This window comes from Oryctolagus cuniculus, chromosome 15 (assembly GCF_964237555.1).
Source record: "Oryctolagus cuniculus chromosome 15, mOryCun1.1, whole genome shotgun sequence".
In the NCBI taxonomy this organism is placed as follows: domain Eukaryota; kingdom Metazoa; phylum Chordata; class Mammalia; order Lagomorpha; family Leporidae; genus Oryctolagus; species Oryctolagus cuniculus.
Genome location: NC_091446.1, coordinates 87,079,123 through 87,151,211, shown reverse-complemented (window position 1 = coordinate 87,151,211; position 72,089 = coordinate 87,079,123). Strand labels below are relative to the sequence as shown.

Genomic DNA, 72,089 nt, shown 5'->3' with positions numbered 1-72,089 from the left:
AAATTTTGGTTTTAGTGTTAGGGTAAGAGTTGGGGCTCAGATTAGGATTAAGGCTAATGCTTGAGTTATTAAGGCTAAAGTTAAGGATAGGATTAGTGCTAGTGTTAGAGTTTAGATTGGGTTAAAACACCATGTTGAGTGATACAATTAGGATTTGGGCTAAGTATAGAGTTAAGGTAGGGTTATAGTTAAGATGAGGGCCAAATTTAGGGTTAATGCTTTGTCTAAGGATAGACTTAGTATTAGGCTTCAGAATTGGTTTAGATCTAGGGTTAGGTTTAGGGTTAGGGCTAGGACTAAGGGTAGGGCTATGGCCATGGTAAGGATTAGGGCTTGGACTAGTGTTATAATTTGGTTTATTTTTATAAAATAAAAAGCAATAAAGAGATAGTAATACGAATAGCAATCATATTCTTTAAAAAACCTTCCTCCTAATAAATCTCATGTTGACTCCTTGGACCCCTGCACCCATGTGGGGGACCCAGAAGAAACTCCTGGCTCCTGGCTTCAGATCAACACAGCTCCGGCTGTTGCGGCCATTTGGGGAGTGAACCACCGGATGGAAGACCTCTCTCTCTCTACCTCTCCTCTCTCTGTCTTTCTGTATAACTCTGACTTTCAAATAAATAAATAAGCCTTTAAAAAAAATAAATCTCATGTTGATTCTGAAACTAAGGTGAAAGCCTGGAATTTAGGTGGATCTACAGAACATGGACACAGAGACAGACCATATCATCCCATACAAGCTGCTGCCTAAAAATAGGTATTCAATTCCAAGTTTTTAAAAGACATTTTAAAACTAACCAATGGCAGAGATATCTGGGCTAACATATCTTAACTATAATTAAACTAAGGAGAGAATTACTTGGTTACTTCCCAAGAATCTTTAGTAAACTGATCTAATTGATCTTTCTTAATATTTGCTCTTCATTATGATAGTTCAGTTATTTTCTTATGCACTATAGAGCATTTGTTGAACCAGGTAAACTAGAAAAGATAATATAAGGGTAGTTCAAAACGTTTGCAGAAAATGGAATTTAGAGTTGTTTATTTTGTGAAATTATTTTTAAATCTATGCAGTTTTCTCAAAGCAAACATTTCCATGAACTTTTTGAAGTATCCTCATACATCTTAAGATACTCTTCCAGAAAGATATATCAAACTCCACTGACTCATGTTACACATCCACAGGAGTGGAGAGGCAATCTGTAGGTTGTATCATCTTGATGCTTCTGTATGCCTTATACCACACAAAGAAGATTCCTGTCTGTCTCTGACAGGATAATATTAATCTTATTCTCCAAGTGGGCACCCAGCATATCACAAAGGTCAGAAAGAAAGTCTCATACAGTGTTACTGTGTTCACAGAGGATGACATCTATTTCTTGGGAAGTAGCATCCAGACCATCATGATGGAACATCCCACCTGTGGGGTACAGGTCTGCTTCCACACCCTGCAGGATGCTGCTCCCAGAACCAGCACACAGGGCCACAGCTTTGACTCATGATGCTAAGGTCCTTCCTACCCCAAGAACTAAGTGAATATGAGTTAGTTTGAGGTGTCTTTTGATTCACTCAATCATGGTTGCCAGGGCAACAGATTCATCCAGGATGCATGACTGACCCATTTCAGTATGTAAAGCAAAGGCTTCTGTAGTGACAGAATTTCAGTTCTCTGGTAAAGTTATCTGTTTTGAGAGAGCTGAGCCACCACCTGCATCAAAGGCTTTTTAGTACAATTCAGGCTGATCCTTGTTTTTCCTCCTCATCAATCCTAGCAGAAAAAGAAGTGACAGGAACACCTTCATTTTCTCTCACTGCAGCACAACTTTGTCCATATCTTGGGTATGGTTAATTGGGTATGTTGAATTGTATTCAGTGGGTTCCCTCTATAGGATAGCCATGAGCTTTGGAAGGATATATATGCCTGGATGTGCAGGCTCCAAGCCCTTTGGAAAACCAGTTTTTCAATCCCTGGGGTGCCACATCATAGGCTGTGTGAAGAGAGTAGATCCAACTCTGTTCTCCAAAGCCAGGAACACCAGGTCCTTTCAAGACATCTAGGTAATATGCTTTATGTGTAGGAACATAGGTGGATGGTAGGAAAAGATGATAACTGCCTTCTTATGCAGCGCCTCCTCCATCACCTGCTCAGTCAAGTCATTGGTCAGGAAGAGTGTATTTATAGTTTGTGGTGGGCTTGGTTCCACCAGCAATCCAACATTGTCCCTACTCTCAGCAAAAGACAGGGATGCAAAGTCATTCAAGGAGAAAAGAGGAGTCTTCATATCCATGAAGGAATGGGAAGAATTGCAGTTCAGAGAATGGACAAACCAGACTGTCATGGGGAGCAGGCAAAGCAAGATGACAACATACAGCAATTGGGCAAAACTCAGTTTGAGTCCAGGTACATCTCCATAGCCTTTAATCTGTCTTTTTACATTGGCTTTTGTTTTCTGAACATCGTTTTCAAGTTATTGTATATTTGGGTTGAAGAACAATTTGTAAGATGAATTTTTTAAGGTACATTGCTAAAAATATTCTGAGTGAAGCTAATTGTCAACTTTATTAAGGAGGATTGCTTTCTGTGTACCTAGTGTAAAAATAAAATCAAGTAATAAAAAAGAATACAAGTTTAAAGGCAAAGAAACAAAAGATCTGAAAATAGACCTGATAGAAAATGAGGAGTCCAACAAAAATCTGATTATGTTGATTTAAGATATGGCTGGCTTGTACTAATACTATACACAAATAAAAAAGAACAAATACTGAATTTGAGATTCACCAGGTGTGAGGTATTATTTGAATAGCTACAAAGAAGCATTCAAGATGGAGAAGGAACTATAATCTAAAGGTCATGGAAGACATTCAAGCTGGAGAGAAACAGAAGGGTCTGATTACAGACAGCCAAATCAGTCAAGGAGAATTAGAGATATGGATAAATGGGAGATTAGAGGGAATACCTAGATGGGTAATGTTAAGGAGAATGCAGATGGATTCAGGAAGGAATACAAGAAAATATAAGTGGAGTTCTGATAGAAACAGACAGGAATTACCAGGAGAAAATCATATATAGTACTTTCAAATATTACAGAGAAAAACATTGAAATAAGCATTTAGCATAGTGGTTATGATGCCTATTAAGATACCCTAGTCATACTTTAGAGTGCCTGGGTGTGACTTCCAGAATCAATTAATTAGGCTTCTGTCACACCTGTGAGAGACTGGGACTACATTTGTGGCTCTTGTATTCAGTCTTGGCCCAGGTCTGGCTTCTGTGGGTGTTTGAGGAATGAATTAATGCAAAAAAAGTGTTATCTCTACCTATATGTCTCATTCTACCTAGTTCCTTTTCTCTTGAAGATAAAAATATTTTTTAGACATGATGAAAATTCAATTAATGCAATGATTAGAGAATAGCCTTTGGCTCTGACTATAATTTATGTTACTGGTGTTTCAGGAATTCAATTAAGACTAATTTGAGTAGGTTAAAATTCAAATGAAGAATAGAATGATTTGCCTAAAAATATAACATTAAAAATTGTGTGTGCAACCTACTTTTATAGACTGAGAGAAATTCATGGACTTAAGGATACACAATATATTCTGTCCTCCACACACTCCTGGTCTTACCTATATATAAGTACAGGCTCCAAAAAGCTATCAAAGATCATACTGTTTAAGCAATTCCAAAATAGCCTAAATAACCTGTTTATTGTCGCTCCCCCTCTTCATGGAGGAATGACACTAAACCCTGCCTAGGCTTCATATCCGAGTCACGGCACCATTATGTCACTCCCCCTCTTCGCGGAGGAACGACACTAAACCCTGCCTAGGTTTCCTATCCGAGTCACGGCACCATTATGTCACTCCCCCTCTTCATGGAGGAACGACACTAAACCCTGCCTAGGCTTCATATCCGAGTCACAGCACCATTATGTCGCTCCCCCTCTTCGTGGAGGAATGACACAGGACCCTGCGCTGTTCTTTTGTCTGCTCGGCCCTTCCCGGGTTTGCTGCTGCTGGTTCTTCCCGGGTTGGCTACCGACCCTTCCACCTCCGTGGAAGGGAGGTTCCCCCTGCCACTTTCCCCACTTCCGCAGGGGAGCGGCACACCGCCGGCCGGCTCTCTCGGGGGCTGCTCAGGTGTTCCTTCAAATAGATGTTCCTGGTGCATGTTGTCTCTCTCCTCCTTTATAGTCCTCTTCCACCAATCCCAACTCTGCTACCCACACGCCGAGTACGCTGCTCTCCTCCAATCAGGAGCAAGATCAGCTCCTGCAGCTCAGTCAATCAAATTGGCGAGAGGCAGCTGCGTAGAAGCTGTTTACTCCTCTCCCAGCGCCATATTGTGGGAGAGCAGATGCATAGAATAAGTCTTAATTCGAGTAACTTAGTCTAGTCCGAGTTGCTCCCCACAGTTTATGTTTTAATACTAGGTAATTCTTGGCTTTGCAGAATGTTGAGTGTTTATTTCCAGCCTTGAACTAAAGCACTGTCTACAAGATCATCTTTATGATTTATAAAGGTTCTGTTTCAGAATACATTTCATAAGAATTTAGAAATTTCCTCTTAATTTTCTATTTGAAATGTAACAAATATACCTTTTGCTATAGTATCAGAAAGACAAGAGATTGTCTACAGCCATACCACCCTGAAAACCCCCAATTTCATCTGATCTTGGAAACTAAGATAAGTCAAGCCTGGTTAGTACATGAATGGGAGAAAGACAAGAGACTAATTTGCTCTCAGCTTACATGGCTCTATTGTCTTATAACCATGCCAACTTTTATCTTGTTTGTGTGTATTCTCTAATAATGAATGTTATGTTTGTTTTTCCATTTTAAGTAACAAATTTTCATTACAGTCCTAAAGCACAATGTAAAATGAGCTGAGGAATGATGAAGTATGCAAGTTACTGAGATATATCCACTTCTCTGATCTTAGAAACATATAGACATGTAGAAATCTCAACTATACCAGGAAGAGAAAGCAAAAGAAGGCAGTAGTGAGAGAATTGGTCAGGATTATACCTATATTCTACTGTGCAAAATAAGATTATGATAGAAATGAGTACAGAATAACAGATATATAAACTGGAAGAACAAAAACAATCAACCTCCCTATTCAAGAACAGTGTTTTACCCATGATTAAAGGCAGGAAAGACATTCATGAAAGGGCACTCACAGTTTATTAATTGGTAAAAATTAAACACAACTTAATTTCATGAAGAAATTCATTTGCTACTGATTTTGTAAAAAAAATTAAAGTTAGTAAAAATAACATAATTTTAAGAATTATTATCCAAATAAATTACAGAATTCCAAAGAAAGAGCACGTGTCACTAACATTTGAACAATGGAAAAATAATTCAATGATATTAACTATATTCCTCTAATACAGGGGGTACCCATGGGATGCCATGTTAGCATTTTCAATAGAGTATCTCCAGATTTTATATACCTAAAATTCCATAGAAATCATGGATGTTGGAGGATTCCAAGATGGTGGAATAGGAAAGGGCATACACTAGTAGTAAATAGTTTCAAAAAATGTTGGAAGTACATTGTTAGGTAAGAGTTAGAGAAAACTGTGGTGGAAATTCTATGGGAGAGGAACACCATGGATCAGTGTGGAAGATGCAGACATGCAGCATGAACACAGACACAACATGATGCCAGCAGCCAAGAGGAGGAGAAATCATCAGCTTTGAAAGGTGAGGTGAGATCAGACTGCAGCAACCCATATGGCTGGTGATATAGACAGAGGGAGACTTTGATGTGAGTCTGGCCTGGAGCTCTGAGGGGGAAAGTGTACCCACTGACCCAGTAAAAAATGGGGGGGGGCATGTTTTCTCACTACATCCACTGAACAGTGGTGCCCAACAATCAGCTGAGAGAAGGTGGGCACCATTTTGGACATAAACAGCAGGTGCAGAAGCTCTTGTGCACGTGCCCAGCACCTGGCTGAGACAAGATGCCATCTTCTAACAGTACCCGTGGCAGCAGCTTGAATACACACAACTTGCAACTGGTGGGTAGAAGGGAGCATTTGGTTGGTGGCTATTGTGCATGTGTGTGATACAAGGATGCTAGCAGAGGGAAAACTCTATGTTTCCCACTGACTTTGAGTCTGGCTGGGCAAATTGACAAGAGTCTGTACACCCACATAATACTGTGAGGTGCCCCCAACCTCTCAATATGTCACAGGCTCCAGGGCTCAAACTGTCGAGGCTCTGGGAATGTCTTTGCCTCTCTGTGGATGAGACAGTCTAGCCAGGTGGAGCAAATCCTCTGCACTCATTGACAGTGGGAGCCTTGTGTGCTGAGACTGTGGAAATTCTGTGACTGCATAAGAGGGCACAGGGTATAGCTGGGTCTCTGGGAAATCAATGTGAGCTGCTCTACTGGCACTTATCAAAAGAGAAAATTTTGAAAAGCTACAGGCAAGTGAAAAATGCTCAATATCACTAGTCACCAGGGAAACACAAATCACAACCACATGAGGTTTGACCTCACCCCTGTTAGAGTGGCTCTCATACAGAAATCAACAATCAACAAATGCTGGCCAGGATGTGGGGAAAAGGCATCTTAATCCACTATTGGTTGGAAAATAAACTAGCACAACTATTGTGGAAGACAGTATGGAGACACTTGAGAAACTTGAGAGTAGATATAGCATATGACTCAGCAATCTCAATCCTGGGAATTAATCTAAGTGAAATAAAATAGGCATATGAAAGAGCTATCTATATCTTCATGTTCATTGCAATTCAATTAACAATAGCTAAGATATGGATTCAACCTAGATGGGCCAGCACTGTGGCTCACTTGGTTAATCCTCTGTGTTGCCAGCATCCCATATGGGTACCAGGTTCTAGTCCTGGTTGCTCCTCTTCCAGTCCAGCTCTCTGCTGTGGCCTGGGAAGGCAGTGGAGGATGGCCCTGGTGCTTGGGCCCCTGCACCCACATGGGAGACCAGGAGGAGGTGCCTGGCTCCTGGCTTTGGATCGGCAGAGCGTCAGCCATGGTGGCCATTTGGGGGGTGAACCAATAGAAGGAAGACCTTTCTCTCTGTCTCTGTCTCTCACTGTCTAACTATGGCTGTCAAAAAAAATTGTGGTATATATATATATATATATACACACACAAACACACCATATATATATATATATATATATATAGTGTAAACAACTACTCAGCTATAAAAAATAATGAAATTCTTTGTTTTGCAACAAAATGAATATAACTGGAAACCATTAAATTTAATGAAATAAGCCAATCCCCAAAAGACAAATACCTTATGTTCTCCTTGATCTGTAGTAACTAATAGAGCAGCAAAAAATGTAATGTATAGTACTGAAATTGACATTTTGAGATTTTATGATTGTTTATGATTGTTTACAGCCCTTGTCTCTATTGCTGAACAGTGTTGTATTCTTTACTTAGTATAGGGTGAATCTTAAGAGTATAAATCCACTGAAAGTAGGTCAGTGTAAAAAGTAAGAGAAGTAGGGCTGACACTGTGGTGTAGTGCAGAGAATTGTGCCCAGTTTCAGTCCCAGAGGCTCCACTTCCAATCCAGCTCCCTGCTAATGTGTCTGGAATAGATCAGATCACTCAGGGGCTTGGGTACCTGCAACCATGTGGGAAACTTGGAAGAAGCTCCTGGCTCCTGGCTTTGGACCAGCCCATCTCCAGCCATCGCAGCCATGTGGGGAGTAAACCAGTGGATGGAAGATCTCTCTCTGTCTCTTCCTTCCTTTGTCTTTGTAACTTTGCCTTTCAAACAAAAAATAAATGGAGCTTTGAGGAAAAATAAGACATGGAATTAGAGAGAAAGGATGAGAGAGGATGTGTGTGTGGGAGAGAGGATAGGGTGGGAAGTATCACTATGTTTCTAAATCTGTATATATGAAATACATGATATCTGTTTACCTTAAATAAAAAAATTAAAAGCTGACATTTAATTTCTATAGCTGTGAAATAGAGTAAATACAATAAAAATTCTACTTGTAGGCCAAGTAAGTTGGAATAGTAATAAAAACAATATAATTTAAAAAATGGTCTGATTTTAACATGTATCATCTCAGATGATGTATTGAAAACCTAATACCCAGGTCTGGTGCTGTGGCATTGTGGGCTGGGCCTCTACCTGTGGTGCCAGCATCCCATATGAGTACCAGTTCATATCCTGGATGATCCTTTTCCAATCCAGCTCTCTGTCACCTGAGAAAGCAGTGGAGGATGACCCAAGTGCTTGGACCCCTACACTGATATGGGAAACCTGGAGGAAGCACCTAGCTCCTAGGTTCAGATTGGCCAAGCTCCAGCCACTGTAACCATTTGAGGAGTGAACCAACAGGTGGAAGACCTTTCTCTCTGTCTCTCCCTCTCTCTTTCTGTAGCTCTACATCTCAAATAAACAAAATCTTTAAAAAAAATCAATCCCCAAGACAATAGTTTCAACCCTCAGGAATAGATTGACATCAATTTTGAAAGGACCTTGAGGTGATGAGTTTTATCTCTTACACTCTCTCTCACCATGTGATGACTCCTGCCAAGTTAAGTATCAGGAATATGGCCCTCTCCTGATGGGGTCTCTTGATCATGGACTTCTCATATAGACTGTAAGATACACTTTTTCTTTATAAATTACACATTGTACACTGGTTTTGTAACAACACAAAATAGACTAAGACTGAAAATAGATCAATGCATATTTTCTCATCTTTAGGAAAGAGAGAAGGAAAATTGAGAGCCAGCATGTGGTTTAGCAGGTTAAACTGCTGCCTGGAGTGCTGGCATCCTATATGAGCACTGATTCTAGTCCTGGCTTGCTTTACTTCTGATAACTCCTTATTAATATGCCTGGAAAAGCAACAAAAGATGCCCTAAGTACTTGAGAGTGTGCACTCATGTGGGAGAATTGGATGAAGATCCTGACTCCTGGCTTTAGCTTGACCCAGCCCTGGACATAGCAGCCATTGGTGAGTGAACCAATGGATGGAATATTCTCTCTCTCTCTTTCTCCCTTTCTCTCTTTCCTTGTGTCTTCCCCTCTGTCTGTAATTCTGCCTTTCAAATAAATAAATCTTTAAAACAAAACAGAGCACTAGCTTCTGGAGGATATTCTAATTTAAAAAAAGAGAAGGAAATGCACAGAACTTTAGAAAGCCATGAGACTATTAATTTTTATTTTTAAAAATTTTTAAAGATTTATTTACTTATTTTAAAGTCAGAGTTACACAGAGAAAGAAGGAGCAGCAGGGAGAGAGAGAGGTCTTCCATCCGCTGACTCACTCCCCATCTGGCTGCAACAGCTGGAGCTGCACCAATCTGAAGCCAAGAGCCAGAAGCTTCTTCCAGGTCTCCCAAGCAGGTGCAGGGGCCCAAGGACTTGGGCCATCCTCTAATGCTTTCCCAGGCCATAGCAGAGAGCTGGATCAGAAGTGGAGAAGCTGGGACTTGAACCAGTGCCTATATGGATGCCATCACTGCAGGCAACAGGCTTACCAGTTATGCTACAGAACAGGCCCCATTTTTTAAATTTAGTTCATGTCTGTTTTCTAATGAGAATAGGGAAGGATTTTTTTTTAAGATTTACTTGTCTATTTGAAAGGCGGATTTACAGAGAGGCAGGAGAGAGAGAGAGAGAGAGAGAGAGAGAGATCTTCCATCCACTGGTTCACTCCCCAAATGGCTGCAAACAACCAGAGCTGGGACAATCTGAAGCCAGGATCCAGAGCTTCTTCTGGGCCTCCCACATGATTTCAGGGTCTCAAGGACTAGGGCCAACTTCTATTGCCTTACCAGGCCATAGCAGAGAGCTAGATGGGAAGTGGAGCAGGCAGGATTTGAACCAGCACCTGTATGGGATGCCAGCACTGCAGGCAGTGGCTTTACCCACTATGTCACAGTGCTAGGCCCATGAGATTATTTAGCAACCAACATAAAAACCATACTTCAAAAAGTTTGCAGAAAGTTGAATTAAAAATAAGAGAAGACTGAACATAAGCTGAAGAATAATTAAGTAATCATCTTACTGGAGAAAAATTAATTTTCTTTGATCTTGGAAATATATAGATGCCCTTATGATCATAATTGGAAGAGAATATGAATGGAGAGAGTTGTGGTTGGGTTTTCCCTTGGATTCCAATGTGCAAAATAAAATTATTATGGAGAATAAAGGATACATTACATGGGAAAACAAAAACAATCAGACTCCTCTCAGGGAAATATTTATTCCCTTATACATGAGAAGGGGCATGAAAGTCATTGAAAGAGCACCCACCAGTCTATTCATTGGTAGAGATTAAATACAAGTTATCATTAGGTCCATGAAAGCATTATTTGCTACTGATTTTGTTAAAAAAAATACTATTGTGGGGGCTGGTGCTGTGGCGCAGTGGGTTAACGCCCTGGGTTGAAGTGCTGGCATCCCATATGGGCGCCAGTTCGAGTCCTGGCTGCTCCACTTCTGATCCAGCTCTCTGCTATGAGCTGGGAAAGCAGTAGAAGATGGCCCAAGTCCTTGGGCCCCTGCACTGGTGTGGGAGACCTGGAAGAAGCTCCTGGCTCCTGGCTTCAGATCTGCAGTTTCAGCCATTGCAGCCAATTAGGGAGTGAACCATCAGATGGAAGACCTCTCTCTCTCTCTCTCTCTCTCTCTCTCTCTCTGCCTCTCCTCTCTCTGTGTAACTCTGACTTTAAAATAAATAAAGCTTTTTTTAAAAAAGATACTATTGTGAAGAAATTATTTAAATAATTTGCAGTATAACAATGAAAAACAACATGATATAATTAAGGTTCACACCACAAAAATACTTACTAGCATTAACTATTCGTATTAATACAGATGTGACTCATAGGACTCCATATTAGCGTTTCCACTAGAGCATGTATTGCTTTTCTATACCTAAATTTCCACAGAAAGCATGACTGTTGCAACCTGATCTTTTTCCAGCGATTATACAGGAGGAATGGACATAACATTTATTTATTGTAGTGTACTTTTCCAATAATTACTCTATATATCAAATCTTGCTGTATGCATGACTTTATGTATTTATTTCCCACAATGATTGTTGACTTTGCCATTTTACTTGCTTTAGACCCTAGGACAACAGAAAATGTGATACAAAGTTTAAAAACTATTTATCTACTGGGGTTTGCTTTATTGGACATAATCACATCTTGTGAAGAAGCCTGGGTCTCGCCTGTTGGAGATACAGACCCTAGAAAAGAGCCAGTGCCAAACACCAGACATTTGAATGAAGCCATTTGCAAGGCATCAGCATCAGAACAGGTACTAGATAACTAAATCCTCATTGGTGATACCAGGTAACACCCACACAGGAAGTACCTAGCTAAGCCAACCTTAAAAGACTGAACAGGATAACAAATAAAGTGGTTGTATTTTAACCCTGCAATTTTTTGTTGATTTATTACACATCAAATGCTGAAATATATTGGTGAGTAGGGAAGAAAAAACTGAATCACATGCCAAATACAATTATCAGAACTTTACACTCACACACAGAAATACTCAAGGGCATTTCAACTAGATGGGTGTCAACAAGGTCACTGCCACAGCCAGACATTGCTGGGAAATATTATGTTTCAGTTTTTATTTTTGTACTGTATGGTGTTATATCTGTATTTATCAAACTAATTACTGAAGGTGTGATTGGGTTTTTTTGAATTTTTAAAATTTTGTTTAAGGAATAATTCTCATTTTCAATATTTGCACTTAGACTAATACCAAAATTTCTGTAACATGGTTATAAAGAATTGAGAACTATTAGGTGACAAAAACATGTATTACAAACCTATTTGGTTCACAGAATCCACAGCAAATATTGAGTATAAACAATAACCATGGTCAAGGAAAAGTCTTCTAAAACTATCTTTGCAGGGCCATCATTGTGACACAGCAGGTAAAGCCACTGCCTGCAATGCTTATATTCCATATTGGTGCCAGTATGAGTTCACACTGCTACACTTCAGATCCAGCTCACTGCATACAACCTGGGAAAAGCAGCAGAGAATAGCACAATTACTTGGGCCTCTGCCATCCGTGTGGGAGACATGGATGAAGTTCTTGGCTCCTGGCTTCAGGCTTGCTCAGCCTTGGCCATTGTAGCCATCTGGAGAATGAAACTGATGATGCAAGATCTCCCTCTCTCTCTTTCTCCCTCTCTCTCCTCCTCCTTCCCTCTCTTTCTTATTCCTCTCTTGCTGTAACTGACTTTCAAATAAATAAACAAATCTTTTTTTAAAATTTAGCTATTTATTTGAAAGGCAGAGTTACAGAATGGCAGAGGCAGAGAGAGAGAGAGTGTCTTCCATCCACTGGTTCATTCCCCAGATGGCCTCAACAGCCAGAGCTGTGCTGATCCAAAGCCAGGAGCCAGGAGCTCTTTCCGGGTCTCCTACACTGGTGCAGGGGCCTAAGGACTTGGGCCACAGGGATTCTGCTATGAAAGCCAGTTTAGCTGGCCTCTTTTACACTCCCTTAATTTATTTGTCCACTTGGTCTCAATGTCACCTCAGACTGCTGCCAAAATCCAGGACATCATGAGATTCTTCCCCTTAACCAAGGGCTAAAATCTTGAGCTGAAAAACATTTTTATAGCTTATCCGGTGTATGACATTATTCTACTAGCAGTAGAAAAATACTCAAGCCCCTAGAAAGAGCTATACAGAGAGAATCATGGCATCTACTTAAGAGCCCACTTCTCATATAGTTAGAAATCAGGTTATCCCTTGGGAGAAGGAAAGGAAACAAGATCCTGTAGACCACAGCTCCTCCTTCAGAAATGCTATACATGCCTGGTGACTGTCCCATTTTCACTGCACACACAGGGGAGCTGTGAGTCTGCTGGTGCCAATTTTCACAGAGAGTGTCCCCGGGCTGAGCTAAAATCACTGTATGCAGACATGAGCAGAAGCCTGAGGTTGGTGCCATCAGCCTGGCTCCCACCCCGTGGCCCAGAGGGGATTGGTCCCACACGCTCACCATTCCCCAGCTTCCGAGGTGTTACGAGTCCCTGTGGGGGTTCCTGTGGAGGCACTCGCAGGGCAGTGCATGCTGAGGCACCGGAGCCCTTCTCAGCAGCAGGACCAGGAAGCCAGGGATGGCGATGCCGGAAAAGCAGATCATGTGCGGTTCTGCAGTGTTCCCCTGAACACCTGATTGTACAATTCACACAGCTAGGAAACACATATGACATCAGAGAATGTGCAGCCAATCAGAATCCCGCTTGCATGAGGGCAGTTACTCAGGGCTTCACTTGTGTTCTGTACTGAAGCTGCCTTCTGCTTCTGGGCCCACACCCCTAGGCAGGGGAGGAAGGGACAGGTGGAGCTGTCCTCACTCTGATGATCGCATCTCCTAGGATCACTCCCTCAGCTGTCCACAATCCTTTGGGATCTTGTAATCCCCAAGTTTGCAATAGCCTGCTTCACATGACCTAAAATTCACCAAGTGTTTACTGAACGCTGGGCTTTTTTTTTTTTCATAGTCTTATCTTATTTTTCTGTTAGGTCATTTGAAGATTTTTAAAATATTTGTTGGAAAAGAGTATACAAATATTATATTAATTATTCTTTATTTCATTCACTTGTATGTATTTGTAACCTTTCTTTGTTTTGTCATTTAAAATTGTTTTCCATTTGTTTCCTGCAGCTGTAAAGTAACCAGTTGGTGGTATATATTGATTGTGTACCCAGTAATCTTTCTTAATTCTCTTATTGGTTTGTATTAATTATTTAATTATGTCAACTATCTATATATGTAATGTCATCCACATATATTGACAAGTTTGTTGTTTAACAGTTCACCCTTATACCTAATATTTCCTTGTTGGTCTGATTTCACTGACTACACCTGAATAACTAACTGGTGAAGAGAAATGGTGAGGAAAGCCAGTTTTCTCTTGGTCTACTCCAAAGGAAAATGTTTTTGGCATTTTGTGTTAATTATACTTTTTTTAAAAGGTTCATTATAAGGGCCAGTGCTGCAGTTAAGCCACTGTCTGCTGTGCCAGCATCCCATATGGGCACCAGTTTGTATCCCAGCTGCTCCACTTCTGATCCAGGTCCTTGCTAACAGCCTGGAAAAAGAGCAGAAAATGGTCCAAATCCTTGGGCCCTTTATCCACTTGGGAAACTCAGAAGAAGTTCTTAGCTTCAGCCTGGCCCAGCCGCAGCTGCTGTGGCCATTTGAGGAGTGAACCAGTGGATGGAAGACCTTTCTCTCTGTCTTTCCCTCTCTCTGTAACTCTACCTCTCAAATAAATTATATAATGAAATAAATAAATATATAGGGATATCTTTGCTGCATTATATAGTGATGATATTATAGGCTTCAAAAGAACATATCAAGATATTTTGTAAGGTAGTTATGTATTCTGACCAATAGTGAATTGGATTTCCAGATACTCTGAATCCTTGTAAATCACTGGCATTGTCATGTTTATATTTATTATAACAACACATACAGATGTGTAGGTCTTCTGTCTCATTGCTGCTTTAATTTACACTTCCTTAAGATACAATGCAATCAGTTACCTTATAATTCTCTAATGTTCAGGATATTTTTTAGTTTTATTTCTAATATATGTTATAAAATTGCTTTTTAATACATTTGTCTAGTTTTCAAATTGGGGGATTTATTTTGTTGTTGAATTTTACAAGTTCTTGATGAATTTTTTTTTTTTTTTTTTTTTTTTTTTTTTTTTTTTTTTTTTTGACAGGCAGAGTGGACAGTGAGAGAGAGAGAGACAGAGAGAGAAAGGTCTTCCTTTGCCGTTGGTTCACCCTCCAATGGCCGCCGCTGCAGCCGGCGCACCGCGCTGATCCTGGCAGGAGCCAGGAGCCAGGTGCTTTTCCTGGTCTCCCATGGGGTGCAGGGCCCAAGCACCTGGGCCATCCTCCACTGCACTCCCTGGCCATAGCAGAGAGCTGGCCTGGAAGAGGGGCAACCGGGACAGAATCCGGCGCCCCGACCGGGACTAGAACCCGGTGTGCCGGCGCCGCAAGGTGGAGGATTAGCCTATTGAGCCACGGCGCCGGCTAAGTTCTTGATGAATTTTACACAAAGTTCCTGTATTCTGAAAATACTGACTCAAAGAGGGACAGACATCAACACATGGAAAAACATGCAAGTTATCAGCACTGTGCTTGTCCTGAGTGGGGGACAAGACAGTGCCAGCTGAGCCCGATACAAAAGGGAAAATGTGAGCTCATGTGTTCATGCTGTCATTGATTTTATTTTATTCTCCCAACAGTGTTGAAAAACTGGCAAATATTTTCAAAAGCAAGTGATTTAAAACTCATAACATGTGGTCAGCACTGTGGCAAAGCTGGTAAAGCCACTGCCTGCAATGCTGGCATCCCATATGGGTGCCAGTTTGAGTCTTAATTGCTCCACTTCTAATCCAGCTCCCTGCTAATATACATGGAAAAGCAGCAGAGGATGGCCCAAGTCCTTGGGCCCCTGAATCCACATGGGAGACCCTGAAGAAGCTTCAGGCTCCTGGCTACAGAACGCTCAGCTCCAGCTGCTGAGGTTACTGGAGGAGTAAAGCAGCTGGAAGACCTCTCTCTTTCTCTGTCTCTACATCTCTCTGTAACTGTCTTTCAAAAAAGTAAAATAAATCTAAAAGAGATAATAAGTTTAAATAATCAGAGGATAAATGGAGAAGAGTTGGGGAACTTAAAGTAAACAGAAGAGCCAGTGCTGTGGTACAGTGGTTAAAGCCCCAGCCTGCAGTGCTGGCATCCCATATGGGTGCTGGTTCAAGTCCCAGCTGCTACACTTCCAATCCAGCTCTCTACTACGGCCTGGGAAAGCAGAAGAAGATGGCCCAAGTCCTTGGGCCCATGCCCCTGCATGGAGCCAGGAGCCAGGAGCTTCTTCTGGGTCTCCCACATGGGTGCAGGGACCCAAGCACTTGGGTCATCTTCCACTGCTTTCTCAGACCATAGCAGAGATCTGGATTGGAAGTGGAGCAGCCAGGACTTGAACTGATTCCCATATGGGATGCTGGCACTGCAGGCAGTGGCTTTACCCAATATGCTACAGTGCCAGCCCCTACATATAAATGTTATGGCATCAGTAGAGACATTATTTCATATTATCCATTCCACATGAACAGGGAATGGTGATGTGAATATGTGAAAATACTCAATCCATGCACGATGATATGAAATATTCATGGACAAAAAATGTGTAATTTTTAGATATAGATGGATACACATATTAAGTGATTTTGTAGAGTTTAGTTAGACTAGTATAAATACACTAGTCATATGTTCTGTCAGATGCAGCCACAGGATATGCAAATGTTTGGAGTTACCAAGCTTACATCCTTAACCAGAAGATGTGGTGAATGAGAGTTTAAAGTCTTTTTTTCAGCCCGCGCCTCCCCTCAGGGACCGAGAAGCGCCACGGCACGAACGTAATAGCTCTTCAAGTCTGCAATAAAAAATGGCCTCCAATAAAACTACATTGCAAAAAATGGGAAAGAAACAGAATGGAAAGAGTAAAAAGGTCGAAGAGGCAGAGCCTGAAGAATTTGTGGTGGAGAAAGTATTGGACCGACGTGTAGTGAATGGGAAGGTGGAGTATTTCCTGAAGTGGAAGGGATTTACAGATGCTGACAATACTTGGGAACCTGAAGAAAATTTAGATTGTCCAGAGTTAATTGAAGCATTTCTTAATTCTCAAAAAGCTGGTAAAGAAAAAGATGGTACAAAAAGAAAATCTTTATCTGACAGTGAATCTGATGATAGCAAATCAAAGAAGAAGAGAGATGCTGCTGACAAACCAAGAGGCTTGCCAGAGGTCTTGATCCTGAACGAATAATTGGTGCCACAGACAGCAGTGGAGAATTGATGTTTCTCATGAAATGGAAAGATTCAGATGAGGCTGACTTGGTGCTGGCAAAAGAGGCAAATATGAAATGTCCTCAGATTGTGATTGCTTTTTATGAAGAGAGATTAACTTGGCATTCTTGTCCAGAAGATGAAGCTCAGTAATTGTTTGCATTGTTTTTTTTTATATATATTTATATATATATAAAATCTGGGTCTTGGTTTTCGATTTACTAGTGTGAAGAAATAACTACATTCTAATGAAAATCAAGTTTGATACATTGGTTTTGAAAGTAGTATTGGGGGAGTTGTTGTGAATTTTTTTATTTTTATTTTTTGCATCGATAGCACTGGTTACTTCTAACAGATAAAAGCTTTCTGTAGTTGCTTCCTTTATCAGAAAAGAACGTTTGCTTTTCTGAATATTGGGGAAAGTTGTCATAGTCAGTTCTTCAATCAGAACTTGATTTTAACTGATACTAAAGGACCATTCTGGGTTGTTGTATGTGTATACTTTTATAAATGGTTTTCTTTTTTTGTTTTTGTTTTTAAATTTTACCAAAAGAAAAACCATGGGAAGACCCATGTTTCTGAGGTTCCATCATTCTGAGCAACCTAAGAAATAAGTCCCTTCAAGTTAAACTGAAGATTTTCATGAAGCCATAACCTTTTAAATTAAATAGTTTGTAAGTCATTTGGACAAGTTAAATTAGATAATTTAAAAGAAGCCATATCAGAACCTGTATCTAAATCTATAGTCATAAATGCAATGGCTTATAAAAACTTTATTGGTACTAGTAGTCATCCCTCCCAAGATCAGAAAATAGACATCCTGGTGTGCTGTAATAAACTAAATAAGCAAGGTAAATGGACATTTGAATATTTGTTCTAGCGAGCCATTACTTTACAAACGCCAAAATCCCTATGCTGTATCTACTAAAAGGCCATGATTCATGGAATGACTAAGACTTGGCTCCTGAAAACCTGATCAGATTGTTAGACATTGGCATTTTAGGACCTGCTGGCATAAGTGGGTAAACAAGTGGTTGTAATCTAAATTATTGACCTGCATGTTTTGTCTTTGTCCCGTCTCATTCCTTACATGTAGGCTCAATCTTCGCGGTGTTTGGGTTACTGGTTCAGCAGATGCCAGGAAAAATAACTTTGTAGTAATCAGAATGTTATCCAACTGTATATTGTTTACTTTATTGTAAATACTGGTGAACAGTGGTCAATAAATAGTTTTATATTCCTTTAAAAAAAAATAAAGTCTTTTTTTCAATGTATGATTAAATGAATAACTACAGTGAATTGGAAAATATGAATAAGAGGTTGGTGTTATTGGAAGTGGATCCAATAAAGGGGGAATTCCCTTGCAGCACTACAAATGAGTCATATAGAACAATAGTGTGGATAAGCTAGAAGGTGATATTCCAGATAAAACTTGCATCTGATATGTACCCCTAAAGATGTACATGTTTAGGATTCTGAGCTTTGAAAAGAGGTACACATGAATGCAAATTCTTGCCATGTCATATTTTGCAAGGCAATTTTGTTATATTACTAAAACTTTGACCTACATTTCTCCTTACATGGAATTAAGACTTCAATCCATAAGTAGCAGGTGTATTTCAAAGATTAAATAAGAAAATATATACAAAACCCCATGGATATGGTCTTAAACAGCATTTGAAACACTTGTTCTCTTGCCATGGGACTCCAAATCCCATTAAGTTGACAGATACCAATGCCATCTTACTATTTAAATTGATCAGTTTAAGTTCATAATTGATCATAAATATAGGATTAAGTGTCAAAGGGATTTCATAAATAAGATCAGTGCCTGCTAATAATAATTGATAGAATTAAAGATGAGAAAACGATCCAAAATGGAAAGCGGGATACAAAGCAGACACATAGAATCACAAATGTCCTAAACAGCACTCTGGCCTCAGAATCAGCACTTAAGGCCTTCAGATCTGGCTAAAAATCCCATGAGAGTTTCTCAGGCATGGAAAGCCAAGACACTGTGGCAAAAAATGATCTACATGAAGGATATCTGTGAGTGAGATCCCAGTGGAAAGAACAGGCCATCAAAGAAGGAGATACCTTTCTCTGAAGGGAGGAGAGAACTTCCACTTTGATTATGGCCTTGTCTAAGTAAGGTAAGAGTTTGTTTACTCAAGAGACTTCCATAGCCTTGGCAGCTCATGACAAGAGCCTTGGGTGATTACTGACATCATAAATAAGATTGTCAATCGTTAAATCAACAACAGGAGTCACTGTGCACTTGCTCTCCATGTAGGACCTCTGTCCTTAATGTGTTATACTATGAGAATTAACTATAAAAGTAATCTTCAAACAGTACTTTATATTCTCCCTCTCTCCTTCTCTCCACTTCTCCCTCTCTCTCCCCTGTAAGTCTGAGTTTCAGATAAGTAAACAAGTAACTTTTTAAAAAAGAAACTAAGAACATATTCAAGAAAAAATGAATAAATATTTTAATAAGGACTCCAGAACAGACTATAAATGTGCTACTACTGCACTTTTGTCACTATGATGTGCTAAAAGAAAAATAATTAATGTATATTAGCATGTACTAATTTGGATGATTGATGACTGGTAATTAGAATTTAGTTTTAAATGAAAACATTCCCAGTGACAATATTCACCAGCCTAGTAGAAAAAAGTTGAAACAAAGCACTCTCGCTTAATCTCACAAAGTCATGTGAATAGAATGCATATCTGATTTATTCTAATCTGCCTTTCTAAAATTTACAAATTTTTTTCTGACAACAGTGAATTTGGCTCATCATAAAAGTTCTTTGAAGGCTCTTACTAAACTTGTTCCTCTTTGAAAAAGTAAATTTTACTTCATGATACTACAAGAGGTAAACTTTTGATTTACAGGACATTTGAAAACCAATTATGCTTAGTCCCTAATTTCTGATTTAATTTATAGAATAAAAATCACACAGATAAATTTCACTTTATCTAATTTTAAAAAATATTTACTTACTTATTTGACAGACAGTCAGGAGAGACAAAGAGGTCTTCCATTTGCTGCTTCACTCCCCAATGGCCACAATGGTCAGAGCTGGGTCAATCCAAAGCCAGGAGCCAGGAGTTTTTCTGGGTCTCTCACATGGGTTCAGGGGTCCAAGCACTTGGGCCACCTTCCACTACTTTCCCAGGTCATTAGCATAGACCTGGATTGGAAGTGGAGCAGCCAAGAAATGAACCGGCACCTGTATGGGATACAGTGCCACAGACAGAGGCTTAATGACTATGGCATAGCACGGGCCCCCAACTTTACCTAATTATATGGTAAACCCATGAGTTGCACCACAATGCAATTTTTCTTTCTTTCTCTCTCTCTCTCTCTCTTTCTCTCTCCCTTCCTTCCTTCCTTTTTTCTTCCTTCCTTCTTTCCTTCTTTCCTTCTTTCCTTCTTTCCTTCTTTCCTTCTTCCTTCCTTCCTTCCTTCCTTCCTTCCTTCCTTCCTTCCTTCCTTCCTTCCTTCCTTCCTTCCTTCCTTCCTCCCTTCCTTCCTTCCTTCCTTTTCTTCCTTTCTTTCTTTCCTTTTTTCTTTCTTTCCTTTTTCTTTTTCCTTCTTTTCTTTCTCTTTATTTTGTTTTCTTTTCTTCTTTTCTTTCTTTATTTTTTCATTCTTTCTTTTTTTTAATTTTTCTGTGTCATGAAGCTTGCCCATTGCACCCAAGGACATGGACCAGAGGCTTATGCTTACTGTGTGCAAGAACTCTCCTCTTGAGGGTCAAAGCATCTGACAAGGAAGCTCTCCTACATTAAGTCCTCAAGCACCTCTCTCAATAACAAGCAAGAGAAGGTGTGCTAACTGGAGAGCATCTTTGGTTTAATTAACTCTGGGAGGTCTGAGTGTTGCTGGGGGTCATCATTGGGCTATAATAATGGTCAGGAATCACCTGAATGTGACTATTCACCACTAGAGGGCTCTGTAGGGTCAATTACATTTTTTTTTTTTTACTATAATTTCTCTTTTTTTTTTTTAACTTTTATTTAGTAAATATAAATTTCCAAAGTACAGTTTATGGATTACAATGGCTTCCCCCCATAACTTCCCTCCCACTCACACCCCTCCCATCTCCCACTCCCTCTCCCATTCCATTCACATCAAGATTCACTTTCAATTCTCTTTATATACAGAAGATCAATTCAGTATATATTAAGGAAAGATTTCATCAGTTTACACCCACACAGAAACACAAAGTGTAAAATACTGTTTCAATACTAGTTATAGTATTACTTCACATTGGACAACACACTAAGGACAGATCCCACATGAGGAGTAAGTACACAGTGACTCCTGTTGTTGACTTCACAATTTGACACTCTTGTTTATGGCGTCAGTAATCACCCTAGGCTCTAGTCATGAGTTGCCAAAGCTATGGAAGCCTTTTGAGTTTCCCGACTTTGATCTTATTCAGACAGGGTCATAGCCAAAGTGGAAGTTCTCTCCTCCCTTCAGAGAAAGGTACCTCCTTCTTTGATGGCCCCATTCTTTCTACTGGAATCTCACTTGCAGAGATCTTTCATTTAGGTCTTCTTCTTTTTTTTTTTTCCAGAGTGTCCTGGCTTTCCATGCCTAAAATACTCTCGTGGGCTCTTCAGCCATATCCAAATGCCTTAAGGGCTGATTCTGAGGCCAGAGCACTGTTTAGTACACCTGCCATTCTATGAGTCTGCTGCAGGGACTCAACTCCTTTTACCCTCATCACTGTCTCTCAGAATGCACACCAACATGAAGCTGGAATCAGAAGCAGATCTGGGACTTTTCCCAGGCTCTCTGACATGGGATGCAGGCATCCCAAGCAGTGGTCCAACCACTATGTCAAATGGCCACTCCTTAATTTTTAATTTAGTTTTTATTTGAAAGTCAGAAAGACTAAGAAAGACAAGCAGCAGACATCACTCATCTGTTGGCTTACTACACAATGCCCACCACAATCAGGGCTGAATTAGATGAAAGACTGGAGCCAGGTGCTTCATCCAGGTCTTCCATATGGTTGACAGAAATGGTTGGGCCATTATCCACTGCTTTCTCAGACAAACTAGCAAGAATCTAGGTTGGAAGAGGAATTGTCTGCACTCCTGTATGAGAGGTCAATGTCAGAAGAGCAGCTTAACCTAGTGAATCACATGCTAGTTCCTGCATCAGTTCAAACCAGTGCACTCACCCTACCCTATATGTCTTCAAAGAATGCAAAGCTGGAAATTACCCTCCCTTTCCTTATTATAAAAACCTCAGTCCTGCTTCACCTCAGAAGAACCATGGTTCATTTTAAACTGAATCTGTCTCCCAATTTGCAATCCTATTCTGCATCTGAAAAACATCTCTCTGATTTTATTTTAATCTCATTAATGACCTTTTGTTTTACATAATCCAGGACTATCTGGTCTTGTCTCCTTGCCTACTGGCAGATTTGGCAAAATGTTTTATAATATGTATTTTCACTTCCCTTGGGTGAATACCTGAGGGATAAAATGTTAGGTAAGTGAATGCTACATTTTTTCCTAAAAACTCTTCCTTGAATTAGAATCCATATGTCTTAATACTTATAAAACAGATGTTCTTCAGAATCACATCCTATACAGCTTTCCCTCAGATGTCTCAAGCAGGGCCTGAGCTTGTGTGGTGACATCCATAATCGTATCCTTGAATGTGAGTAACTCCTAAAATATGGACATCCTTGCTCAGCCAAGGCCATCTGTACCAATGGCTAGGAGAGAAGGTTATAACTGTATCAAGCAGGTGGCTCTATGGATAGAAAATTTAAACCATGGTTGGAATTACCCTCAAATATTTCCCTATGCTGGCCTTCCACATGTCTTTCCCACACAATCACTGGAATATGTACACAATCTGAAGAGTCAGTGATATCAATATATGAGAGTGTCACAGCTATGCTGTGAAATAACCTGTAGATGTCTGAGTAAAGTGGGAAATTATACATGATTATAAATTTTTGAACTTAAGAATACAAAACTATTTCCTTATCAGTTTCAAATGCATCTCCTAACTCATTATGAGGCAGCTAAACATGACTTAATTCTGACATATCAACTATGACCATGAGTTAACTGTTCTCTGATATGAACATTAGGTTCCTCCACAAAATGACTGAACATTGGAAGAGGCAAAGAGCTAAAGTATATGATGTTCCTTATGTAGCAAATAGTAAATGGGATTTATGTTTGTTTGTGTTAAGGTGGAGAGGATGAAACAGTGACCAGCACTATTCAGATTGAGCAATCTAAATACAAAACCTGGGATTCAGCAGGTGCAGCTCTTTCATCTCTATCTCACCATTGTGTTCACTGTCACAAATAAGAAGCAGTTCTGGACAGGCTTGGATTCCTGAATTGCTGTACTATGATGGTCTTAGCCTGATTTCTTCTGTGGTGAGGACTTCCTTCACTGTTCTCTGGGGTTTCCAATCATCAGTTATTATTTTCCTTGTATCTGTTACTCTTATTATTTATTTTTTTGAGAGTCAGAGTTTTAGACAGAGAGAAGAGACAGAGAGAGAGTTCTTCCATCATCTGGTCCATTACTCAAATGGCCACAATGGCCAGAGCTGGGCCAATCCCAAGCCAGGAGCCAGGATCTCCTCTGGGTCTCCTGTGTGAGAGCATCCAGGACACCAACCAGTGCCCATATCAGATGCTAACACCACAGGAGAAGGATTAACTTTCTATGCCATAGTGCTAGTTCCATTTCCTTGCCTCTTAATCCAGTCTATCTGCTAAATAGGAAATAGAATATTTCCAATTTAATGTCATCTCAAAAGTCATTCCAAAAATTGTCATGTAACATTATTTTTTATTGTTACATGCCTTCTAAATCTACAGCCAGGGGCCCAGCATTGTGCCATAGTGGGTAAAGAAACTGTCTGTGACACCAGCATCCCTTATGGGTGCTGGTTCAAGACCTAGCTGCTCCAATTCCAATCCATCTCCCTGCTAATATGCCTGGAAATACAGTGGAGGATGGCCCATGTGCTTGGGGCTCTGTACGTATGTGAGGGATCTGAAAGAAACTCCTGACTCCTGGTTCCAGCCAGAACATTGTGGCCATTTGAGGAGTGAAACGGTGGATTGAAGATCTTTTGCTCGCTCTCTCTCTCCCTCTTGCTTTCTCTGTGTAACTCTTTCAAATAAATAAATAAATCTTAAAAAAATCTTAAATCCACAGCTGAAAGTAAATAAAACTACTCTTCATATATTACATGTATTTTAAAAAATATGGATAAGAGGAGCAGGCAGGTCTGGTAGTTAGATGCCTGAATCCTACATTACAATGCATAAGTTTGATATCTTCATTTAGAACCATACTCCAGTTTCCTGTTACTGCAGACCCTGGAAAGCAATGGTGATGGTTCAACTAACTGGGTTCCTGCCACCCATTTGGGAAACCTATATAGAGTACTTGACCCCACCTTAAGTATTGGCACAGTCTTGACCATTGCAGATATTTGGGGTGTGAACCAGTGACAGGGAGCTTTAAGCCTAATAGTTGACTTTATTCTACAACAAATCTTTTACAACTACCTTGATACATGGAAATCTTTTCAAAACCAGACCATCCCTGAAATCTTTAGTTTGCATGCTCACACGCTGATGCTTAGATGTTCCAATATCTAATTTGGTCACAGTAGTCTGGATAACCAAGGTCACATGTTGGGGTGTGCAAGTGAAAGCAAAAACAGGACATGGGGTCTCTTCCTCCAAAAAGTGTGCACAGACCAACCAAATGTGTTTTCTTTACTGATAAGGATTATAACAGCCTATTGTAGAGCATGTGCACGTGTTCATAGAACTAAGGTTTCTCTGAAACATGTTTAGCAAGACATATTAAACATTGTGAGAGTCCTGAATCCACACTGGTCTGAGCCATCTCCCCCACTCTTTCCTGGCATCAGGAAAGCAAAAACACAGAGGTGCTGTGCTTATGGAGAGCTTCATCATTCCCACAAATCAGGCCTGAGAGACTTTCTGTGCCTCACTGTTCCCACAACTGTTCCCCTATTATAAAACAGGCGGACATCCTGTGCCTCCTGGTGTCAGGTATCTTCTCCAGCTGCTCAGCCCACATCCCACACCCCTTTGTTTGGCTGCTCCAACCTATCTCCCACCTATCTCCCACCTCCCTTGGGACAAGTTCCCTAGAAAACCCCAGCCCTACACCTGAGCCCAGAGTGCCTCTCTCTCTGAGGATACTCCTGGCAGTTCTTCACCCTAATAAAACTTTCTTTGCTCAGCATGGTCTTGGTTGTAGTTCTTAGTCATGGTTGCAGACCCTAACAAGCATGTCTGAGAAAGCAGCTGCATGTTCTTGTGAAGCCTAAGTTCTCACAAGGGCTCAATGCTCTTCTTGTTAGTAGGTCATAAGCTATCCTTAATCAGCACCTGAGGTCACACTCTGTGTACTAGGAAGAAAATGTCTTCACTAAGAGTGCTCTGGCAGAAATCTTATTCCCCACATCATACTTTGTCATCTTTACAAACCTCTCTGGGAACAACCAGGTTGACCAGAGCTGAGTCCACTGTGTGTGTGAATGAACGTGACTTTTTACTTCATATCTAAATGCTGTTCCTCTATTTTGGATTGCATATATGTTTGTGTGCTTATGCTTTGATTCATAGTAATTCCTCATGTTATGGAATTGATTTGCATTGAATGCAAACTGCAAATAAAATAAATGAAATGTTGAAAGAGAAAAAAAGAATTTATCCAAATGTTCCAATATATCCCATAAATTTTTTAAGTATAAAATGGTGAACACAAATGCATAACTCCATCTTGCTCTTCTATCCAACCCTTTCATTTATCCCTCACTCAATGCTGCTCAACCTCTCCTAGTACCTCTAACACTGATTGAGCTCATTGCAGAAGTTTCTGTCTCCCCACTGCACTGTGAACTTCTGCCTTCACTCAGCTCTATCTCCTTTGCTCACCACTCACTTAAATTCAATTCAGTCACTCCAATGGTTAATAACAGAATTATTTCCTTAGCAATTCCATGATATAGTAGAGAAAAATCACAGTCTTTCATGTTTTTTCTCTGTAGGAAAATTCTTCATGAAGAAAGGTTAACGTAAATGTTGGAAAAATATTTCATCATCCTCTGGCCTGCTATACTTAGACAAGGGTCCTACAAAAATAAAGCTAGAAATGTATTTATTGGATGCATTTTGAAATCTCAGGCCAAGATGAGAGGCTGCCCATTTTCTTACAAACAAGGATGAATTCACAGGACTCAACTGCAGTTGCATTATCATAAACTCAGAAGACTGATGTATCTTCCTGTATTCTCACCCAAATAGAGTGTGATAACTAAGGAGACCAAACTGGAGAGAGAAAGGAGACACCATTGCAATCTCCCCAACATTCCTAGATAATACCAGTCATGACTCCACTCACTTGGGAATAGCCTGCCACCCTACTTCAAGCACCTGAAGAGTGACATATGACCAACAGAGGGAGCCCTTTTCTTATCCAGCATCACATAGAAGAGGGCTTGACTACTGTATCTCACAAGGGCAATTGTCATTCTAAGATAAGTGACATATACATGTGTCTACACACACACCAGATCTCTAAGATTCTTTTCATCTAAAAATTCCATTTCTACTGAATAGCATACCCTTCCTACCATCCATAACCACTCTTCTACTTTCTGTTTCTAGTATTCTATTTTATTTATTTTAAAGATTTATTTTATTTATTTGAAAGACAGAGTTACAGAGAGCAGTAGAGCCAGAGAGACAGGTCTTTCATCCACTGATTCACTACCCAAGATACTGAGATAACCAGAGCTGAGCGAATCTGAAGCCAGGAACCAGGAGTCTCTTCTTGGCTACAGTGAATTATGCTGTGGTGAATAATATTTATACTTTGCTTATATTGAACTTTCAATACTTTTAGACATATACTCAGAAATGAGAGTATCAGAACATATAAAAATTCTACTTTAATTTAGAGACACTGTATTTCTGTGGTGGTTGTGCCATTTTATGTTACCACCAACAGTGCACATGTGGCTGAAAATCTTTGTATCTTCACCAACACAATTGGGTGTTCCATTTTTTTTTTTAAAGAACAGGAGCAGGGAGTGGAGGCAAGATGGCGGAATAGGAAGGGAGCACACTGATAGTCCGGGGAGAGAGAGTTTAATAAAAGTGGAGATACTGCAGGTTCAAGGAAGAGTAGGGGAGGAAACAGCAGAAGAAACTCTTCCGGAACGCGTGATTCACAGCGGACCTGCGTAGAGAGCGTGGGAGCCCACAGTTCGGGACACCAGCGGCAGACTCAACACACCAGCGCTGGAACGCGAGGTGAGCCGAACCTCAATAGCCCAAGACACTGGCAGGCAAGCAGAGAGAGGAGACTAGAGGGAACGACCCCCCGGGGGGGGGAAGTTCACCAGGCTAACTGGAAGAGAGAGAGAGAGAGAGAGAGAGAGAGAGAGAGAGAGAGAAGGTGACTGGTACGGACACGGGTTTCTCTCTCTCCGCTCACCTCTCAAGGGCGAGCAAGACAAAGAGCAGGCGCCATCTTGGACATACGTCATAAGCAGAGCAACCTCAGGTCTGCACCGGCCCTGAGCCTAGCAGAAAAACCTGACTCTGGGCGGGGTGAATTAACAGGAGATTAGGACCTAGTAAATTTGTGGTGCTACTGAACTGAGACTGTGAAAAAAGAGACGGTGGGGGAGAGAACTCACGGAATTCATGTGAGCACTCTCCAGAGACGCTACAATACTGTAACTTTGGCAACCCAGTGGGAGACTGAAGGAGAATTTGAGCCCACTCTGAGGGCAGAACAGATTCCCTGTGTGGTCCTTGGGAAAGAGCTTCCGATCTCTGGCTCCTGTGGGTATATCATTTGCCTGCTAACTACCTCCAACTTCGTTCAGCTGTGCAGAATTACTTCCCTTTTGAATCAAAAAAAAGAGAGAGATAGAGAGAGAGATTTACCACACCTAACCTGGGAGTGTCACCTTTGGCACACCAAACAGAGCTCTCAGGCCACACCCATCTCAAGCCCTAAGGCTCCATCAAAAACAGATAGTCCACTTAATCTAGAGTCATAGTATAACAAGAAAAAGCACCACAGTGAAGAAACCAAATATCTCCAATATGCCAAATAACAAACGCAAAAACCGAGGTAATAAAAACAAGGAAGTCACCATGACGCCCCCAAATGAAAAAGACACCCCAATTCAAGATTATGAGGATGATGACATAGAAGAAATGCAAGAAGCAGATCTCAAAAAATTGATAAGAACATTAAGAAGTTCTCAAAAACAAATTCTTGAACTACAGAAATCCTTAATGGACAAGATAGAAAATCTCTCTCATGAAAACGAAATATTAAGGAGGAACCAAAATGAAACGAAACAACTAGTACAACAGGAAACTGGGATAGTGACTGAAGTGAAGAATTCAATAGATCAAATGAAAAACACAATAGAGAGCCTTACAAACAGAATGGGTGAAGCAGAAGAGAGAATATCAGACTTAGAAGACAGAGAACAGGAAAGGATACAGTCAGACCAAAGAAAAGAAGAGGAAATTAGAAATCTAAAACATATTGTCGGGAATCTTCAGGATACTATTAAAAAACCCAACATTCGGGTTCTAGGAGTTCCTGAAGGCATGGAGAGGGAGAAAGGATTAGAAGGCCTTTTTAGTGAGATATTAGCAGAGAACTTTCCAGGTTTGGAGAAGGACAGAGACATCCTAGTACAGGAAGCTCACAGAACCCCTAATAAACACGACCAAAAGAGATCCTCACCACGACACATTGTAATTAAACTCTCCACAGTGAAACATAAAGAAAAGATCCTAAAATGTGCAAGAGAGAAACGTCAGATTACTCTCAGAGGATCTCCAATCAGACTCACAGCTGACTTCTCATCAGAAACTCTACAAGCTAGGAGGGAATGGCGAGATATAGCCCAGGTACTAAGAGAGAACAACTGCCAGCCCAGAATATTATATCCTGCAAAGCTATCATTTGTGAATGAAGGTGAAATAAAGACTTTTCATAGCAAACAGAAATTGAAAGAATTTGTCGCCACTCGTCCAGCCCCGCAAAAGATGCTTAAAGATGTGTTACACACAGAAACAAAGAAACACGGTCATCAATATGAAAGAAGGTAAAGGAAGGAAAGCTCACAGCAAAAGATCACAGGGAATTCAAAGCATATATTAGAACTTATCTTTGGCAAATGGCAGGGCAAAGTTACCACTTATCATTAGTCACATTGAACGTGAATGGCCTGAACTGTCCAGTTAAAAGACACCGATTGGCTGATTGGGTTAAGGAACAAAACCCATCTATTTGCTGCTTACAAGAAACACATCTTTCCAACAAAGATCCATACAGACTGAAAGTGAAAGGCTGGAAAAAGATATACCATGCCAACAGAAATGAAAAAAGAGTGGGCATAGCCATCTTAATATCGGACAACATAAACTTTACCACAAAAACTGTTAAGAGAGACAAAGAGGGGCACTACATAATGATTAAGGGATCAATTCAACAAGAAGATATAACAATTATCAATGTATATGCACCTAACTACAGGGCACCGGTTTATCTAAAAGATTTGTTAAGGGACTTAAAGGGAGACTTAGACCCCAGGAGTGTCAATTTGTAAAGTCAACAACAGGAGTCACTGTGCACTTACTCCTCATGTAGGATCTCTGTCCTTAATATGCTGTGCATTGAGATTTAATGCTATAACGAGTACTCAAAGAATATATTTCACTTTGTGTTTCTATGGGGGTGCAAACTGTTGAATTCTTTACTTAATGCATACTAAACTGATCTTCTGTAAAAAAAAAAATAGAAATTATCAATTCCTAACTTGACTCTCACTGGGATTAAACATGACAATAGGTCTGATCTGATTTCATCATCATTTAAAAAGATCATCTATTATTTTTCACTTTATGTTTCTGTGTGGGAGCAAACTGTTGAAATCCTTACTTAATGTATACTAAGCTGATCTTCTGTATATTAAGATAATCGAAAATGAATCTTGATGTGAATGGAAGGGGAGAGGGAGTGGGAAAGGGGAGGGTTGTGGGTGGGAGGGACGGTATGGGGGGGAAGCCATTGTAATCCATAAATCGTACTTTGGAAATTTATATTCATTAAATAAAAGTTAAAAAAAAAGAACGGGAGCAGGATATCTTATTGGCCATTTTCAGGCCATGGTTATGAATATCTCTTTGCATCTGCACTCAAAGGGATTTAGCATTGGGCTTCATTGTCAGTGTGGTGCAATTGCCTCTCACCCAGGGAGAAGTATATGATTCTGTTAAGTACAGTTTCAACTTCATGCAATGCTTCTTTTTTAAAGATTTATTTATTTATTTGAAAGTCAGTGTTACACAGAGAAAGGAGAACCAATTGGCTGCAACAGCTGGAGCTGAGTCGATCCGGAGCCAGGACCTTCTTCCAGGTCTCCCATACGAGTGCAGGGGCCCAAGAAAACAAGCATTCTACATGACATCCATAGTGACCAATAGAAATCTGTGAAAATCAGGGCCAGCACTATGGTGCAAATATTTGGCCTCAACCTGCAATGCCAGCATCTTGTATGAGCATTTATTTGAGTCCTTACTGCTCCTCTTCCAATCTAACACCCTATAAATACATGTTGGAAAGCATTGGAATTATCACCCAAGTACCCAGGCCCCTACACCCACATGGGATACCTGAATGGAAGTCTGGGCTCCTGGATTTGTTCTGGCTCAGCCTCAGCTATTATGGCCATTTGGAGAGTAGACTAGTAGATGGAAGATCTCTCTCTCTCTCTCTCTCTCTCTCCTTCAACTATCTATCTTTCTCCTTCCTGTCACTCAGACTTCATTTTTTTAAAGATTTGTTTGTTTCTTTTGAAAGCCAGAGTTACATAGAGTGAGGAAGAGACAGAGACAGAGGGAGAAATCTTCCATCTGCTTCTTCACTCCCTCCAGATGGCTACAATAGCTGGTGCTGGTTCAGGCTAAAGCCATGAGTCAGAAGATTTTTCCAGTTTCCATGTGAGTGGCTGGAGTTCAAACACTTGTGCCATCCTATGGTGCTTTTCCCAGGCCATTAGTAGGGAGCTGGACTGGAAATGGAACAGACAGAGCATAAACATATAGGTTGCCAGCATCACAGGTGGTGACTTTACCCATTACCCCTACACTGCCATGCAGTGTGTCTTGAAATTTGGTATTGTGATGCCTCCAGCTCTGTTTTTGTTGTACAAGATTGCTTTAGCTATTTGAGGTCTCCTTTGCCTCCATATGAATTTCAACATCATTTTTTCCAGATCTGAGGACAGGTATTTTGATTGGCATCACATTGAATGTATAAATTGCTTTTGGGAGAATGGACATTTTGAAGATATTGATTCTTCTAATCCATGAAGATGGAAGATTTTTTCATTTTTTGGTATCCTCTTCTATTTCTTTCAAGTTTTGTAATTCTCATTGTAGAGATCTTTGACATCCTTGGTTAAGTTTATTTCAAGGTATTTGATTGTTTTGTAGCTATTGTGAATGGGATTGATCTTAGAAGTTCTTTCTCAGCCATGACATTGTCTGTGTATACAAAGGCTGTTGATTTTGCTGCACTGATTTTATATCCTGCTACTTTGCCAAACTCCTCTATGAGTTCCAATAGCCTCTTAGTGGAGTTTTTTGGATCCCCTAAATAATAATATTTTCTGTAAAGAGGGATAGTTTGACTTCTTCCTTCTCAATTTGTATCCCTGTAATTTCTTTTTCTTGCCGAATGGCTCTGACAAAAACTTCCAGTACTATATTTAATAGCAATACTCACCATATAGTGGGCATTTCTGTCTGGTACCAGATCTCAGTGGAAATGCTTCCATCTTTTTCCCATTCAAGATGATGCTTGCTGTGGGTTTTTCATAAATTGCCTTGATTGTCTTGAGGAATGCTCCTTCTATACCCAATTAAGCAACAAAATTTTCAATATATATGGTTGAGTCTACAACTTACAGAGGTAATCCAAAACAAACTATAAACTGATAAGAGAAATAACTGATATTAGTGAGTACAAGATCAACATATATCAACTGGCTTACCATGTACCAGCAGGAAAAAATAGAAAGCCATTTTAAAGGACAAAATACAGACTAGAAAACTTCTATAGAGTATCATTAAATATTTTTCAAATCATTAAAAAAACAAAATGACCTAAAACAAAATTAAATCAAAAACATGAAGAAAATGAAAAGCTCAGAATTTATTTGATTGCATAAATTTTGCATAAATTTCATCTCTTGTAATGGAGTTTATTGGAAGCTCCAGGTCATAAGATCCCAGCAGAATCATAGACATTGGAGAGTAGGAGAGATTCCCTAATCTCATGTGGTTGAGTCATCAGGAAGGTGACAGCAGCCCTTGCTCTTAGGAGAGCTAGGCCCCAGGAGGGTGAGCACCTCCAGACCTGAGCCCAAGACTCAACCTTCACTACTCCCATCAGCACAGCCTGGATGAATGGCACCCCTTCTCCCCACCCCTCATAGAAATCTAGTAGGTATGACTCTGATTGGTTGCATCTTCTCTGACATGATGCCTGCTCACTGGCTCAGCAAACTGTCCAGACACACTGGATCAACAATGAAGAGCAACATGAAGTCTTTCTTCATGCTGCTAAATACAGCTTGTCCAGTCTGCTGCTTAAGGGGGTTCCACAAGGCTCAGTCTTTGTCATTCTGTGAAGTTCCCTCATGGCAAAAGCCCACAAAAGGATGCCTGGACAGCTCAGAATCTGGAGTATGGCGAGTATGTGGGGTTAGTTGCCTCCTGCTTGCAGGATGGCAGCTGGCATGGAACACTGAATATCTTCTCATTCCTGAATGTGGTGACTTTGGCTCAGCCCTAAAGCTCTGTATTTTTCCAAATTATGTGGTTAGGATGCACAGGTTCTCAGGAAGAATCCAGACTTCATGCATGGAATTTGGGGGAGAAGCTGTGATGATCCCCTGTATGTTCTTTCTCCTCCTGGAAAATGTAATTCCCCTCAGTTAGGAAACAGATCACTAAATCCACAACCCAGTCCTCTTGGCACAACTCTTCCTAAGGGTGTGAGGCTCTCATATTGTGGTTGCTGGATATGAGCTGACCCTGGGGCAGGGATTTCAGAGACAGCCCAAGCAGCTGCCAAGAATCCTTTCTTGGGGACTCTCCCTTTTCTCCCTACCTTGGCATCAGCTCCCTCTGAATATCTGTTGATACAAAGAAATGGTATTGCAGGGGAGTTGAGAGGCTCCAAGACGGCTTAGATCAAACGTGATACCCACTGAAAATCCTCTTTCTCTGACATTTGGGTTTCATGCCATTTGGACTTGGTTTAGGTCATTTGTTCCAGTACCAACTGGTGTAGATAATATTTTTTAAAAGATTTTTATTTATTTATTTGAGAGGTAGAGTTACAGACAGAGAGAGAGGGAGAGACAGAGGGAAAAGTCTTCCATCCTCTGGTTCACTTCCCAAATGGCTGCAACAGCCAGAGATAGGCTGATCTGAAGCCAGGAGCCACAGAATCTCCTGGAGCAATTGACAACAGAGAACAAGAATCATAAAAATAATGCAACACAAAGTATTTCTGCCAACTGAATTTGAAATGAAGATGTGATTTTCTTTTCACGTGTGTATGTTCAACTCCTTTACTAGGATGACTAAGTTATTTTCCAAACTAAATGTTTAAGTAAAGCTTTTATCCCTGCCATTCCCAGTTGAGAACAAAATATGGTTAATTAAGATTATTAAGAGGAAGAAGTAATTCTGGTATGTAGATAATTTTAAAAAGTAGTTAAATATTTTAAATATTTGTTACAGAAGTGACTTTATTCTGTCTCATGATTTTTGTTACATATGTGTATATGTATATGTTGTATATTATGTCTTAATGGGAAGAAAATTCCTTTAAGATCTCTGTTTTTTTTTTTTTTTTTGACAGGCAGAGTGGACAGTGAGAGAGAGAGACAGAGAGAAAGGTCTTCCTTTGCCGTTGGTTCACCCTCCAATGGCTGCCGCGGCCAGCGCACCGCGCTGATCCGAAGCCAGGAGCCAGGTGCTTCTCCTGGTCTCCCATGGGGTGCAGGGCCCAAGTACTTGGGCCATCCTCCACTGCACTCACTAGCCACAGCAGAGAGCTGGCCTGGAAGAGGGGCAACCGGGACAGAATCCGGCACCCCGACCGGGACTAGAACCCGGTGTGCCGGTGCCGCAAGGCGGAGGATTAGCCTAGTGAGCCACGGCGCCGGCCAAGAGCTCTGTTTTAACTGACACAGGTAAATGAGTGCTCACATAAATTAAAACTATTAAATTAATCCAAATATCTTTTGATTCTGTAGAGTCAAAAGCAAAGTGGAGTAAGTGTGGCGAACAGCTAACTGCAGATCTCTTGCTTCTGTACATATTACCTTTGCTTGCTAAAAGCTAAGAGTATATCTTGTGAAACTATATGGGACCAAATTCCAGGAACTGAGAAAAGGCACAACCCAAGTGTTCTGCCTAAGTTGACAGAAATGCACCATGCACTATAAGCTTACTTCTGTATCTTGGATTTGTTATCATTCCTGGATTTGTTATTGTTAACTGTTATCTTACAACAATATTCTGGGTTTTTATTGTTCACTGCCATATACATATACATACCAGGGGTTTGAAATTGTAAGCCCTAGTGGACAGTATACTATAAAAAGCTGTGTAACTCACTGCACTCTGGAAAGGAGTGTCAGTCCTGACCCATTGCCCTGTCTCTCATTTTCAATAAAATTTGTGTGTGACTGTCACTGGCTTTTGTAACATTCTATGTTAGCTGATGAGTGGATGCAGCAATTCATGTGACCTAAGTATCAGCTAGGTTGTTTTAACCTTGGTGATAGATAAAAGTTAAAACTCATTTCAGAGTCATTGACATATTTTGTGCCTGTGTTTGCTGGTCAAGCAAAAGTTAAACATATTTTTTTTTGGATACTCAACATCATAAAAGTTCAATTTTGACCTAAGAATAAATGATGCATGTTAGTGGAATAATGTTATGTTCATTAATTCCTGTTTGAAAATTTTAATTAGTTCACTTTGTAAGAAATTTGTGTTTATAAATAGTTGTTTAGATTTTTATGGATTATACATGTTTTTAGAGACTAACCAGAACTGACAAATGGCATAAAATCACCATAATGAACATTTGAAGAACATATTAGTTAACAAGGAGGCTAAGTTATATCTATTTTATGTAATATTGTAGAAGATACTGTAGTGTTTTATGTTAACCTCATCTAGAACTTCCCACCAGTTGCTTATAGGCATTTACAGACAATAATGGCCTAGACCCAAGCCCTTAAATAGCAGAGTCATGATCAGTTAGCAAAGAAAGTGGGTCTGTTGGTGACCAAGACATTGGTTGCTGTAGAGGCACAAAGATGAGCGCATAAGGGCACAATGGCATGTGAATTTGATAATGTTGATGCCAACATTAAATTAAACTATATAAGGCCAAAAGGATATATAAAAAGTGTGATTACACATGAATATCCAATATGCAAAAGGAATCTGCCATGACTACAACCTCTACAGAGCGCTACTTGATGAACTTGGGAAGGTGATGTTTTCATATTCTCATATCAGAATGTTACTATCTTAACTTTTATATCCCCTTCTCTTTGCCTATTTTTTTTACAAAAACATGACTGATTTGCTTTCCATCCTGTTTCCAGGTTCTATTTGCTTTTCTGGTCCAGATGGACTTTGTTCTAGTATTTGCTCTTGTTGGGAAGGAAATGATTGACAATCAAGAGTCAGTCTACGGGGCTGGTACTGTGGTGTAGTGGGATAAAGCCCCAGCCTGAAGTGCAAGCATCCCATATGGGTGCCAGTTCTAGTCCCAGCTGCTCCACTACCAATCCAGCTCTCTGTGATGGCCTGGGAGAGCAGTGGAAGATGGCACAAGTCCTTGGGCCCCTGCACTCACTTGAGAGACCCAGAAGAAGCTCCTGGCTCCTGACTCCTGACTTTGGATGGACTCAGTTCCAGCCATTGCAGTCATTTAGAAATTGAACTAGTGGATGGAAGACCTCTCTCTCTGTCTCTACCTCTCTCTGTAACTCTTTCAACTAAATAAAAATAAATCTAAAAAAATTAAAAAGTCAGTCTTTAGCTATATATTTGAGTAACAAATATTTTCAAAGAATGATTTTTTTTTAAAGATTTATTTGTTTGAGAGTTAGAGTTACAGATAGTGAGAAGGAGATACAGAGAGGAAGGTTTTCCTTCCATTGGTTCACCCCCAAAATGGCCACCACAGCTGGCGCTGCGCCAATCTGAAGCCAGGAGCCAGGTGCTTCTTCCTGGTCTCCCACGCAAGTGCAGGGGCCCAAGCACTTGGGCCATCCCCCACTGCCTTCCCAGGCCACAACAGAGGTCTGGATTGCAAGAGGAACAGCCAGGACATGAGCTGGCGCCATATGGGATGCCGGCACTGCAAGAGGCAGCTTTACCAGTTACGCCAGAGCGCCAGTCCCTTGAAGAATGATTCTTTAGACCAAATAATACTTGTAGTCTATTCCTAAAATGACCTTAAATTTTTTCTGTAGTCAAGAGCCAATGTGTCAGAATCAGGCCAGAAATATCTTGGTGGGAATTGAACTTTTGTAGAATGCTGACTGATGAGGGGCATGAAGCCCCAAAGGAAGAATACACAACAATCCAACAAGAGACGACAAATCAAGTTTGTGTCTTAAACACCATAAACAATCTAATTATAGGCATAGTATAGTTGAGTTTGCATAAATATATTAAGAAAAACTGATTCCTCACATTTTATTCTGAGAGTTAGAAAATATTTTAAATTAGAAAACCTGACTCAAGTTTTATTTTTATACTATAGTACCTAGTTATTTAATTTTAAGATCTCATTTTCTGGCTGGTGCTGTGGAATAGTGGGTTAAGCCTCTGACTGTGGCACCAGCATCCTGTACCAGGATGTACCAGGAGTACCAGCTGCTCCAGTTCTGATCCAGCTCCCTGCTAATGCATCTGGGTAAGCAACTGAATATAGTCCAGGTCCTTGGGCCCCTGCACCTGTGTGGGAGACCCAAAAGAAGCTGACTTTGGATCAGCTCTGCACTGGTTGTTGGGGCCATTTGAGAAGTGAACCAGTAGATAGAAGACCTCTCTCTACTTCTGCCTTTCTGAAACTCTGCTTTCAAATGAATAAATAAAACTTTTTAAAAAATCTAAGTTTCTATAAATGATTTAATTATTTGAGTGGCAGAGGGAGGGAGGGAGATGGGAGTGGGGTGGAATTTCCATCCGCTGGATCACTTCCCAAATAGCCAAAATGGCCAGGCCTAGGCTAGGCTGAAGACAGCTTCTTGAGCTTCTTCTCTGTCTCCCGCATGGGTGCAAGAGCCCAAGCACTTAGACCATCCCCCACTGTTTTCCAAGGTGCATTAGCAGAGAGTTGTATTGGAAGTAGTGCACCTGGAACTCAAATTGGCACCCATGTGGGGTGCAAGCACCACAGATGGTGGTTTTACCTGTATGCCACCATGCTTGCCCCAAGATCTATTAAGAAAGGATTATTTTATGTACTTGCTGAAATGCTTGGATCTGGAAGTAAGGCATTTTGTGTTTATTTTAGATTAATCAGTATTTAAATTGTATTTTATTATGAGAGCATATTTTTAAATGAAAATAATTACATTGTTGTGTAAACCAAAAATTCTCATTATGTGGTTTTTGAATTTAGGGTGAGTTTATTTTTTTCTATTTATTTATTTTTTATTTAGTAAATATAAATTTCCAAAGTACAGTTTATGGATTACAATGGCTCCCCCCCCAATAATTTCCCTCCCACTCGCACCCCTCCCACCTCTCGCTCCCTCTCCCATTCCATTCACATCAAGATTCATTTTCAATTATCTTTATATACAGAAGATCGATTCAGTATATATTAAGGAAAGATTTAATCAGTTTGCACCCACACAGAAACACAAAGTGTAAAATACTGTTTCAGTACTAGTTATAGCATTACTTCACATTGGACAACACACTAAGGACAGATCCCACATGAGGAGTAAGTACACAGTGACTCCTGTTGTTGACTTAACAAATTAACACTCTTGTTTATGGCGTCAGTAATCTCCCTAGGCTCTAGTCATGAGTTGCCAAGGCTGTGGAAGCCTCTTGAGTTCGCCAACTCAGATCTTATTTAGACAAGGTCATAGTCAAAGTGGAAGTTCTCTCCTCCCTTCAGAGAAAGGTACCTCCTTCTTTGATGGCCCCGTTCTTTCCACTGGGATCTCACTTACAGAGATCTTTCATTTAGTTCTTTTTTTTTCCCAGGGTGTCTTGGCTTTCCATGCCTAAAATACTCTCATGTGCTCTTCAGCCATATCCTAATGCCTTAAGGGCTGATTCTGAGGCCAGAGTGCTATTTCGGACATCTGCCATTCTATGAGTCTGCTGTGTATCCCACTTCCCATGTTGGATCGTTCTCTCCCTTTTTGATTCTCTCAGTTAGTATTAGCAGATACTAGTCTTGTTTGTGTGATCTCTTTGACTCTTAGACCTATCATTGTGATCAATTGTGAACTGAAATTGATCACTTGGACTAGTGAGATGGCATTGGTACATGCCACCTTGATGGGATTATATTGGGATCCCCTGGCACGATTCTAACTCCACTATTTGGGGCAAGTCCAATTGAGCACGTCCCAAATTGTACATCTCCTCCTAAAATACCCTCATGGGTTCTTCAGCCAGATCCAAATGCCTTAAGGGCTGATTCTGAGGCCAGAGTGATATTTAGGACATCTGCCATTCTATGTGTATCCTGCTTCCCATGTTGGATCGTTCTCTCCCTTTTTGATTCTCTCAGTTAGTATTAGTAGACACTAGTCTGGTTTGTGTGATCTCTTTGACTCTTAGACCTATCAGTGTGATCAATTGTGAACAGAAATTGATGACTGGGACTAGTGAGATGGCATTGGTACATGCCACCTTGATGGGATTGAATTGGAATCCCCTGGTATGTTTCTAACTCTACCGTTTGAGGTAAGTCAGCTTGAGCATGTCCCTAATTGCATATCTCTTCCCTCTCTTATTCCCACTCTTATATTTAACATGGATCACTTTTAGTTAAAATTTAAACACCTAAGAATAATTGTGTGTTAATTACAGAGTTCAACCAATAGTACTAGAACAAAACAAAGAGAAAATACTAAAATGGATAAAGTATTACATTGTACATCAACAGTCAGGACAAGAGCTGATCAAGTCACTGTTTCTCTAGGGTGAGTTTAGTAGGAAGGAAAGATAAATGTTATTGCTTTTGTTTATAAAAAATAGTCCACCAGAGTATTATAAACTCTAGAAATCACAGTAAATTTCTAACCTTGTGAGAAAACATTTAAGTAGAGAAACAATGATGTTTTAAGTAAAAGACACAGAAACGTACATGTTGACCAGTTTGAGTCTCTATGAACTTGTACTTTTGGCTTGTGTGATCTATAGTAGCAGTTTTATTAATCTGTCAGCTTTTCTTAATCAGAATTTTTTGATAATTTAGCTGGTTCATTTTGTCAGGTGCATATATATGTATATATATAAGTATATATATGTATATGTGTGTATATATATATATATACATATATATTTGTTGATTCTTTTTGGATTGTAATTGCAGGTGGCAAAAAAGTCACCATGGTTAAAATTTGAGTTACAGTTTACTGGCCAAGAAGGTGACAGCTATATTTATTGACACATTATTTTGATAAGAACAGAAGTATTTTTCAAACTCTTTTCTGCAAAAGAGGATTCATAGCCAGATTATGCTGGCCCAAAAAACATAAAAGAGTTTTTTTGGGCCAGCATAATCTGGCTATGAATTCTCTTTTGCAGAATTCTGAGAGGTGATGGGTAAAATGATCAAAAGGAAGAATACACAATAAACTAACAATAGTATAAGTCAAGTTGTATCTTGAACACAACAAGCAATGTAATTGTAGACATATTATTGCTGTCTGTATAAGTACAGTAAGAAAAGTTTGTTTATTAAAGATTAAGCTCAGATTTAGAAATTTCTTGGGATGGCACCATGGCTCACTTGGTTAATCCTCCGCCTGCAGCACTGGGATCCCATATGGGTGCCGGGTTCTAGTCCCAGTTGCTCCTCTTCCAGTCCAGCTCTCTGCTGTGGCCCAGGAGGGCAGTGGAGGATGGCCCAAGTGCTTGGACCCCTGTACCCACATGGGAGACCAGGAGGAAGCACATGGCTCCTGGCTTCAGATTGGCATATCTCTGGCTGTAGCAGCCATTTAGGGGGTGAACCAATGGAAGGAAGACACCTCTCTCTCTCTCTCTCTCTCTGTCTAACTCTATCTGTCAAGTAAATAAAAAAAATTTCTTAATTTTCCAATGTTATGTATTTAAATATATATATTGTATTTGGTATTTTTAAAAGCACACTATTGTTTTCAAAACTAATTTTTGAGGCCTTGGGACTTGTGAAGGCAGGGTCAACCCCAAGGATTTTTTCAGACCCTGGGAGTTTTATCATCAAGATAACAGTCATGAGAGGTAACATCACAACAGGACCAGCAGACATTATTGAGCATAATATCACTGGGTACTTATATCAATAATATACCTATGTGAAGATTAACTTTAAATTTAACACGAGTTTACAATTTGGCAATACTCCATATATATAATCTAAGGTGTGTAATAAGCAATCATCTCTACTGAATGACAGCTAGACTGTTTGAGGAGCTCTAGGCTCTCACTTGGAAAGCATTGTCAAAGGAATTAATTTGAAACAGCTATTTTTAAAATACATATCAATAATCTTACCTTGAAGCTAAGGTACATTAGTAGGAAGCTAATATATTGTATCACAGTACAAGCCACTCTCCGAGGCTTTTAAGATAAGCATTTTTGGTTTCTGGTTATAACAGAGTCAGAACCAAGGAGGAGATAAAATCTTACAAGAACTGCCTAGAAATTTGAGGAAAGGGGGCTGGAGTTGTGGAGCCACAGGTTAAGCCACCTGATATGCTCCTATCCAAGATTAGAGTGCTGATTGCAGTCCTGGCTGCTCTGCTTCCTACCTTCCTGCTCTGTGCTTGAGAAGGCAGCAAAGGATTGCCTGAATACCTGGGTCTCTGCAACCCACATGAGAGGCCCTGATGATGTAAGTAGCTCCTACCTTCAGCCAGGCCCACATCTGGTTGTCAAGGCCATTTGACAGATAGAAGATCTGTCTCTGTCATTATGCTTTTCCAGTAAATAAATTCCTCTTAAAAATCAAAAAGAAGGTTTTGGTTAGAGCTATGGCATAGTGGGGAAAGCCATCCCCTGCAACGCCAGCATACCATATGGGTAGGTTTGAGTCCTGGCTGCTCCAGTTGAGATCCAGCTTCCTGCTATGTGCCTGGGAAAGCAGCACAAGATGGCCCAAGTATTTGAGACCCTACACCCATGTTAGAGACCCAGAAGCTCCTGTCTCCTGGCTTTGTATCTACCTAGCCGCAGCTTTTGTAGCAATATGAACCAGCAGATGGAAGATCTTTCTGTCTCTCCTTCTCTCTCTTAACTGCCTTTCAAGTAAATCTATCAATCTTATTTTAAAGTTGAGGGGAGAGTTATCAATGAAATGGAAACTAAGAAAGAAGAATATGAGTTCACAAAAAGTTGAAAATATATTAATAAATATTTTAAAATTAAAAATCAAGACTTATTAACTATTTCCAACAATATGGTTATTAAAAGATGTATTTATTTCAAAGGCAGACTTACAGAGGGAGAGACAGAGACAAAAAAGAAAGAGATTAAAAAAAGCCAGAGAGAGAGAGAGAGAAAGAGGTCTTCCATCTGTAGAAATTTGCTCCCCAAATGGCCACAACTGCCAAAATTAAGCCAGGCAGAAGCCAAGAGCCAAGAGCTCCCTCCACATCTCCCATGTGGGTGGCAGGGTCCAAGCATTTGAGTCATCTGCTGTTTTCCCAAGCCATTAGCAAGGAGCTAGATTAGAAGTGGAGAAGCTGGGACTTAAACCAGCCCCCACATGAGATGCTAGAATCACAGGCAGTGGCTTTGCCTATTCTGCCATAGAAACCCATTATTAACAATATTTTAAGAAAATCATGGTTTTACACAGGGGACTAAATTTTAGTTTTATGTTAGTGTACTTTTCATACCAAAGCTTGAGTTTTAGAAACACAGAAATCATTTTTATTTAATCTTACTCACCCCAATCTCTCAAAGGATTTCATTTTTATAAGCTATTAATATATTTTACTTATTTATAAGATAATTATTATTATCATTAGTTAAAATATATCCTATAACTTTACTTATCAAAACATATTTTTATGTTTATATTTTAAAAATATTTTTAGAACTAATAACCTAATTTTCTTTTATATTTTATATTTTTCTAATTATTTAGAAATATCCCTTTAAAATATCTAAGAGCAAAACATTTTTAACAAATGTACATATAGCTTTTCGTTCTATTTTATATATTTTTCTTCTTCCTTTTAAATTTGTTGGTTCTTTGAGATTTTTAGATTTTTTTTACTTTTTTCTTTTTAATGTTTATTTTTACATATAGAATTGTTGCCCTTAGTTACCTTGAAGTAGTCTTGAATTGCTTATCACTTAAGAATAGTTTTAATTAAATTTTTAAAATGTATAAAAGGGAAAAAATTTCATATATTTCTTATGTACAATTTGAAGAAAATAATATTTCCTATCTATCCTCATAACCTCCCTTGCTCCCACCCTCACTCCTCATTCCTTATTTGTTTTTGAGTTTCTGCAATGACATACCTCCAATTTACTTTATAAGCACAAGCTTAACCTTGCACTAAATAAAGAATTCAACAGGGGCCGGCGCTGTGGCACAGTAGGTTAATCCTCCACCTGTGGTGCCAGTGTACCTTGTGGGCACTGGTTCTAGTCCCAGCTGTCCTTCTTCCAGTCTGGCTCTCAGCTACAGCCTGGGAAAGCAGTAGAAGATGGCCCAAGTCCTTGGGCCCCTACACCCATGTGGGAGACCAGGAAGAAGTGCCTGGCTCCTGGCTTCGGATGGCTGCAGCTCTGGCAATTTGGGGAGTGAACCAATGAAAGGAAGACATTTCTCTCTGTCTCTCCCTCTCACTGTCTGTAACTCTAACTCTCAAATAAAATCTTTAAAAAAAGAAATTCAACAAGTAGTTAGTAGAAAAACCACTGTTCCTCAGGAGTATACATAAGTACTATAAATTATAAACAATCATCAACTTTACAAATGTAAATTTCATTAATATATATTACGTTTTAGGGTGCTGTTATATTAACACAAATTAGGGAAAACATGATATTTGGCATATTTCACTGAGCGTCTCCAAATGAATCCATTTTTATTGTAAAATCAGGATTTCACTCTTTTTTATGGCTGAGTAGTATTTCATCATGTATATATACCAGAATTTCTTTACTCCAAGCTGATGGATATTTGGATTGACTTCATATCTTAACTACTGTGAATTGAGCTGCTGTAAACATGGGGCTTCAGATAATCCATTTAAATGCTGTATATCAACAATTTATACAAGCATACTTGTTAACAATCAAAATATACTGTTTTTACAGAATTTACAAAACCAAAAGTCATTAAATTGATATAAAAATATTTATCACATTTACATTCATCTAACATATTTAATAAAATTTTTGACATTAGTTATGAAAGCTGAAATATCAGGCAAGCATAGTCTAGTTAAACTTGTATCCTTGAAGCATAGAACACCATTATACTTTGACACAATCTTGGTTACATTTGTTTTTATGATCTTATATATCTAACAGATATCAATATGATCCAGTAAGCACATGTACAAACATATGTTAACAAACACAAGACATCTTTATTTTACCAACACACTTTAGCTATTCATCAAAGATTTTTAGAAGTCCCATGTACTAAAAGACATATAGCTTAATTTAATAGTTTTAATTTATGTATTGAATATCTGTAAACCAATTAAAACACAGCTCTGAAGGGAATTTTTATAAGTAGACACAAAATAAAACATGTATACAGTTTAACACATGTATAACACATATCACCAGAAAAAAATCAAGCAGTTTTGTATCAGCTATAAACTTTACTTTCATTTTAATAATATTAATTAATTAGTATTATTTCTTGCTCTTAGTTTAATTAAACACAACTTTTAGTGAAAATATAAGAAGTATTAAATTATCACATCAACAATTCACCTGGAACTTGAAGGAGAAAAATGTAACTTGAACATTTAAGTCACAAAACTCTAATTGCAGCAAAGGTGTTGAATATTTTCCCCTGCAATGAAAACTTCACCTAAATTTCCGAGCCTTTCATTGACACTCTAATAAAGAGATGTGTTCTATGGCATTATTCTTATGATTCTTGTTCCCCACTGGCATTTCCACCAGGGGCTTCTGTGGGAAGCTCCAACTGGCTTTAAGAGAACAAGAGGAGTCATGAACCTCATTCTGTGGAATCTAATACATACATAAGGCCATGAAGTATTTCCAATTTTGTTCTCAGTCATAGAATAATAATTATAGGCTGCCCTAATCAGCTGGGATAGGGCTCGGAAGGCTTTTGGATGGAATTTGGATTGCCCATATTTTACCAAAGATTAATTATCACAAAGTGCACTCACCCAAACCAAATCCTCCTTGCTGAGGGACTGAAATTAAAGTCTTAGATTCTTATCTCATACCAACCAGAACTGGAACAAATAACTGAAGTGAGGTCCAACTGGCAGGAAGCCCACACAAAAGGCACATAAATAGGATTCCCAGTGACACTGTATTCAATTTACCCAGTCTTGGAGCCTTGGGACTTCCAAAAGTTCCAGTTTCTTGTACCAATAAATGGTTACAGGCAGCTTATGTCACAGTTAGAACAAAAGGAAAGGCACCCCCGAAAATGAACTGAGCAGCTTCTGGGGTATCTTTGAAATCCCAGCCATAGCATCAGCTCACTAAGAGCAGCCTGGAGGACACAAGCAGTGCTGACCTTCCCCAGTAACATGTGAGGACCAGACCACCACACCTGGCTGTCATCTGTTACCAATCAAAATAAGGCCCTGTTCACCCTTGAACAGTCAGTTCACCAGAGATGATAGTTGGTGCCAGAAGACAACTTTATTTAAGAAGCCAACATTCTTGGAGTAAAGGCAGAACTCCTTGAACCCAAATACATTCTTTCCAAAGAATGCTGGTTCTCAAAGAAACATGGTTCCTTTCACTGATGGTCATCTCTGGTGAACTATCTGGTTAGTGGTGGTCAGCATGGATGTATTTTTTTATTTTGAAATTATTTAATCACTTTTAATGTGTGCTAACACGTGAACTTGCGGTTTTGTAACAGAATCACAAATTCCTTCTTTTTTTGCAGATCTTAATCTGATCCTGCCACTAGGTAATTTGCTTCCTTCCAGCAATAACAGTGTTGACCAGGTCCTAGGTCCATTGATTCATAGCATTGCCAACAAACCTCAACACCATGGCCTTCTTCTTTGCAAGTGGCCACCAGATTGTGTGTCTGTTCTCCCGGGACTGGATGGCTTCACGGCCGAACTACACCAAATTTTCAAAGAACCAATTCCAATTCCTCCCAAACCACTCAAAAACAACTGAAAGGGAGGGAATGGGAATCCTCCCAAACTCCCACCACGAGGCCAGCATCACCCCAATTTCAAAACCAGAAAAAGAAAAAAAACAAAGAAAAAAAAGACCTCTTTGATCCCAAATACACTCTTTCCCAAGAATGATGGCTTCTTAAGGAAACATGGCTCCTTTCACATATTCTCATCTCTGATGAACTGTCTAATGGTGGGCAGCATGACCTACTTTTGACCCCTAAAAAACACCCTGGCACTCTGATAAGAAATGTGGACATCCAAACTATTCACTTAACCGTTAGCCCAAATGTCCACTCCTCCTCTTAGTACGTTTTAGTTAGCTTTTATTGTTTTCCCTTTGTACTATCATACCATCTGAAATAATTTTTTCAATTAGCATAAATATGAATCATTTCCTTGCCCGAGAAAGAGAGATCATTTAATTCAAACAATAAGAACAACAAAAAAGGCTTATTTGAGGATTGGGACTTTAGTGACTTGTGTGGGAATCGAAACATTTGGTTTGGAAAGCAGAGGCAGGCAGCTGACACACCTTCACTTGAACTGACTTACCACTTACTGAGATAAACTGATGCAATGATTGGTGGCCCCTTAAATTACATGGATTATAACACAGGAAAATTCACAATAGAGATTTGTTCATAGTAAGGAAAACAAAAAAGAAACAAAAGAGCACCTGGGACTGGCCTTTCGGTGGGCTTTTCTCACTTCAGCACTGGCAGAGCAGATGACTGAGCCATGATCCATGGAGCAGCAGCCGGCCTGGGATTGAGAGCGCCAACCCAGCATCCCGTGCTAAGCCCCAAAGCAGGTAATGTCTCTCTGGGACCATGACGGGGTTGGCGGCAAAGGGCGGGTCAGCTCGGACTGCAGCCAATCGTGGCGGAGAGACAAATTTCGGCACTGTGATGCCCAGGAGGGGAGGAGCAGAGCGCCAGGCCTAGAGGAGTGCGCATGGGCACAGAGTGGGATTAATGGCCCCGGGTTAAAGCACATGCGCCTCACTCTTTTCATGGGCGTGGTGGGGCTGCCAGGACTGGCGTCTCACTTGGATCGAGGCCTGGCACTATTTCTCTCTTTGGCTTCCAACGTACTGTGATCAAGCAAATCTATCTTCGGCAATACCATGTAATCACTGCTGTCCATTGTCCACCGCCTGGACAGACAGAATTGTTCCGATGTGAGCACAGCAAAACAGCTCAGATGTTCAGATTGTAGCCGGCAGTTTTGTGTGAGAGCATCAAGTAATTAAATTTAAATAAATATACCACTAGAGGAAAATGACGACTGTTACTTCTGATATTTCCCTTTCTACTTTAGGTCCTGTGGCTATTATTTTATCCTTTGGGTGACTACAGGCTTCAGTGTAAACGGTCCATTCGTGATCTTGACTGAGCTGCCAATCATTGGCCTCTTCTCTCCCTCAAGAACATTTCTCTGCCCTCAACGTGAGTCATCGGCGGTTGTACTTTGGGACCCATCACCTGGAACATTCACAGTTCTGAGGCCATTTAACTGAAACCTGTTAAGCCTCTGATTTTCCTTCCTTGTTTGCCCATTATGTTCTGAGACCTTGTCAAGATTTTCAGTCTGGATTTTCTTGTCCCTGCTACCTGCCTCACCTATCTCCAAACCAGCCCTGCATTGCCTTTTGTATCCACTTGGCAAATTTCACAAATTTCCATTGACCTAGGCTCTTGGATATTCTGTCTTCCCTATCTGGCAAAATTCTCATTGTAGAACAAAATGTCTACCTAATGTTGCTGGAGAATATGCAGGAATATAAACCTGAAAGAGAAGTAGAAACAGACAAAGGAAAGCTTTTCAGGTTTCTGGCTTGATGTAGTCATAACTCATGATGAACAAGTTCTGCAGATTATCATTAGAAATCAGTATAAATACCCACATGTTCAGTATATATGAGGTAAGAAGGTACGTCAGAAAGATTTTGGGAATATAAAATTAAAAAGTAAATTAATTTCGGTAAAAAAAAAAAGGTTGAAATCCATGTCTGTGGATGGTTTTCAAAAAGTTCATAGAAAGTGTGTATTAGGCAAAACTATACATGGATTTCAATTTTTTACGGTAAAATCAATGTTTTAATTAGCATTATGTGGGGCTGGTGCTGTGGCTCACTTGGTTAATCCTCCACCTGCAGAGCCAGCATCCCATATGGCCACTGGGTTCTAATCCCAATTGCTCCTCTTCCAGTCCAGTTCTCTGCTGTGGCCTGGGAAGGCAGTGGAGGATGGCCAAAGTGCTTGGGCCCCTGCACCTGCATGGGAGACCAGGAGGAGGTGCCTGGCTCCTGGCTTTGGATCGGCACAGTGCCGGCTGTAGAGGCCATTTGGGGAGTGAACCAACGGAAGGAAGACTTTCTCTCTTTCTCTCTCCCTCATTGTCTATAACTCTGCCTGCCAAATAAATAAAAAGTTTTTTTAAAAATAAGCATTTTGTGATGTTAATCAAGCAACACTATACATAATAAAATAATTATTTAATAAGCAATTTAACTCATTTTTTGTTTTTATTTATTTATTTGAAAAAGGAAATCAGATCCATTCTTTGGTTCAGGTGACAAATGTTTACAACTCCCAGAGCTCAACCAGGCCAAAGCCAGGGGCCAGTAACTCCATATGGGCCTCCTATATGGATGGCAGGAACTCAAGTATTTGGGCCTTCATCTCTGCTGCCTTGGTACAGGGTGTGCATTAGTAAGAAGGATTGGACTCAATCCCAGGCACTCTGACATGGGATGTAGTTTTCCTAAGAGGCTGCTTAGCCTCTTGCACCACAATATTCACCCCTAAATTACATTAACCCAGACTTTTTGAAGTACCCTTTTACTACATCAGAAGGGACCATTATAAAAATATTCTACTGGACTGACATAAGATACAGTAGAAAAATTAATTGCTTTAATTTATTGTCGACATTTCAGGATTGTAGATTGACATTTCTTTCTCAGTGTAAAATTGGACTAAGTAATTTCTTAGGCTGCTCTCACTGTATAATTATTAGTGCTGGAACTTCTTCACATTAGAATATCTACCTAGTGAGTGAAAGGAATTACAGAATGTATGATTCGAATTTTGGTGTCTGAAGACATTTGCAACTCCATTTCATATTGTGCAGAATATTTCAAGTTAGCCCTTTTTATTCAGACTCTTATAAGTTAAGTAAAATATGCTAACCAAGAAGAGTTTTTCTCAGAATAATATGATACAATTCTTTAAAGCTTTTACCCTTTTTCCAGGCTTGACATTATTGGACTTTCAACAGATTCACAGGCTGATAAACTGGGAATTAAATAGGGAGAAGAAAGCAATAAATACATGCAATTTCTAGGAAGACAAATTATTCTTAAATGTGTTTGGTAGATTCAGTTCTTGTATTGATGATGATTAAGTAAAAGAGAGTCAGTTCAACTCTAGCTTGTACACTTTTGATCGAGCTCCTTTCTAATGCACCTGAACAAGCAATAGGAGATGATCCACATACTCAGATCCTTGTTAGCCACTTGGGAGATGAGGATGGGCCTAAGCTCCTGACTTAGGCCTGACCCATCCCCAGTTCTTGTGGTCATTTGGGGATAAAAGAACCTTTTTCTATATCCCTCCCTCTGTCTGTGTATCTCTGCCTTTCAAATAATTACATAAATCTTTAAAAATAAATGGAGGGAAGCAGAAGCAGGCATTTGGCCTAGTGGTTAAAATATCTCTGTCCCACATGAGACTACTCTATTCATATTCAACAAGTTCTAGCTCTCATTTCCAAATTACTGCTAATGAAGAACTCAAGGTGGGGGTGAAGGTAGGCACAACTGATGACTCAAGTAATGGGCTTCCTGCCCCCAGAATTGGAGACTTAGATTGAATTCTGTGGTCTTGTCTTTGACCTGGTCAAATCTTGGCCATTGCTAATAGGTTGGGTTATGAACCAATGGGTGAGCTCTTTCTCTCTTTCTCTCTCATCAACTTTCTGTCTTTGTCTCTGCCTGCCTAGAATTTTTTTTAAATAAGAGAAGCAAATGGAAACATTGTGGCACTTCTCTACATAATGCATGGTTCTCAGGGTGAGAATCTCCCAGTAAAAGTACCAAAGAAGACCAAAGTAAACAACAGGGATATTTATTGAAAATGACACAGCAAATTCGTTACTTATCAACAATCACTTTGAATGTAAATGTCACCTCTCCAGTTAAAAGACACAGACTGAGGGGAGGAGGCAAGATGGCGGAATAGGAAGGGAGCACACTGATAGTCCGGGGAGAGACAGTTTAATAAAAGTGGAGATACTGCAGGTTCAAGGAAGAGTAGGGGAGGAAACAGCAGAAGAAACTCTTCCGGAACGCGTGATTCACAGCGGACCTGCGTGGAGAGCGTGGGAGCCCACAATTCAGGACACCAGCGGCAGACTCAACACACCAGCGCTGGAACGCGAGGTGAGCTGAACCTCAATAGCCCGAGACACCTGCAGGCAAGCAGAGAGAGGAGACTAGAGGGAATGACCCCCCGGGGGGGGGGGAGTTCACCAGGCTAACTGGAAGAGAGAGAGAGAGAAAAAAAAAAGGTGACTGGTAAGGACACGGGTTTCTCTCTCTCCGCTCACCTCTCAAGGGCGAGCAAGACAAAGAGCAGGCGCCATCTTGGACATACGTCATAAGCAGAGCGACCTCAGGTCTGCACCAGCCCTGAGCCAAGCAGAAAAACCTGACTCTGGGTGGGGCAAATTAACAGGAGATTAGGACCTAGTAAATTTGTGGTGCTACTGAACTGAGACTGTGAAAAAAGAGACGGTGGGGGAGAGAACTCACGGAATTCATGTGAGCACTCTCCAGAGACGCTACAATTCCGTAACTTTGGCAACCTAGTGGGAGACTGAAGGAGAATTTGAGCCCACTCTGAGGGCAGAACAGATTCCCTGTGTGGTCCTTGGGAAAGAGCTTCTGATCTCTGGCTCCTGTTAACGGACTTAAAGGGAGACTTAGACCCCAATACAATAGTACTGGGGGACTTCAATACTCCACTCTCAGAAATAGACAGATCAATAGGACAGAAGATCAACAAGGATACAGTAGATTTAAATGACACTATAGCCCAAATGGATCTAACAGATATATACAGAACTTTCAATCCTACAGCTAAAGATTTTACATTCTTCTCAGCAGTACATGGAACCTTCTCTAGGATTGACCACATACTAGGCCATAAAGCAAGTCTCAGCAAATTTAAAAGAATTAGAATCATACCATGCAGCTTCTCAGACCATAAAGGAATGAAGTTGGAAATTAGCAACTCAGGAATCCCTAGAGCATACGCAAACACATGGAGTTTGAACAACATGCTCCCGAATGAACAATGGGTCATAGAAGAAATCAAAAGAGAAATCAAAAACTTTCTGGAAGTAAATGAGGATAACAGCACAACATACCAAAACTTATGGGACGCAGCAAAAGCAGTGTTACGAGGAAAGTTTATTTCAATAGGTGCCTACATCAAGAAATTGGAAAGGCACCAAATAGATGAGCTTTCAATTCACCTCAAGGATCTAGAAAACCTACAGCAAACCAGACCCAAATCTAGTAGGAGAAGAGAAATAATTAAAATCAGAGAAGAAATCAACAGGATTGAATCAAGAAAAACATTCCAAAAAATCAGCCAAACGAGGAGCTGGTTTTTTGAAAAAATAAACAAAATTGACACCCCATTGGCCCAACTAACTAAAAAAAGAAGAGAAAAGACCCAAATCAATAAAATCAGAGATGAACAAGGAAATGTAACAACAGACACCACAGAAATAAAAAGAATCATAGGAAATTACTACAAGGACTTGTATGCCAGCAAACAGGGAAACCTATCAGAAATGGATAGATTCCTGGACACATGCAACCTACCTAAATTGAACCAGGAAGACATCAAAAACCTAAACAGACCCATAACTGAGACAGAAATTGAAACAGTAATAAAGGCCCTCCCAACAAAGAAAAGCCCAGGACCAGATGGATTCACTGCTGAATTCTACCAGACATTTAAAGAAGAACTAACTCCAATTCTTCTCAAACTATTCAGAACAATTGAAGAAGAGGGAATCCTCCCAAATTCTTTCTATGAAGCCAGCATCACCTTAATTCCTAAGCCGGAAAAAGATGCAGCACTGAAAGAGAATTACAGACCAATATCCCTGATGAACATAGATGCAAAAATCCTCAATAAAATTCTCGCCAATAGAATGCAACAACACATCAGAAAGATCATCCACCCAGACCAAGTGGGATTTATCCCTGGTATGCAGGGATGGTTTAATGTGCGCAAAACAATCAATGTGATTCACCACATTAACAGACTGCAGAAGAAAAACCATATGATTATCTCAATAGATGCCGAGAAAGCATTTGATAAAATACAACACCCGTTCATGATGAAAACTCTAAGCAAACTGGGTTTGGAAGGAACATTCCTCAATACAATCAAAGCAATCTATGAAAAACCCACAGCCAACATCCTATTGAATGCGGAAAAGTTGGAAGCATTTCCACTGAGATCTGGTACCAGACAGGGGTGTCCACTCTCACCACTGCTATTCAATATAGTTCTGGAGGTTCTAGCCAGAGCTATTAGGCAAGAAAAAGAAATTAAAGGGATACAAATTGGGAAGGAAGAACTCAAACTATCCCTCTTTGCAGATGACATGATTCTTTATTTAGGGGACCCAAAGAACTCTACTAAGAGACTATTGGAACTCATAGAAGAGTTTGGCAAAGTAGCAGGGTATAAAATCAATGCACAAAAATCAACAGCCTTTGTATACACAGACAATGCCATGGCTGAGGAAGAACTTCTAAGATCAATCCTATTCACAATAGCTACAAAAACAATCAAATACCTTGGAATAAACTTAACCAAGGACGTTAAAGATCTCTATGATGAAAATTACAAAACCTTACAGAAAGAAATAGAAGAGGATACCAAGAAATGGAAAAATCTTCCATGCTCATGGATTGGAAGAATCAATATCATCAAAATGTCCATTCTCCCAAAAGCAATTTATAGATTCAATGCAATACCAATTAAGATACCGAAGACCTTCTCAGATCTGGAAAAAATGGTGCTGAAATTCATATGGAGGCACAAGAGACCTCGAATAGCTAAAGCAATCTTGTACAACAAAAACAAAGCCGGAGGCATCACAATACCAGATTTCAGGACATACTACAGGGCAGTTGTAATCAAAACAGCATGGTACTGGTACAGAAACAGATGGATAGATCAATGGAACAGAATTGAAACACCAGAAATCAACCCAAACATCTACAGCCAACTTATATTTGACCAAGGATCTAAAACTAATTCCTGGAGCAAGGACAGTCTATTCAATAAATGGTGCTGGGAAAATTGGATTTCCACGTGCAGAATCGTGAAGCAAGACCCCTACCTTACACCTTACACAAAAATCCACTCAACATGCATTAAAGACCTAAATCTACGACCTGACACCATCAAGTTATTAGAGAACATTGGAGAAACCCTTCAAGATATTGGCACAGGCAAAGAATTTCTGGAAAAGACCCGGGAGGCACAGGCAGTCAAAGCCAAAATCAACTATTGGGATTGCATCAAATTGAGAAGTTTCTGTACTGCAAAAGAAACAGTCAGGAGAGTGAAGAGACAACCGACAGAATGGGAAAAAATATTTGCAAACTATGCAACAGAAAAGGGTTAATAACCAGAATCTACAAAGAGATCAAGAAACTCCACAAAAACAAAACCAACAGCCCACTTAAGAGATGGGCCAAGGACCTCAATAGACATTTTTCAAAAGAGGAAATCCAAATGGCCAACAGACACATGAAAAAATGTTCAAGATCACTAGCAATCAGGGAAATGCAAATCAAAACCACAATGAGGTTTCACCTCACCCCGGTTAGAATGGTTCACATACAGAAATCTACCAACAACAGATGCTGGCGAGGATGTGGGGAAAAAGGGACACTAACCCACTGTTGGTGGGAATGCAAACTGGTCAAGCCACTATGGAAGTCAGTCTGGAGGTTCCTCAGAAACCTGAAGATAACCCTACTGTTCGACCCAGCCATCCCACTCCTTGGAATTTACCCAAAGGAATTTAAATTGGCAAACAAAAAAGCCGTCTGCACTCTAATGATTATTGCAGCTCAATTCACAATAGCTAAGACCTGGAACCAACCTAAATGCCCATCAACGGTAGACTGGATAAAGAAATTATGGGATACGTACTCTTTAGAATACTATACCGCAGTAAGAAACAACGAAATCCAGTCATTTGCAACAAAATGGAGGAATCTGGAACACATCATGCTGAGTGAAGTAAGCCAGTCCCAAAGGGACAAATACCATATGTTCTCCCTGATCGGTGACAACTGACTGAACACCAAAAAGGAAACCTGTTGAAGTGAAATGGACACTATGAGAAACGGTGACTTGATCAGCATAGCCCTGACTGTTAATGAACAACTTAGTAGTTTTTTTTTGTCTGTTCTACTTAATATGACTGGTTTAATTCTGTAATTATCACACAGTTATTCTTAAGTGTTGAAATTTAACTGAAATGTGATCCCTGTTAAACATAAGAGTGGGAATAAGAGAGGGAAGAGATGTATAATTTGGGACATGCTCAAGCTGACTTGCCCCAAATGGTAGAGTTAGAAACATACCAGGGGATTCCAATTCAATCCCATCAAGGTGGCATGTACCAATGCCATCTCACTATTCCAAGTGATCAATTTCAGTTCACAGTTGATCATAATGAAAGGACTAAGAGTCAAAGGGAGCACATAAACAAGTCTAGTATCTGCTAACACTAAACGATAGAATAAATAAAGGGGAGAGTGATCCAACATGGGAAGTGAGATACTCAGCAGACTCATAGAATGGCGGATGTCCTAAATAGCACTCTGGCCTCAGAATCAGCCCTAAAGGCATTCGGATCTGGCTGAAAAGCCCATGAGAGTATTTCAGGCATGGAAAGCCAAGACACTCTGGCAAAAGATCTCTGTGAGTGAGATCCCAGTGGAAAGAACAGGTCTTCAAAGAAGGAGGTACCTTTCTCTGAAGGGAGGAGAGAACCTCCACTTTGACTATGACCTTGTCTTAACAAGATAAGAATTGGAGAACTCAGAGGGCTTCCATAGCCTTGGAAACTCATAACTGGTGCATAGGGAGATTACTGATGCCATAGACAGGAGTGTCAATTGGTAAAGTCAACAACAGGAGTCACTGTGCACTTACTCCTCATGTAGGATCTCTGTCCTTAATGTGCTGTGCATTGAGATTTAATGCTATAACGAGTACTCAAACAATATATTTCACTTTGTGTTTCTATGGGGGTGCAAACTGTTGAAATCTTTACTTAATGCATACTAAACTGATCCTCTGCAGAAAAAAAAAGAAATTATCAATTCCCAACTTGATTCTCACTGGGATTAAACATGACAATAGGTCTGATCTGATTTCATCATCATTTAAAAAAAATCATCTATTATTTTTCACTTTATGTTTCTGTGTGGGAGCAAACTGTTGAAATCCTTACTTAATGTATACTAAGCTGATCTTCTGTATATTAAGATAATCGAAAATAAATTTGATGTGAATGGAAGGGGAGAGGGAGTGGGAAAGGGGAGGGTTGTGGGTGGGAGGGACGGTATGGGGGGAAGCCATTGTAATCCATAAATCGTACTTTGGAAATTTATATTCATTAAATAAAAGTTAAAAAAAAGAAAAAAAAAGAAGTCTGGTAGTGTTATGCCTCTGGCTTTATTTTTATTGTATAGAATTGTTTTAGCTATGTGAGATCCCTTGTTCCTCCATATGAATTTTTCTAGGTCTGTGAAGAATGTCTTTGGTATTTTGATTAGTATAGCATTAAACCTGTAAATTGGTTTTAGAAGAATGGACATTTTGATGATATTACTTCTTCCAATCTATGAACATTATAGACTTCCCATTTTTTATGTCTTCTTATATTTCTTTCTTTAATATCTTGTAATTTTCATCATAGAGATCTTTGACATCTTTGGTTGAATTTATTCCATGTACTTGATTGTTTTGTGGCTATTGTGAATGACATTGATCTTAGAAGTTCTTTCTCAGCCATAGCATTGTCTGCGTATACAAATGCTGTGGATTTCTGTGCATTGATTTTGTATCCTACTACTTTACCAAACTCTCATATGAGTTCCAATAGTCTCTTAATGGAGTCTTTTGGGTCCTGTATATATAGAATCATGTCATCTGCAAATAGCGATAGTTTGACTTCCTCCTTTCCATTTGTATCTTTTTGATTTCTTTTTCTTGCCTGATGGCTCTGCCTAAAACTTCTAGGACTATATTGAATAGCAATGGTGAGAGTGGGTATCCCTGTCTGGTGCCAGCTTTCAATGGAAAAGCCTCTAACTTTTCCTCCATTGAATATAATGCTGGCCATGAGTTTGTCATATATTGCCTTAATTGTGTTGAAGAATGTTCCTTCTAAACCCAATTTGCTTACAGTTCTCATTATGAAATGGTGTTATATTTTGTCAAATGCTTTCTATGCATCTATTGAGATAATCATATGACTTTTTTGTTTCTCAATTTGTTAATGTAATGTATCATGTTGATTGATTTTTGAATGTTGAACCATCCCTGCATACCAGGGATAAACCCTACTTGGTCCAGGTGAATGATCTTTCTGATTTGTAGTTAGATTCGGTTGGCCAGGAATTTGTTGAGTATTTTTCCATCTATGTTCATCAGGGAGATAGGTCTATAGTTTTCTTTCTCTGTTGTGTATTTTCCGGGTTTAGGAAATAAAGTAAATTGGCTTCATAGAAATAATTTGGGAGGACTCCCTCCCTTTCAATTATTTTGAATAATTTGAGAAGAACTGAGATTAGTTATTCTTTAAATGTCTGGTAGAATTCAGTAGTGAAGATTTCTGGTCCCAGGCTCTTTTTTTTTTAGTAGTGCATTTATTATTGATTCAATTTCTCTCATGGTTATGGGTCTGTTTAGGTTTTCTATGTCTTTGTGGCTCAGTTTAGGTAGGTTGTATGTGTCCAGGAATCTATCCATTTCTTCTAGGTTTCCTACTTTGTTGGCATACAGCTCTTTGTAGTGGTTTCTGTTGATTATTTTTATTTTTGTTGTGTCTGTTATTACATTTCCATTACCATTTTTAATTTTACTGCTTTGAGTCTTCTCTCTCCAATTTTTTGGTTAGTTGGGCCAATCGTGTGTCAATTTTTTTTCCAAAAAACCAGCTCTTCATTTTGCTGATCTTTTGTATTTTTTTTGTCTCAATATTATTGATTTCTTCTCTAATCTTGATAATTTCTTTTCTTCTACTGGATTTGGGTTTGGTTTGCTGCTGTTTTTCTAGATCCTTGAGGTGCATAGAGAAATCATTTATTTGGTACCTTTCCAGTTTCTTGATGTAGGCACCAATTGCTATAAACTTTCCTCTTAGCACTGCTTTTGCTGTATCCCACAAATTTTGATAAGTGATTTTGTCATTTTCATTTGTTTCTGGGAATCTTTTGATTTCTCTTTTGGTTTCTTTTATGGCCCACTGTTCATTCAGAATCATGTTCATTCTCCATGTGTTTGCATATGATGAAGAGATTTTTGAGTTATTTCAAGCTTCATTGCATTGTGGTCTGAGAGGTTGCATGGCATAATTTCAATTTTTTTTGAATTTACTGAGGCTCTCTTTATGCTCTGCATGTGGTCAATCCTAGAGAAAGTTCTGTGCACTGGGGATAAATATGTGTACTCTGTGATTGTGGGTGGAATTCTCTGTAGATATTTACCAGGTCTATTTGGTCTATATTGTCAATTAGATCTGTTGTGTCCTTGTTGGTTTTCTGTCTGGTTGATCTGTCCATTGCTGAAAGTGGGCTATTGAAGTTCCCTGTTACTATTATATTTGAGTCTATATCTCCCTTTAAATCCCTTAAAATTTTTTTCAAATAGCCAGGCACCCTGTAATTAGGTGCATATACATTTATAATAGTAACACCTTTGTGTTGGACTGACCCTTTAATCATTACATAGTGTCCTTCTTTGTCTCTTTTAATAGTTTTTGTGTTAAAGTCTATTTTGTCTGAGATATTAGGATGGCCACACTGGCTCTTTTTTGTTTCTGTTAGCTTGGAATATCTTTTTCCGTCCTTTCACTTTCAGTCTGTATGCATCTTTGCTGGTAAAAAGTGATTCCTGAAGGCAACAGATAGATGGGTTTTCTTTTTTAATCCATTCAGCTAGTTTGTGTCTTTTGACTGTAGAGTTGAAACCATTTACATTCAGTGTGACTATTTTTCTAAATATTTTGACTCTAAGATAGCTCAGAACTCCTGTTTTAGCTACTTTAAAAGTTATCTTTGAATATAGTATTGAAGAAGAGAGATGATAGGATGCAAAGACAGTTGCAAAAAAATAATGCCAACATACAGCAAAATGTATTTTTAATGTGTGCACCATTGAGTCAGGAGTAGAATTCATTTATTTTAAAATTATAACCAAGCAGTGTCCCCTAAAACTTTCTATCAGTATAAAGGGAGTCATGCTTCTTTGGAAAATTATGTGATATTGAAATATTTATATAGGTAACATAAGGAAATAATGATTGTAAAAAGTAAAACAAAACTTGAAAAAAGATAGATACTGTTCTGAGCTGGCATATTACATCAAAAATATTTCAATGACTATTTTTTGACAACTTTCTATTGGCATGTTTGAACTATACTTCCTCACCAAAGCCATTTGAAATAAAATCCATTAGGCAAGTTACTCCACCTCTTTTAAATTGTGTAAAATACAGCGGCAATCTTTGCAACCTACAAGGATATACAACATGACCTCTGAATTCTCTCCCAGTAAGTGGTAATTCCTTGATAATAAAGATGTTTTCTTCAACAGAAGAACAGTTCTTTTACCTTAGCTTATGTGTAGAGAAACGGGCTTCCTCAAATTTTACAACCTTGTTCTGTATCTGGATCTGCAACAGGGGAACAAACTGGAGAGAGAACAGTTTTTGTGTATCAGAGTGTGTGCCACCATCACCCTGGAGTTATTGCATCCCCTTATTTGTCCTCACCTTTGTGATTCAGTACTTTTGGAGGAGCTAGTATCACCTATACAAGAAAAATTCACTGGTTCACTCTTCAAATGGCCCCAATGGCCAGAGCTGGGTCAGTCTGAATCCAGGATCCAGAAGCTTCTTCATGTTCTCCCATGTGAGTGCAGGTGTCCAAGTACTTGAATACCTTCCACTGCTTTCCCCAGCACATTGGCAGAGAGTTGCATTGGAAGTGGAGCAGCAAGAACTTGAACCAGAACCTATATGGGATTCTGCCAACACAGGCAGTGGCTTTACCCACAATGCCACTGAAAATGAGTTTTTAGGGATAGCTCAATCACCATCATTAACTCCACTTTTTCCACACACACACACACATGTGCACACACACACACATGTGCACGCACGCACGCGCGTGCGCACACACACATAAAATGTCTTGAACTATTTTAAATATCATTCTGGCCAATCTGTCCTCCCTGCCTCTTTCACACCTGCTATTAATTTCTTGTCTGACACATAATATCTCTGGCACTGGCTTGCCCATTATTTTCTAGCTTTCTAATATTGAAGTGCTTAAGAAGTTTTTAGTTGTCTAACGTAGCATTATCCTAATTTCAAGTGAACATAAAACCTAACATGTAATTCTTACCCCTTTCAATATCATCATGTGAAGTTTGAGAGAATTTAGTAACCTACAGGCATCAATACACTTTTGAGGGCTCCTTTTAATTATTTTCTCTATCTTTATATCTTAATTGCCCACTGATGGTGTCTTCGTGACTCCCTGAGAGAGGGCCTCTCTGATGGTTAGCATAGACTAGATACCATTGTTAAATACATCTTTTAAATGTAAATGGAAAATAACACATTTATTATCTCAGAATATTAACCTCATTTTATAATTATATTCTCATTTGTGTCACTATTTGGATTAACACTTCTGAGAACATGTTTGGGATCTAGTAAGTACTTAATAAGTGTTTTCTGGAAATGATATTCTTTTTTTTTTGACAGAGTTAGACAGTGAGAGAGAGAGACAGAGAGAAAGGTCTTCTTTCCATTTGTTCACCCCCTAAATGACTGCTATGGCCAGAGCTATGCCGATCTGAAGGCAGGAGCCAGGTGCTTCCTCCTGGTCTTCCATGTGCGCGCAGTGATAACCCAAGGCTCTTGATATGAGCTGCCTAGGATATGGAAGCATTTTGAATCCGCAAACTCCTTCACTATTTAGACAAGGCCATCAGTAAATTGAGAGTTCTCTCCTCCCCTCAGAGAAAAGTACTTCCTTCTTCGATGACCACTTCTTTCCACTGGGATCTCACCAACTGAGGTCTTCTACGTAGGACATTTTTCCCACACTGTCTTGGCTTTCCATGCCTGAAATGCTCTTTTATGCTTTTCAGCCAGACCACAGTGACTTAAGGGCTGATTCTAAGGTCAGAATGGTACTTAAAGCGATTGTCATTCTATGAGTCAGCTGTGTGGACTGTGTCCCATGTTGGAGCATTCACTCCTTTTAATTCAATTTATTATTTTTAGATATTTAATTTTATCAATATGATCACTTTAACACTTAAGATGGTATTTTACCACTCAGCTTCAGGGGATTTGGGTTCCATTGGTAAATTTTTAAACTGTATCCTTATAAGTAAATTCATATGGATATATGCAGAACTATACAGCTTTACAGTTGAAAATTTCATACACTTCATAATTACAACTTTAGGAACATGGTGATTCTTTCCACAGTACCCACCCTTCCACCCATTCTCCCACCCCTCTTCCTACACCCTCTTTTATTCCCACTCTTATTTTTTCCTGCGATTTATTTTCAATTGACTTTATACACATATGTTTAACTATTTGTTAAGCAAAGAGTTCAACAAATAGTATGAAAAAACAACTGTTCCTTAACAGTCAAGACAAGTCAAGAGTCAATTTCAGTTCTACAGATTGCCTTTTAGGTGCTCTATTTGTTATCACAAGTCAGGCAGAACATATAGTATTTGTCCCTTTGGGATCAGCTTATTTCACTAAGTATGATGGTATGATGTTTTCCTGATTCATCCTTTTTTTTGTGAATGACTGGGTTTCATTTTTACCATTATGTAGTATTCCATGCTGTACATATCCCATAATTTCTTTATCCACTCTTCAGTTGATGGGCTTTTAGGTTGATTACATGTCTTAGCTATTGTGAATTGACCTGCAATGAACATGGGGGTGCATATAGCTCTTTTTATTCCCTTATGTAAATTCCCAGGAGTGGGGGGCTGGGTCATATGGTAGGTCAGTATTCAGATTTCTGAAGGATCTCCATACTATGTTCCATAGTGGTTTTACCAGTTTACATTCCCATCAACAGTGGATTAGCGTATCTTTTCCCCCACATCCTCACCAGCATTTGTTGTTCATTGATTTCTATATGAAAGCCATTCTAACTGGGATGTGGTGAAACCTCATTGTTGTTTTTATTTGCTTTTATCAGATGGCTAGTGATCCTGAGCATTTTTTCATGTGTCTGTTGGCCATTTACATTTCCTGTGTTGAAAAATGTCCTTTGCCCCTTTCTTAACTGGATTGTTTGTTTTGTTGTTGTTGAGTTTCTTAATCTCTTTTTTTTCTTCATATATTCTTGTTATTAATCCTTTATCAGTTGTATAGTTTGCAAATAATTTCTTCCATTCTGTTGATTGCCGTATCATTTCCCTAGTGTTTCTTTGGCAGTAAAGAAGCTTCTCAATTTGGTGTAATCCAATTTCTGATTTTGGCTCTGATTGCTTGTGCCTCTTGGGTCATTTCTAAGAACTCTTTACCTGTGGCAATGTCTTGCAGAGTTTCTCCAATGTTCTCTAATTATTTGATGGTATTGGGTCATAGATTTACATTTTTAATCCATTTGTGTGGATTTTATGCACCATCTGTTTAAGAAATTGTTCTTGCTCCAGGAATTGGTTTTAGCTCCTTTGTCAAAGATAAGTTGGTTGTAGATGCTTGGATTGATTTCTGGTGTTTTTATTCTGTTCCATTGGTCTGTCCATCTGTTTTGGTACCAGTACCAGGGTGTTTTGATTATAATTGCCCTGTAGTATGTCATGAAATCTGGTATTGAGGTGCCTCTGGCTTTGTTTTTGTTGTATATGATTGGTTTAGCTATTCAGGGTCTCCTGTGCCTCCATATGAATTTCAGCATCATTTAAAAAAAACATTATTTATTTGACAGGTAGAGTTATAGACAGTGAGAGAGAGAGAGACAGAGAGAAAGGTCTTCCTTCCATTAGTTCACTCCCCAGATGGCTGCAATGGTCAGAGCTATGCTGAGCTGAAGCCAGGAGCCAGGTATTCCATTCCAGTCTCCCATGTGGGTGCAGGGGCCCAAGGACTTGGGCCATCTTCCACTGCTATTCCAGGCCACAGCAGAGAGCTGGACTGGAAGAGGAGCAAGTGGGACTAGAACCAGCACCCATATGAGATGCTGGCACCACAGGTGGAGGATTAACCTAGTGTACCATGGCCCTGGCCCCAGGATAATTTTTTCTGTATCTGAGAAGAATGTCTTTGGTATTTTAATTGGTATCACATTGAATCTGTAAATTGTTTTGGAAGTATGGACATTTTTATGAGATTGATTCTTTTAGTCTGCGAACATGGAAGTTTTTTTTTTTTGTATCTTGTTCCATTTCTTTCTTTAATGTTTTGTAATTCTCATCTTAGAGATCTTGGATATCCTTGGTTACATTTATTCCAAGGTACTTGATTTTTTTGTAGCTTTGTGAATGGGGTTGATCTTAGTTCTTTCTCAGCCATGGAATTATCTGTGTATACAAAGACCATTGATTTTTTTTGTGTATTGATTTTATATACTGCTACATTTGCAAGCTGTTCTATGAGTTCTAATAGTCTCTTAGTGGAGTCTTTTGGATCCCCTATACATAGAATCAATTTCATCTGCAAATAGGGATAGTTGGACTTCCTCCTTCCCAATCTGTATCCCTTTGATTTCTTTTTCTTGCCTAATGGCTCTGGCTAAAAGTCCCAGGAATATATTGACTAACAATGGTAAGAGTGTGCATCCTTGTCTGGTTCTGAATCTCTGTGGGAATGCTTTCAACTTTTCTCCATTCAATAGGATGCTGACTGTGAGTTTGTCATAGATTCCCTTGATTGTGTTGAGAAATGTTCCTTCTATAACCAATTTGCTTAGCGTTTTCATAATGAAAGTGTGTTGTATTTGTCATGTGCTTCCTCTGAATGTATTGAGATAATTATATGGTTTTTGTTCAATTTGTTAATGTGATGCATCAAATTGATTGATTTGCAAATGCTGAACCATTCCTGCATACCAGGGATAAAACCCACCTTGTCCAAGTGAATGATTTTTCTGATATGTTATTGGATTCGATTAGCTAGAATTTTGTTGAGGACTTTCACATCTGTGTTCATAAGGGGAATTGGTCTGTAGTTCTCTTTCTCTGTTGTATCATTTTCAGGTTTAGGAATTTAGATAATGGTGACTTTATAGAAAGAATTTGGGATTATTCTCTCCATTTCAGTTGTTTTCAATAGCTTGAGAATAATTGGATTTAATTATTCTTTAAATGTCTAGTAGAATTAAGCAGTGAAGATTTCTGATCCTGGGCTTTACTTTTTTGGAAGCGTCTTTACTTCTGATTCAATTTCCATCTTGGTTATGGGTCTGCATATATTTTCTGTATCTTCCTGGCTCAATAGAGATAGTTCACATGTGTCAAAGAATTTTTCCACTTCTAGGTTTCCTACTTTGTTGCATGCAGCTCTTTGTACTATTTTAGGATTATTTTTACTTCTGTGGTATCTGTTTTTACATTTCCATTTGTGTCTCTGATTTTATTGATTTGGGTCTTCTTTTTTTGGTTAGTTGGGCCAATGGTATGTCAATTTTTTTTTTTTTCAAAAAAACAGCTCTTCGTTTTGCTGATCTTTTGCATTTTTTGTTTCAATTTTGTTTCTTCTCTAATTTTAATTATTTCTTTTCTCCTTCTGGCTTTGGATCTGGTTTGTTTCAGTTTTTGTAGATCTTTGAGGTACACTGATAGATCATTTATTTGGTGCCCTGTAATTAGGTTCATATAAGTTAAAATAGTTACAGCTTCCTGTTGAATTGATCCTTTAATCATTACCAAGTGCCCTTCTGTTTTTGTGTTAAAATCTGTTTTTACTGATATTAGGATAGTTACACCAACTTTTTTTTTTGGTTTCAATTAGCATGCACTATCCTTTTTGTTCAGTCTGCATGCACTTTTGTTGGTAAAAAAAAGTATTTCTTATAGGCAGAAAATAGGTTGGTTTTCTTTTTTAATCCATTTTTAATCCATTCAATCAGTCTGTGTCTTTTTTTTTAACTTTTATTTAATGAATATAAATTTCCAAAGTACGGCTTATGGATTACAATGGCTTCCCCCCCATAACGTCCATCCCACCCGCAACCCTCCCCTTTCCCACTCCCTCTCCCCTTCCATTCAAATGAGGATTCATTTCCAATTCACTTTATATACAGAAGATCAGTTTAGCATACATTAAGTAAAGATTTCAACAGTTTGCTCCCACACAGAAACATAAAGTGAAAAATAATAGATGATTTTTTTTAAAATGATGAAATCAGATCAGACCTATTGTCATGTTTAATCCCAGTGAGAGTCAAGTTGGGAATTGATAATTTCTTCTTTTTTTATTTTTAAAGGAAGATCAGTTTAGTATACCTTAAGTAAAGATTTCAACAGTTTGCACCCCCATAGAAACACAAAGTGAAATATACTGTTTGAGTACTCGTTATAGCATTAAGCCTCAATGCACAGCACATTAAGGACAGAGATCCTACATGAGGAGTAAGTGCACAGTGACTCCTGTTGTTGACTTTACCAATTGACACTCCTGTTTATGGCATCAGTAATCTCCCTATGCTCCAGTCATGAGTTTCCAAGGCTATGGAAGCCGCTTGAGTTCACCGACTCTTATCTTGTTAAGACAAGGTCATAGTCAAAGTGGAGGTTCTCTCCTCCCTTCAGAGAAAGGTACCTCCTTCTTTGAAGACCTGTTCTTTCCACTGGGATCTCACTCACAGAGATCTTTTGCCAGAGTGTCTTGGCTTTCCATGCCTGAAATACTCTCATGGGCTTTTCAGCCAGATCCGAATGCCTTTAGGGCTGATTCTGAGGCCAGAGTGCTATTTAGGACATCTGCCATTCTATGAGTCTGCTGAGTATCTCACTTCCCATGTTGGATCACTCTCCCCTTTATTTATTCTATCGTTTAGTGTTAGCAGATACTAGACTTGTTTATGTGCTCCCTTTGACTCTTAGTCCTTTCATTATGATCAATTGTGAACTGAAATTGATCACTTGGAATAGTGAGATGGCATTGGTACATGCCACCTTGATGGGATTGAATTGGAATCCCCTGGTATGTTTCTAACTCTACCATTTGGGGCAAGTCAGCTTGAGCATGTCCCAAATTATACATCTCTTCCCTCTCTTATTCCCACTCTTATGTTTAACAGGGATCACATTTCAGTTAAATTTCAACACTTAAGAATAACTGTGTGATAATTACAGAATTAAACCAGTCATATTAAGTAGAACAGACAAAAAAAACTACTAAGAGGGATAATGTATTAAGTTGTTATTAACAGTCAGGGCTATGCTGATCAAGTCACCGTTTCTCATAGTGTCCATTTCACTTCAACAGGTTTCCTATTTGGTGTTCAGTCAGTTGTCACCGATCAGGGAGAACATATGGTATTTGTCCCTTTGGGACTGGCTTACTTCACTCAGCATGATGTGTTCCAGATTCCTCCATTTTGTTGCAAATGACTGGATTTCGTTGTTTCTTACTGCGGTATAGTATTCTAAAGAGTACATATCCCATAATTTCTTTATCCAGTCTACCGTTGATGGGCATTTAGGTTGGTTCCAGGTCTTAGCTATTGTGAATTGAGCTGCAATAATCATTAGAGTGCAGACGGCTTTTTTGTTTGCCAATTTAAATTCCTTTGGGTAAATTCCAAGGAGTGGGATGGCTGGGTCGAACGGTGGGGTTATCTTCAGGTTTCTGAGGAACCTCCAGACTGACTTCCATAGTGGCTTGACCAGTTTGCATTCCCACCAACAGTGGGTTAGTGTCCCTTTTTCCCCACATCCTCGCCAGCATCTGTTGTTGGTAGATTTCTGCATGTGAGCCTTTCTAACCGGGGTGAGGTGAAACCTCATTGTGGTTTTGATTTGCATTTCCCTGATTGCTAGTGATCTTGAACATTTTTTCATGTGCCTGTTGGCCATTTGGGTTTCCTCTTTTGAAAAATGTCTATTGAGGTCCTTGGCCCATCTCTTAAGTGGGTTGTTGGTTTTGTTTTTGTGGAGTTTCTTGATCTCTTTGTAGATTCTGGTTATTAACCCTTTATCTGTTGCATAGTTTGCAAATATTTTTTCCCATTCTGTCGGTTTTCTCTTCACTCTCCTGACTGTTTCTTTTGCAGTACAGAAACTTCTCAATTTGATGCAATCCCAATAGTTAATTTTGGATTTGACTGCCTGTGCCTCCCGGGTCTTTTCCAGAAACTCTTTGCCTGTGCCAATATTTTGAAGGGTTTCTCCAATGTTCTCTAGTAACTTGATGGTGTCAGGTCGTAGATTTAGGTCTTTAATCCATGTTGAGTGGATTTTTGTGTAAGGTGTAAGGTAGGGGTCTTGCTTCATGCTTCTGCATGTGGAAATCCAGTTTTCCCAGCACCATTTATTGAATAGACTGCCCTTGCTCCAGGAATTGGTTTTAGATCCTTGATCAAATATAAGTTGGCTGTAGATGTTTGGGTTGATTTCTGGTGTTTCAATTCTGTTCCATTGATCTATCCATCTGTTTCTGTACCAGTACCATGCTGTTTTGATTACAACTGCCCTGTAGTATGTCCTGAAATCTGGTATTGTGATGCCTCCAGCTTTGTTTTTGTTGTACAAGATTGCTTTAGCTATTCGAGGTCTCTTGTGCCTCCATATAAATTTCAGCACCATTTTTTCCAGATCTGAGAAGGTCTTCGGTATCTTGATTGGTATTGCATTGAATTTATAAATTGCTTTTGGGAGAATGGACATTTTGATGATATTGATTCTTCCAATCCATGAGCATGGAAGATTTTTCCATTTCTTGGTATCCTCTTCTATTTCTTTCTGTAAGGTTTTGTAATTTTCATCGTAGAGATCTTGAACGTCCTTGGTTAAGTTTATTCCAAGGTATTTGATTGTTTTTGTAGCTATTGTGAATAGGATTGATCTTAGAAGTTCTTCCTCAGCCATGGCATTGTCTGTGTATACAAAGGCTGTTGATTTTTGTGCATTGATTTTATACCCTGCTACTTTGCCAAACTCTTCTATGAGTTCCAATAGTCTCTTAGTAGAGTTCTTTGGGTCCCCTAAATAAAGAATCATGTCATCTGCAAAGAGGGATAGTTTGAGTTCTTCCTTCCCAATTTGTATCCCTTTAATTTCTTTTTCTTGCCTAATAGCTCTGGCTAGAACCTCCAGAACTATATTGAATAGCAGTGGTGAGAGTGGACACCCCTGTCTGGTACCAGATCTCAGTGGAAATGCTTCCAACTTTTCCGCATTCAATAGGATGTTGGCTGTGGGTTTTTCATAGATTGCTTTGATTGTATTGAGGAATGTTCCTTCCAAACCCAGTTTGCTTAGAGTTTTCATCATGAACGGGTGTTGTATTTTATCAAATGCTTTCTCGGCATCTATTGAGATAATCATATGGTTTTTCTTCTGCAGTCTGTTAATGTGGTGAATCACATTGATTGTCTTGCGCACATTAAACCATCCCTGCATACCAGGGATAAATCCCACTTGGTCTGGGTGGATGATCTTTCTGATGTGTTGTTGCATTCTATTGGCGAGAATTTTATTGAGGATTTTTGCATCTATGTTCATCAGGGATATTGGTCTGTAATTCTCTTTCAGTGCTGCATCTTTTTCCGGCTTAGGAATTAAGGTGATGCTGGCTTCATAGAAAGAATTTGGGAGGATTCCCTCTTCTTCGATTGTTCTGAATAGTTTGAGAAGAATTGGAGTTAGTTCTTCTTTAAATGTCTGGTAGAATTCAGCAGTGAATCGAAGATGGCGGAATAGTAAGGGTGCGCACCGATAGTCCGGGAAAATTTAGTTTAATAAAAGGGGAGTTACGGTAGCCTCAGAAAAAAGAACCAGGATAATATTGCAGAGGAAACCCTTCTGGATTGAGTGGTAGTGAATCGGAGGACATACTGGGAGAACAAGGTTGCCCACCGTGCGTAAGCCGAGCCGCAGGACCGAGCCGCGGAAGCTGAGCCACGGGACCGAGCCGCTGGAACGCGAGAGGAAACCCTTCTGGATTGAGTGGTCGTGAATCGGAGGACCTACTGGGAGAACAAGGTCGCCCACCGTGCGGAAGCCGAGCCGCGGGACCGAGCCGCTGGAATGCGAGGTGAGCCGAACCTCAATAGCACGAGACACCAGCAGGCAAGCAGAGAGAGGAGACTAGAGGGAATGACCCCCAGGGGGGGGACTTCACCAGGCTAACTGGAAGAGAGAGAGAGGTGACTGGTACGGACACGGGTTTCTCTCTCTCCGCTCACCTCTCAAGGGAGAGCAAGACAAAGAGCAGGCGCCATCTTGGACATACGTCATAAGCAGAGCGACCTCAGGTCTGCACCGGCCCTGAGCCTAGCAGAAAAATCTGACTCTGGGTGGGGCAAATTAACAGGAGATTAGGACCTAGTAAATTTGTGGTGCTACTGAACTGAGACTGTGAAAAAAGAGACGGTGGGGGAGAGAACTCACGGAATTCATGTGAGCACTCTCCAGAGACACTACAATACTGTAACTTTGGCAACCCAGTGGGAGACTGAAGGAGAATTTGAGCCCACTCTGAGGGCAGAACAGATTCCCTGTCTGGTCCTTGGGAAAGAGCTTCCGATCTCTGGTTCCTGCGGGTATATCATTTGCCTGCTAACTACCTCCAACTTCGTTCAGCTGTGCAGAATAACTTCCCTTTTGAATCAAAAAAAAAAAAAAAGAAATAAAGAGAGAGAGAAAGAGAGAAAGGTTTACCACGCCGAACCTGGGAGTGTCACCTTTGGCACACCAAACAGAGCTCTCAGGCCACACCCATCTCAAGCCCTAAGGCTCCATCAAAAACAGATAGTCCACTTAATCTAGAGCCATAGTATAACAAGAAAAAGCACCACAGTGAAGAAACCAAATATCTCCAATATGCCAAATAACAAACGCAAAAACCAAGGTAAAAAAACAAGGAAGTCACCATGATGCCCTCAAATGAAAAAGACACCCCAATTCAAGATTATGAGGATGATGACATAGAAGAAATGCAAGAAGCAGATCTCAAAAAATTGATAAGAACATTAAGAAGTTCTCAAAAACAAATTCTTGAACTACAGAAATCCTTAATGGACAAGATAGAAAATCTCTCTCGTGAAAACGAAATATTAAGGAGGAATCAAAATGAAATGAAACAACTAGTACAACAGGAAACTGGGATAGTGACGGAAGTGAAGAATTCAATAGATCAAATGAAAAACACAATAGAGAGCCTTACAAACAGAATGGGTGAAGCAGAAGAGAGAATATCGGACTTAGAAGACAGAGAACAGGAAAGGATACAGTCAGACCAAAGAACAGAAGAGGAAATTAGGAATCTAAAACATATTGTTGGGAATCTTCAGGATACTATTAAAAAAAACCAACATTCAGGTTCTAGGAGTTCCTGAAGGCATGGAGAGGGAGAAAGGATTAGAAGGCCTTTTTAGTGAGATATTAGCAGAAAATTTCCCAGGTTTGGAGAGTTTGGAGAAGGACAGAGAAATCCTAGTACAGGAAGCTCACAGAGAGCCGGCGCCGTGGCTCAATAGGCTAATCCTCCACCTTGCGGCACCGGCACACCGGGTTCTAGTCCCGGACGGGGCGCCGGATTCTGTCCCGGTTGCCCCTCTTCCAGGCCAGCTCTCTGCTATGGCCAGGGAGTGCAGTGGAGGATGGCCCAGGTGCTTGGGCCCTGCACCCCATGGGAGACCAGGAAAAAGCACCTGGATCCTGGCTCCTGCCATCGGATCAGCGCGGTGCGCCGGCTGCAGCGGCGGCCATTGGAGGGTGAACCAACGGCAAGAGAAGACCTTTCTCTCTCTGTCTCTCTCTCTCACTGTCCACTCTGCCTATCAAAAAAATAAAAAAAAATAAATAAATAAAAAAGGAAGCTCACAGAACCCCTAATAAACACGACCAAAAGAGATCCTCACCATGACACGTTGTAATTAAACTCTCCACAGTGAAACATAAAGAAAAGATCCTAAAATGTGCAAGAGAGAAACGTCAGATTACTCTCAGAGGATCTCCAATCAGACTCACAGCTGACTTCTCATCAGAAACTCTACAAGCTAGGAGGGAATGGCGAGATATAGCGCAGGTACTAAGAGAGAACAACTGCCAGCCCAGAATATTATATCCTGCAAAGCTATCATTTGTGAATGAAGGTGAAATAAAGACTTTTCATAGCAAACAGAAATTGAAAGAATTTGTTGCCACTCGTCCAGCCCTGTAACAGATGCTTAAAGATGTGTTGCACACAGAAACAAAGAAACACGGTCATCAATATGAAAGAAGGTAAAGGAAGGAAACCAAGGAAGGAAACCTCACAGCAAAAGATCACAGGGAATTCAAAGCATATATTAGAACTTATCTTTGGCAAATGGCAGGGCAAAGTTACCACTTATCATTAGTCACATTGAACGTGAATGGCCTGAACTGTCCAGTTAAAAGACACCGATTGGCTGATTGGGTTATGGAACAAAACCCATCTATTTGCTGCTTACAAGAAACTCATCTTTCCAACAAAGATCCATAAAGACTGAAAGTGAAAGGCTGGAAAAAGATATACCATGCCAACAGAAATGAAAAAAGAGCGGGCGTAGCCATCTTAATTTCAGACAACATAAACTTTACCACAAAAACCGTTAAGAGAGACAAAGAGGGACACTACATAATGATTAAGGGATCAATTCAACAGGAAGATATAACAATTATCAATGTATATGCACCTAACTACAGGGCACCGGTTTATCTAAAAGACTTGTTAACAGACTTAAAGGGAGACTTAGACCCCAATACAATAGTACTGGGGGACTTCAATACTCCACTCTCAGAAATAGACAGATCAATAGGACAGAAGATCAACAAGGATACAGTAGATTTAAACGACACTATAGCCCAAATGGATCTAACAGAAATATACAGAACTTTCAATCCTACAGCTAAAGATTTTACATTCTTCTCAGCAGTACATGGAACCTTCTCTAGGATTGACCACATACTAGGCCATAAAGCAAGTCTCAGCAAATTCAAAAGAATTAGAATCAAACCATGCAGCTTCTCAGACCATAAAGGAATGAAGTTGGAAATTAGCAACTCAGGAATCCCTACAGCATACGCAAACACATGGAGATTGAACAACATGCTCCCGAATGAACAATGGGTCATAGAAGAAATCAAAAGAGAAATCAAAAACTTTCTGGAAGTAAATGAGGATAACAGCACAACATACCAAAACTTATGGGACACAGCAAAAGCAGTGTTAAGAGGAAAGTTTATTTCAATAGGTGCCTACATCAAGAAATTGGAAAGGCACCAAATAGATGAGCTTTCAATTCACCTCAAGGATCTAGAAAACCTACAGCAAACCAGACCCAAATCTAGTAGGAGAAGAGAAATAATTAAAATCAGAGAAGAAATCAACAGGATTGAATCAAGAAAAACATTCCAAAAAATCAGCCAAACGAGGAGCTGGTTTTTTGAAAAAATAAACAAAATTGACACCCCATTGGCCCAACTAACTAAAAAAAGAAGAGAAAAGACCCAAATCAATAAAATCAGAGATGAACAAGGAAACGTAACAACAGACACCACAGAAATAAAAAGAATCATCAGAAATTACTACAAGGACTTGTATGCCAGCAAACAGGGAAACCTATCAGAAATGGATAGATTCCTGGACACATGCAACCTACCTAAATTGAACCAGGAAGACATAGAAAACCTAAACAGACCCATAACTGAGACAGAAATTGAAACAGTAATAAAGGCCCTCCCAACAAAGAAAAGCCCAGGACCAGATGGATTCACTGCTGAATTCTACCAGACATTTAAAGAAGAACTAACTCCAATTCTCAAACTATTCAGAACAATCGAAGAAGAGGGAATCCTCCCAAATTCTTTCTATGAAGCCAGCATCACCTTAATTCCTAAGCCGGAAAAAGATGCAGCACTG

At 39.6% G+C, this 72,089-nt stretch overlaps 1 long non-coding RNA gene and 2 pseudogenes across 1 annotated transcript; 1 reads left to right on the top strand and 2 right to left on the bottom strand.

Moving 5' to 3' along the window:
• LOC127484101 (NIF3-like protein 1 pseudogene) overlaps window positions 1-7,388 on the bottom strand; it is an 11,856-nt pseudogene extending 4,468 nt beyond the window's left edge.
• A 9,042-nt stretch (window positions 7,389-16,430) lies between these two features.
• On the top strand, window positions 16,431-18,150 carry LOC100355223 (chromobox protein homolog 3 pseudogene; annotated as a pseudogene).
• Window positions 18,151-46,323: 28,173 nt separating this feature from the next.
• LOC138845438 (uncharacterized) lies at window positions 46,324-64,168 on the bottom strand. Its single transcript, XR_011382693.1, has 4 exons — window positions 58,600-64,168; window positions 53,903-54,069; window positions 48,893-48,946; window positions 46,324-47,435 (listed from the first exon to the last, which is right to left on the bottom strand). It is a non-coding gene; the product is annotated as an uncharacterized lncRNA (long non-coding RNA).
• Window positions 64,169-72,089: the final 7,921 nt, after the last annotated feature.